Source organism: Amphiprion ocellaris, chromosome 24 (genome assembly GCF_022539595.1).
Source record: "Amphiprion ocellaris isolate individual 3 ecotype Okinawa chromosome 24, ASM2253959v1, whole genome shotgun sequence".
In the NCBI taxonomy this organism is placed as follows: domain Eukaryota; kingdom Metazoa; phylum Chordata; class Actinopteri; family Pomacentridae; genus Amphiprion; species Amphiprion ocellaris.
Genome location: NC_072789.1, coordinates 15,660,301 through 15,721,248, shown reverse-complemented (window position 1 = coordinate 15,721,248; position 60,948 = coordinate 15,660,301). Strand labels below are relative to the sequence as shown.

At 41.4% G+C, this 60,948-nt stretch overlaps 1 protein-coding gene, 1 non-coding gene and 1 pseudogene across 3 annotated transcripts in view; 2 read left to right on the top strand and 1 right to left on the bottom strand.

Moving 5' to 3' along the window:
• The first annotated feature begins 18,826 nt into the window (after positions 1-18,826).
• On the top strand, positions 18,827-18,945 carry LOC111579730 (5S ribosomal RNA; annotated as a pseudogene).
• Positions 18,946-19,568: 623 nt separating this feature from the next.
• On the bottom strand, positions 19,569-19,687 carry LOC111579726 (5S ribosomal RNA). The gene has a single exon (XR_002747110.1). It is a non-coding gene; the product is annotated as a 5S ribosomal RNA (ribosomal RNA).
• Positions 19,688-50,541: 30,854 nt separating this feature from the next.
• Positions 50,542-60,948, top strand: part of LOC111579712 (NLR family CARD domain-containing protein 3-like) — a 15,492-nt gene continuing 5,085 nt past the window's right edge. Inside the window, exons 1-9 of one of the 2 annotated variants that reach the window (XM_055008672.1) lie at positions 50,542-51,332; positions 51,766-51,804; positions 52,962-53,059; positions 53,437-53,568; positions 53,652-53,765; positions 54,421-54,493; positions 54,654-54,882; positions 55,065-56,868; positions 56,946-57,119. In XM_055008672.1, the coding sequence (XP_054864647.1) occupies positions 53,480-53,568; positions 53,652-53,765; positions 54,421-54,493; positions 54,654-54,882; positions 55,065-56,868; positions 56,946-57,119 (2,483 nt within the window). In that variant the 5' untranslated portion in view covers positions 50,542-51,332; positions 51,766-51,804; positions 52,962-53,059; positions 53,437-53,479. Of the gene's footprint in view, positions 51,333-51,765; positions 51,805-52,961; positions 53,060-53,436; positions 53,569-53,651; positions 53,766-54,420; positions 54,494-54,653; positions 54,883-55,064; positions 56,869-56,945; positions 57,120-60,948 lie in introns of those variants that run through there. The other variant, XM_055008673.1, reaches the window with a different exon arrangement.

Sequence of the window (60,948 nt, the reverse complement as noted above, 5' to 3'; positions counted from 1 at the left end):
AAATCACTTTTAGGGACCTTCAGCAGCTCATCTGGCGTCGGCAGCCTCTGCACGTACATATCAGTCCGTACGGGGCCCGCCAAGCCCTGGCTGGTTCTCGCATATCCCTCAGGAAAAGCCCCCCTGAAATGATCCAGCGGGACAATCCACAGCCAAGGCAGAGTCTCATTTAACCAGTCCTCATGGAAAGCTTTTGGCTGGTCTCCATACTGTTGTGGGGGGTTCTATGGGAGCTCAGGTGCAGGAAATGAACAGTCTGGAAATGCGTGTTACTCTGGTTTTATTTACAGGTTACTTTAAGACAACAAAAGAAGATCAGATATACATTAACTCTAAATCGAGCGTACTAAGCTCGAAGTCCAAAAGCGGCCCCTATGGGCCGGGCAACTATAAAGAGGCGAAGCTCAAACTTAACTCACTGTGGTTTCTCCTCGACGAGGAGAGTCTACCTAAAGGTAACTAAACTCAAAATCTTTCAACAACGTAAGTACTACGACGGAAGTCGTTACATCCGGAGCCATCTGTGGCTCGAGCTATAAACTAGGACGAACTATGAACGTGAACCATAGGGATGCTCTGGACCGGTTCACAGCGGTGGCAGCCTGGACTGAGTAGCAACAGGTGGGCGAGGGAGGACGCCAGCAGGAGGGAGTCGACTCAGGTGTGGGTCTCCGTTTCTTGGAGGGAGCGATCAAGGTCTCGAGCTGCTGGTCCAACGGCAGGAACAGGTGGGTCCAACACTGAAACGAAGGAGGACACTGGACGTTAGTCAATCTGCGAAACAACACTCAGAATGGCTGAGAGTCAGGCTGTGAACCTCTACGAGTGGTGTGACGATCTGGCGCCGAGAGCTGGGTGGCGTCCGGTTATGTTGCAGCCGAGCCGCCACCTGATTGGTCGATCTCCACCTGTTCCTGCGCTGGCCGATTGTGCCAGATAGAGAACACCTGTTGCTCCTTAAGCGCTGCTGGGCTGTCTTAACCGGGAAGAATGGAGAGGGGAGGGAGGAAAAGCACTAACTGGGGCTGGCGGCTGCCAGCCTGACACATACATTCCTTTACTGACATAAAATATCAGATGCGTAGCAGGGGTAATTACCAGGTAATTCTGTGTTTCACACAGGAGAAATATATTCCAATAGCATGGATTCAGCACTGGGATTTTATTCTCCACACAATTTCTGGCTAATTCCCTGCTTCTGCTGCGATGATGGGTGCGGTCTCTTGGCTGGAAAGCTGGGTCCACTAATTCTATAGTAGCTTTCTGTGTTGGCGTGCTCCTCTGAGGTGTAATGGGTGCAGGGCTTACCGGTAGAGCTCGGGTGAGGCGGCTCGCTGGATTTTTAACAGGCACGTTTGCTGGCGTTTTCGAGGGCTGATCCACTATAGCAGGACCCGCTGCTGCTGCACATGTGAGATTGTAATATCCCCAGAACAATTTATTCCGAGGCAGAACAGTGAAACAAGTCTCATTCTTGTATCGTGCTGTATAGATCACCTCATTCTGCCAGAATCCTTGGCGTTCCTCACCTGGCCAAGGTGTGCAGCCCAACGTGCAGTACCATCTGGGACTCTGCTTCCGGATAAATCCAGTTGCACTGCACCTCCCTTTTTTCTGTCCCATTTTTGACCCAAATCCTAATTCCTATCTCTTCCCCACTAATCTGCCATCCCTCTAGAAACGGGCTTCTGCCTGTCAGGTTCTCAGAGGAAATAATTGTAATCCAGGTCTGCAAGGTGGCCTCTTCATCCGCAGCTGTAGCCCGTAATGGCCCAGTCCAGGTGATAATGTCTGCTGTAATGTTCCGGCCGTCTCCCCGCTCTCGTAACTGTCCAAATTGCTTCATCAGCTGAGACAGTTCCGACTCGTTCCGGCCGTGTCCCCACGCCCGTAACTTTGGGAGGAAAACAGTCCTGGGCTGGGCCACTCCGCAGGTCTGGGAAAAATTCTTAGTGGTGGTGTAATAGACCCTGGCATAATCCTGAGCCCAGGGCTCTTCTCCATACGCATACAAAATAGCAAGGATAATCCCAACTCCAAAAATCCCCGCGAAAATCTTAAGAAAACCATATATACACATCCATTTTCTGTCTCTGTGTCGCTGCTGAGTGAGCTGTCCAAGGTCCTGAGGAGCAGACTGAATATTCAGCTCCTCATAGGACCCAGAAGCCGGGCGACCAGTTAGTTCTTCATAGGGCCCAGACCCCGTCGAGCTTCCAGTCTCCGCCCGGTCGGACTCCCACACTGGTAGCTCCATTGTGTCTTCCGCTGTTTCCTCTTCCTTCTGACAACTGCACTTCTCCTTTTTAGGTGAACTATGGAGACAGGAGGTCTGCACACTATGCCATTCCTCGCTTTTTACACCCATCCTCTCAGCAACTTTGTATAGAGTGGTGAGGGGTGTTTCCACAGCTTTGGGTCCAGCCCTCGCCACACCCACTTCCACACTGCCACACGTAGCTGGTCTGGTTCCGGCATAGGTCCCACATACTGTGCCTGCCACGCACCCACCTCCACCACCATCTGCTGCATTTCTTCTTTTGCTTTGCTAAGGTGAGGAGGGACCCAACATGTGAGAAACAGGAATACAACGGCTGCCGGTCTTCAGTTAACAGCTCCACTGCGTACGCATACCTGCCGTGGGGAAACCACGCTGTTAACCCCCGCCGAGTAAGTGCGTACCCTGTGTGTGGTAAAACGGCAAAGTCAAAATCCTTAGCTCTCCTTGCCACATGATAACACACAGTACGTAGAGGCAGCGTCTGGTTCTCTATCACATACCTCTTTCTGTCCTTTATCATTTTCCACATTCCGCGCTCCATTCTGGGGCTTGTAGTCCACACCAGCATGTCCCCGACCCATATATCCATGTAGTTTCCCTGTAGAGGTTCAGCATAGTTCGGCCCCCATCTCAGCTTAATCAGAATCCCGCTTATCTCCAGTAAAGCCATATTCAGGATCCATGGTGATGAAACTGGACAGGTAGGGACGGAGCTACGCTCCCAGATACAATTAACATCACTCCGCTTGTAATCCCGCCGGTGGGTGTCTACCTGTCCCCCCGATTGTATCTGTGGCATCGTAACACATTTTCCACCTGGAGGCACAGATAAGTCCAGGTCGCGCACATACACATAATTACTCACAAAATAGGCAGCAGATCCACAGATAGTGTAAAGAAACTCAAAATCCATTTTTGGGTGGTCCAAATAAATCCTTTTGTTAGGAACCTTCAAAATGGTTTCACAGTCCACCGCGACTTCCCAGGAACAGCTCGCTGACCCTTAGGAAATTTCCTATATGCTCCCCGTTTCATCCGCATCGCATGATAAAGCCAGCAGGATGGTGGGGACACCCACCCTGCGCGGTACTCTTCTTCCATCTCAGAAGTCCATCCCAGGGTCCCTGGAACCCCTTCCCACCTTCTGTAGCGATTTTTTAATCCACTCTTTAAAAGTAGGTTTCTGCTTCACTGCTTTCCTGCTGACCGGGAGGGCTGCTCTCAGTTCCTCTTTCACGCTGGCCACTTCAACCCCGACAGAGTACACTCCTCTGAATGACACCACCACCATTCGAATTGTGATTCTTATTTTCACACTCTCGTCCGGCCTTATGGGAGTGGCTGCCCTGGACACCCATGAGTCCAACAGTTGCACTTTCCCCTCCCGCAGCCAGTCCTTAGGCGTGACAATATATTCCACACTCTTCTTTTTGGTCTTCGCATCCAGTCTGCCGTATGCATCCATACAGGTGACACTGTAATAGAGGTTAGTCTTTCTCATTCCACGCTCCACAGGAACAGGGCTTGCGTCCCTCAGGGGGACGGAGGGGTCATGAAAAACCTCCTCCACCAGTCTCCCCCACGTGGTCAGTTCCCAAGACCCCTCCCAGCCACCTCTCACCATCTCGCGGTGCTGGTCAGGTATGCAGTCCAACCCTGATGTATAGCCGGGGCTGGCAGGGTCTCGATAGACCCTAAACACCTGTGGGACCATAATGGAGTCCAATAGAGGGGTAGTAATTCCTACTCTCGGGGGGTCATACGGCCAAGATTCCTGTATGACCTTCTTCCACAGGTCAGGAGTCTCCTCTCCCCCTGACTCGATGTCTGGGTAGAGGGAGGGCACTGAAGCCGCAGCCCGCTGTGCATCAGTAGCGTAGGCTTCTGTTCTGGAAGCCACAGCTGGCCCCAGGCCCGTCTTGGTCTGCATTCCTCCCCCTGCTGGCTGCAAAGCAAACAGAGGATCGATGAACTTCCTCACCTGCCAGCCTTCAGCTTTCTCCATCATGACCAGCTGTCCACTTCTGCTCTGGATACTGCATCTCCCACAGAACTGTAGCTGCTCACCGTCCCATTGGCAAATGCATTCCCCATAATTAGGTCTCCCTGGTTTAATGTTCCACTGCGTTATGATGCACAATCTAGGGGAGATTTCTATTCTACATTTCCCACAGATAAATGCATCCATCACTTTTACTGGCTTAGGCACCAGCTGCCTCAATTCCTTCTTATTCTGCTTAATGGTGGTCGGTTTATCCATTCCTGGTCCCTCCCACTGTACTCCCAGTGCAGTTTGTTCATTGCATACCACACAGGTATTCTCCACCTTTCTCCACTGTAACACCTCAGTTTCATTTGACAAAAGTCCTTTTTTCGCATATTCCAATTTTCTAAGAGCTCTTCCCGCCCAGAGCCCTGTTGTGGTTCTTCTCAAGTTAACCACCCCTTTAATAGTGGCCACTCTAACAAAGGGCGGCAGGTCCTGTGTGCTCGTGGCCATGTCTATGTTCCTAATTGTCCTAGTCGCGAACTGGTTTCAGCTGCTCCACGCCCTGGATTCCACCTTTCTTCAACAGTACTGTGTTACTGTCTAAAATTCTTTTAATAATGTCTGATTTTTCATACTTAGCCTTCACTGCAGCACCGGTGGGGGCATCTCTCGCTTTAATCCACACCCGCTGCCCAACTTTAAATGGAACCTTTGGGTCTGGAACCTCCCCTGCATGTCCAGTGCCCCACCCCACTTCCTCTGACGTAAAGGGGCGTCTATTTAGCTCTAATGCAGGGGACAGTCGTTTAGCGCGATGACGGTCATTCAGGGCCTCCCCCACCTCCACGGCTTTAGTACTCCACTCCCTGGAATTAGCATTTTTAGCAATCCAGTTTTTTACCAGTCCTATGGTGCGTTCCACCACCCCATTCGCTTGTGAAGTGTATGGCGGGGAATAAACTCTCGCTATTCCATGCTGCTGACACCATAAGTCCACCTTGGCATTCCTAAAGTGAGTCCCATTATCGGTCCGAAGCTCTTTAGGTAATCCCAAACCGCTGCACCAGCATAAAAATTACACTATTCCCATTAGCTTTTTTCACTGGTCTGATGACCACATATCCTGACATCCACAAGCACCAAAAGGTATCTCTCACCTTTTCTTCCTGTAACCCCCATCGGTCCTGCAACATCCATGCAAACAGACCCCCAGGGGACGATGCTCTTAATAGTGAGCCCATCTACCCGCTGCCCTCTGCGACCAGTGTTGTACTTTCCACACACCTCACAGTTCCGCAGGACACGCCAGATATTGCGCCCCGAAATCCAAAGACGCTGCTTCTCCAGCTCTCTCCACATTGGAATGATGCCAGCATGCCCGTTACTCTCATGAACGGCCTGCACCACTTCCTCCACGTATTTCTCCGGGACCTCCCTTCCTCTAGGAGTTTCGTCCCACTTCTCGATTCCCACAAAAACGATTTTCCTCATTTGAACAAAACGGTCAACTTCATCATTCCCTCGCCAGTGAATGCCCTCACGTGTGTGGGCTTTTTGATGCGCAACCTCCAGTTCCATGTTGTGCCGCAGCTCAGCTACCTTCTCCCATAGCTCTCTATGAGCTACCGGTTTACCCTTGGCACTTTCATAGTTATTATCCTCCCAAATGGATAAATCCTCATTCAGGGCCTTGTCGTAGTTTCTCTTAAACCTCAAGGATGTGTAGATGTTGAAGAAAACGTCCATTGACACTGTTACTTTTTTGATATTATTTATTACATAAATAAGACAGCATCTGAACAGGCACCATGGTCTGCCTGTGGAGAGTTTCCCAGCCAATATGAAAATCCCACAGAACAAAGGGCTGGTGGTCATTTTATACCCTCTGGTAAAGGATAGAATTACAGCATCTAGTTTACAGCCCCACTAAAGAGTGACAACTCCTCAGACAAGACTCCCCTTCTGTGCATTCCTAAGGGTCACAAATCAGCTATAGGTTAACAGTGGACCCCAATGTCAACAAAGCATAGGATTTCTGGAGCCTGAAAACACATACCTCAGTACTTACTACCACCTGTTAGTTAAAAGGTCACTTTATGGTCAACAACTATCAGAACTCATATCAGATCAGATACTACAGCCTGCACACAGTAGTAGCTGTCAGTCACTATTTTTGCTCTCTGCAACTTCCTCTTTTCTAACTCCAACAGCCCTTCCAGCACTGCTGTGACTTCTGCTGCCTGCGCGCTGCCCTGAATTTGACCTCTCCTCCGGCAGCACTCTGTGTCCCCCTGCTTTAGGATAAATCCCCAAAATCCAGTGTCTTCTGCACTCCTCTTTGATCCATCTGTGTAAAGTGTCCACTCGCATAGTTTGTTCTTAGTCCCATCTGGTTTCACTGTCTTCTTAGCAGCGGGCTGTGCAGATTCAATCTCTAGCTGAGGGTCTAGAAGAATGTCCTCCCATCTCCCCCACCTAGCCTTTGTGGCCTCCAACGTACCTTTTCTCAGGAATCTGTGCACCTGGCTTTGTGTGACGACTCTTATACTGAGGCCCTGTGACAAATCCTTCAGCGCCCCCCAGTATCTAGCCAGAACGGCCAACTCCTTCTCTTCCAGTGGATACTTCTTCTCCACTGAGGACAGAGTGTAGCTCCACAGTGCCACCAGTCCCGCTCCTTCATTACTGACTTTAACCACTGCATCTTCTCCATCACAGGTAATTTCTGCCACCAGCCCAGAACAGGTACTCCTTGGCTCCAGCCTCAGAGCCCCCTCGACAGCTGTTTTAAGCTGCTCTAGGTTACTCTGGTCTGTAGCTGTCCATGTCCATCCTCTGTGTCATCAGCGATAAACACATCATCTATGTACACCGTTGCCCCCAGTCCATCCAAAATGTCCATCACTGCTGACTGGAAAACATTAGGGGAATTCTTAAATCCTTGTGGCAGGCGAGTCCACACATAAGCTCTTCCCTTATGAGTAAAAGCTGTTTTCCCTTGTGACGCTTTAGCCAGCCTCAAAGAAAAAAACCCATTGGCCAAATCTATGCAGGATTTGTACTTTTTCACTTGCAGTGTCTTTAGAGTACCTAGTGGGTTTATTAAACTTGCCTTATTCACCACTGTCCGGCGATTGAGGGCCTTAAAGTTGATGACAGGCCTCCCAGCCACCTCCTGCTGACTCAGGCTTTTTCACTGCCTGTATCGGGCTGTTGGTTATAGGATTTGGCTCTTCTCGTATAATCCCCAAAACGCTCAGTTCTCTCACAATCATGTCCATTTCCTCAACTGCACCAGGGTTAAGGGGATATTGCCTCACTGCTGGATGAACCCCCCAAGTTATCGTGTGGGTGTATTTCTCACCTAGGTCGCCGCAGTCGTTCTTAAAACGGGCCACCTGTGCTCTCTCTATAATTCCTCTCAGTCTCTCTTTTCCCTCTTGCGAAAAATCACTTCCTTCAATCTTTTGCTCCGTGACCTCCGGGACATTCACAGCTTTATACCATACGTCCCCCTGTTGTGAATCCAGACGTATCAGGCGAGCACACAGGTTCTTCAGTCTCCCCCTAACCGACGTTTTCATATGTTGACCTTTATACAGTTCTTTTAAGTCTGTGGTTGTTATTAGATTATAAAGCCCCAATAACCATATAATCCCTTTCCAGACAACAAAAGGAAATTTTGTAATAGTTCCATCTGCTAATTGAACTTTTAGATGTCCCTTCGCATCGAGGCTGTTGCAGGTCATGGACACCTCTGCCCCAGAGGGAACCCCCTCCACATCAGTGTAGATGTCATCCCCATCCCAGTAGGCATTCTCTAGGGTGAACCGCACCTCCTCAGCTGTCATTGTTTGGGCCCCCGAGATGCCTCTTTACGGGACTCCCGGAGGGCCTGCTTCACTTCAGGTGTAAGTTTATCAAACTCCTCTCGTGGCAAAAAAGGAATTCTATTATCCCCGCTGGAGACCTGCCGCTGCGCAGGAGGGCGCTGGGCCCCACCCTCCTGCCCCCCTTCTCGTCTGATTTGTGCTGACTATGCAGGCGGCCTCGGCGCTGTTCCTCTCTGCTGCTGCGTTGTGTTGTGTGGCGTCTGCCGTGCTGTTTTAATTTTAGAAGGCTGGCTGGCCTCTTTTTCTCTCTTCTCTCTGTAGTATTTCCTGGTCAAATCCCACTTTTTCACCACCGACGTTATCTGGAAAACAGTTGAGTCCACTGGCTCAATAAACTCCACCTCTCCGTGTGCACCTCCAGTCACCAACCTGAGCGCACGTACAAAGCCCCTGGGTGGAATTCTCTGCTGAATCTCATGCCAGACCTGCGTCAGGGTCTGACCCCTGGTCAGCCTCTGCCGTGCCCTGCGGAGCCAGGCATCCTCATCCTGGTCATCATCCAGCACCAGCCTATCAAAGACGTTCTGCGCTGGTTCATGTTGGCAGACTGGGTTTCTGGTCACATAGCTCAGCCACAGCTTTTTTGCACCTTCATGGTCTGTAGCACTATTCACCAGTGGCCAGTTCTCTATCAAATAATCCACCATGTCCTGCTCAGGAGACTTGTCTGGCACTATGAGTCTTATCTTATTAAAGTCTGTCAAATCCTGTGCAGGAGTGAGCGCGGACATTTCTGCCACGCTGACAACCCGTTCTTTCCCACCGTTCAGGTGCTCTGCAGGCTGCGGGACTTCTTCTTCATCCCCACTATCAGTGAGCCCCTCGTTGTCAGCGCATTCCAGCTCTTTAGAGTATATGTATGCTGCTTTCTTCATTCTGCGGAGCATTACATCATACCCTATAGCTGTATAACCCGCCCTGAAGTTAGCTGTCAGTTCTTTGCTAGCTGCCAGCCTGCCATAAGTGGGCATCATCAGTATATTAGCCCACTCCCCCATCTTTGCATTGACCCTTAGTTCTTGCCACTCACCCGGGTCGTCTCGCCAGCGGGCAGGAATGTCATAATCACCCTGAGGTGGGACAGACTGATTATGACAGGCCGGGGGGCCTACACACCTGAGTGTGTAGGCCCCCCGGCGATCCTTAGTGGCGATAGGCCACACACTGAGATTCTTCGCTTTTTTCTTTGAAACATCCAGCACTGAAAAAACTTGTATATCCTTCTTCGCCCCCTTTCTGGAGCCCACCTTCAGTACCTTCACCCTGCTTGGCGTAGGATAATCCATAGAGGCAGCGATCTCGTCCTCGCTGACCCCACTCTGCTCAGCCACATTGTCCATCCCAGGTTCTGCTGGAGCCTCTGCCGCCCCCTGATCTCCTCCATCTGACAGGAGCTGGGGGTTCCTTATAGGGGACCCTCCCGCAATCTCACTGTGCGGCGCTGCTCCACCCTGGGACGCGGCTGACCCCCTGCTGGCGCGTTCTGGAGGCCCCTGCTGAGCTCCCTGCAACTGTGTACTTCCGCTTTCGTCGTGCGAGTCCCCCAACGCGCCAGCCTGCTGCCACTGCAGTCTCTGCACAACCGGAGCAGGTTGAGCCTGAGCTCCCCACTCAGCAAACCCCGGGCCGGAAGAAGGAGGGGTCCTTATGATGCCCGATGGTGCTGACACCCTGCGGTCACCAATCTCTAGTCCCCCCCAGGTCACGTTGCCCCCCGCTGGTGCGTTCCTCGGTGTAGATGCCTGCCTCAGCCTCCGGCTGGGTCTAGCTGGCAGCCCGACATTTTCTGCTTCCAGCTGCTGCTCCCCTCTGTTTCTCACCTCATCATCTCTCAGCTGCTCCGCACGTCGAAGAGGCCCCTCCAGGCGCCTCCTTCGTTCATCCTCCTGCACCTGTGATGACATAATCACTATCTCCTTTATCTGGTTGCAGTGTACATGAGCATTGATCTGCAAAGTCGCCGCTCTGGTTGCTGCCTGCTCAGCTATTTCCCAGTGCAGGTTATTAGATCTCAGTCCATTATTGCAGATCATCACCCTTCTAAATCCCAAATCATTCGCTCGTGACAGTCCAGACGACAGCGCCTCCACCAGGTGCTCCCGGTAGCATCCAATGTCCATATTGTCTTTATACTTATCCACCAACACGTGCACCACTGCATAGAATGAGCTGGACCCCCCGCTGGTTACTACCACCGGTGCCTCTTTCGTCAGCCATCTTCTGCTGCTACCCCTGAAGTCCTTTATTTCGCCCACATAATCCTCTCCTGCCTCACTTATCAGCACCCTCTGGAATTTAGGGTTCCGGACTCTAACAGCTGCTGACGTAGCCATCAATAATCCATCAGCATTTATTCCCCAGGGCTCTCCCGTCACATGGAACAGTCCTGCACCGACTTCATTCATAAACTTTTTCCCCCCCTGGGGAAGAGGGTTCAGTAATGGCCTATCAGGCCTAAACGTCCTGACCCTACCTTTCTGCTCCGCTTTTTTCCCATGTGCCTGCTCCACTTCTGTGGTAACATCTCCACAGGAACGGGTGAACTCTTTCAGTGCTTCAATCACAGACTTATTAGCAGCCACCATCCTCTCCAGCCTCCAGTAGCCATTTTGCACTTCATTTTGGACATTTTGTGTGTTTTTAAGTTTGTTTTTGTTTCAAATTGTTCATGTTTTAATCCTTTTGGTCATTTCACATGTCTGTTTGGTCATTCTGTGACTTACATTGATCATTTCTCTTTCAGTTTTCATTTCTTTTTTGTACTGTGTTGTTCATTTTATCTGTCATTTTAGTAATTTTGCATCACTTTAAGGTTGTTTTTGTTCAATTTTGCTTATTTTCCATCTTATTTGGATCATTTTGTGCATTTCAGTATGTTTTTAGGAAGACAAAGTTGTATAAATCAGAGTGTAAATGATATTTGAACAAACCTCTCAGTAAAACCTTTAGAATGTTGAGTAGAATAAATTTGGACAGTGGTGAATGTAAGTGAATGTTTCTACATCAGTTTGATCATTTCAAGGCTCATTTTGGCCTTTTTTTCTAATTCAGGTCATTTTTCATCTCTTTATGTTGTTTTTTGTACCATCTTGTGTGGTTTTTTGGGGGTTACTTTGTTTGTTTAAACATTGTTTTTGTTTAAAATTGTTCAGTTTGTGGCTCATTTTGATCATTTTGTCTCCAATTTTGGCCAGTTTATGTCTTTAGGGTTGTTCTTTCTTAAAATTTGATGATTTTGTGCATTTCAGCATGTTTTTAAGAAAAAAAAATGAATAAATCAGACTGTAAATGATATTTGAACAAAGCTCTCTGTAGAAACCTGAGTATTGAATAGAATAAATTTAGACAGCTTGGTGAATGTAAGTGAAGATTTCTGGATCAGTTTGGTCATTTTGAGACTCATTTTGGTCATTTTGTGTCATTATGTGTTTAATTTTGGTCAGTTTACATCTTTTGGTCTGTTTTTAAACATTTTACATCCTTTCATGTTTTTTGTACCATTTTTGTACATTTTTATTGTCTTAATTTTAGTCATTTTGCATCAGTTTAAGGTTGCTTTTTTCATTTTGTCTCATTTTGGTCATTCATCTTTCTCTGCTTCTTTCTCTGCAGATTGCCAGGATTTTCTTAAAGAGCCTCACGATGGTCCCTGAATGTCCACCCAAACTGATGGAGCTTCTGCATCATCCATGGCTGAGATAGAAACACCACTCAGACACAACACAAACATCACATGACAGAAAAAGCCTTAATTATCGTTCATATTTTTTTTTTTTTTAAAAAGTAGAAAACGTATCCGCATCTCGTCAAGGAGAGATGACAAAATCTCAATCAAACCACCGCGTACTGGCAGCTGTAGAGAATACAAAGATGATAGAACTTACTCAACACGAAACTTCGCAAACTCGCTATTACAGGAAATACACCGTTATTTCCCAAGTCTGCACGGAGTCTCACAGACTTCGGAAAATGAGTAAAACATGCAGACTTGTTCGTACTCGACGGGAATCAAAATAAATTAAATAAATTAAAATGAACAATACAATCAAAAATAACTAGAAATTACCAATACAATAAAAGTAACTAAAATACACCAAAATTAACAATACAATAAAAATGATTAAAATCAATAAAAATTACCAATACAATGAAAATAAATGAAATAATTATGAATTAAAAATGCAATATAAATCAATGAAATAAATAAAACTTAATACAATAAAAATGAATAAAATAAATAAAAATTAACAAAACAATGAATTTCAATGACATGAATAAAATTAGTAATATAATAAAAATAAATAAAATAATTAGATAGTAATAATACAATAAAAATAAACAAAACACATAAAACCTACTACAATAAAAATTAATGTTTTAAAAAATTATCAATACAATAAGAATAAATAATATAATTAGAAATTAACAATTCAATGAAAATGAATAAAAAAATATAAAACATAATCCAACAAAAATGAACAAATTAGAAAAAATTAACAATACAATATAAATGAATAAAATCAATGAAAACTAAAAACACCATAAAATTATTAAAATAAATACAATTTGACAATAAAATAAAAAATAATGAAAATTACCAATACAATAAAATTGAATGAAATGAATAAAAATCAACAATACAATAAAATTATTAATATAAAAAAATTGAGAATACAAAAAATGACTAAAATAAATCTAATTAACAAAACAATAAAAATAAATGTAATAATTTGAAATTGATAAAACATTAAAAATAATTGAAATAAAAAAATTAATGAAGCAAAAAGAATAAAATAAAAAATTATCAATACAACACAAATAAACAAAATAAGTAGAAATTAACAATAAAATAAAATTAATGAAATAATAAAAATTAACAATACAATAAAAATGATTAAAATAAATACAATTTGACAATACAATAAAAAATGATGAAAATTACCAATAAAATAAAACTGAATAAAATAAATAAAAATTATCAATACAATAAAATTATTAAATTCAAAAAAATTGACAATACAAAAAAATAAATCAAATTACAAAAACAAAAAAAATAAATGCAATAACTACAAATTAATAATACAATAAAATTAATAAAACTTAATACAAAAAATGAATGAAATCAAAAATTATCAATACAATGAAAATAAATAAAATAAGTACAAATTAACAATACAATAGAAATTTAAGAAATAATCAAAATTAACAATACAATAAAAATGACTCAAATAAATCAAATTACCAAACCAATAAAAATAAATGCAATAATTAGAAGGTAATAATACATTAAAAATAAAAAATGAATAAAATAAAAAATATATATAAATACAATGCAAATAAATACAATAATTAGAAATTAAGAATACAATAAAAATGAAAAAAAAATAAAACTAATAATAGAAATAAATAAAATAAAAAAATTAACAATACAATAAAAATTTATGAATTAATGAAAATTGACAATACCATGAAAATTCATCAAATAATGAAAATTAAAAATGCAATAAAAAATTTCAAACTAGATAAAAGACTACAATAAAAGTTAACGAAATATTGAAAGTTAACAATACAATACAAATTATTAAAATCAATAAAAAATGGACAATCCAATAAAATTATCTAAGCTTAACAAAAATTACCAATACAATAAAATTAACTTAAAAATAAAATTAAGAATATAATAAAATAAATTAAATAATTAGAAATTAATGATACAATAAAAATAAAACAATTAAATAAAAATAGTAAAACAAGAAATTATTAATAAAATAAAAATAAATAAAATGATTAGAAATTAACAATACAATAAAATGAATAAAATAAATAAAACCTAATACAATAAACATTAATGAAATAATGAAAATTAGCCATACAATAAAAGTGAATAAAATAAATAAAATTAACAATACAATAAAATTGATTAAAATAAATAAAAATTGACAATACAATGAAAAATTCATCAAATAATGAAAATTAAGTTTACAATAAAAATGAATAAAATAAATAAAATTACCAATACGATAAATATTAATGAAATAATGAAAATTAAGATTACAATACAAATGAATAAAATGAATAATAATTAATGAAGTAATGAAAATTAACAACACAATGAAAATGAATACAATAAATAAACATTAACAATACAATAAAAATTGTTAAAATCAATAATAATTGACAATACAATAAATAATGACTAAAATAAATAAAATTACCTCTGCAATAAAATTAATGAAATAATGGAAATTACCAAAACAATAAAATGAATAAAATAAATAAAACTTAACAATACAATTAAAGTTATTAATATAAATCGAAATTGAAAAAAACAATAAAAATTACTAAAGTAAATAAAATTACCAATACAATAAAAATGAATAAAATCAAGAAAAATTGACAATACAATATATTTAATGAAATTATGAAATTTAACAATGCAGTAAACAATGAATAAAATCAATAAAAATTAACAATACATTAAAATTATTAAAATCAAGAAAAATTATCAATACAAATAAAAATTGTTAAAATTAATAAAAATTGACAGTACAGTAAAAATTACTAAAATACATAAAATGACCAATACAATAAAAATGAATAAAGTCAATAAAAATTTACAGCACAATAAAAATCATTAAAATAAATAAAAATTGACAGTACAATAAAAATTAATGAAATAATGACAATTAACAGTACAATAAAAATCAATAAAAATATATGAAATAATGAAAATTAACAAAACAATAAAAATGATTAAAATGAATCAAAATTAACAATACTATAAATAACTATTAAAATCAATAAAATTTGACATTACAATAAAAATTAATGACATCAGTAAAAATTAACAACACAATAGAAATTAATAAAAGAGTGTTGGAATATACGTGCCATGAACCGTCTCGAACTTGTCGATAGACGAAATTATATCTCAAACCATGGCATTCTTGCTGATTCGGAAAGTATAAAATATTAAGTACAAATCCGAAAATTTTCGTCCGTCAAAGGCTTTCAACCCCTACAATTAAAAGGAATCAAATAAATAAAAATTAGCAACACAATAAATAGAAATAAAATAAATACAAATTAACAGTATAATAAAAGTGAATAAAATAAAAAAATAACAATACCATAAAAAGAAATAAAATAAATATAAATCAACAATACAATAAAACTAATAACAAATAAAAATTGACAATACAATAAAAATTAACTCAATAATGTTTTTCCTCAACAACATCTCCATGACTTAAACACATTGTGGCCAGACGGTCCATATTTGTTAATATATCATATTAGATGAACATTTTATAAAAATCACCAGAGGCCTCACATTTACAATTGGAAAACACTCTTTAAATGTTGTTTTGAGAACGTTCCTACTTTGTAATCATTGAACAAAATCTGTGTTCCTGACTACATCTTTTGAATGTTGACGCTAAAAGAATCATATTAACTTTACAGGAACATTACTGGAAATGAAAATATTTGTAAAACGTAGTTTAAACATTAGACTAAAACATGATTAGAACCTGCAGCTAATGTTAGCCAGAGTGGTGGGAACGTTCTCCTGTGGAGCTTCAGAACTTCACCCTCCACTGTGTTTCATGTTTCAGAATGGGAAGCACCTTTATAGAAGTGGCAGGAAGTGGATTCAGGCTGATCCTGGTTCTGGAGAGACCGGTTCCCTCCGGAGGGCAGCGGAGGTTTGCTGGAGGAGGCGGAGGCCAAGGTAGGCTGTTGGGAGAATCCTGTTTCTGAGGTTTTAGTTTACCTCACAGTAGAACATTCTGAACTGTTTATCACAAGTTTACAAAACCTCACGTCCTCACGAATGTTAGAAGTACACATGGTACCATCATCTTCCTAAGTCTGAGCCACTCATGCAGGCTTTGAAAAATGAAGGAACTTACATTAAGCAGACTCACTTGTATAAAGTAATATTTTAAAATACACGTCGACCTGTCATCGACCCAAGTCTGCACAGAGTCTGGTGACTTCAAAATGACTACATTTAGGGACTCGCGTCTCTCCAAGGCTGCATTAACTCTCACAGACTTGAGGAGATCACGAAGTTTCAGCTGGACCCTCATGTATTCACCAATGCAGAAAGAACAAGTCTTCTTCCCAAGTCTGTTCAAAGTCTTGTACACTTTGGCAGGTGATGGAATTTACGAATTCTTAAGTACTCACCGATGTTGAAGGTATCCGTTGTACTGTCATCTTCTCAAGTTTGCACAAACTCTGGTAGACTTTGGAAAATGCCGAACGTTACATTACATGGACTCATTGTACTCGTAGACACAGGAAGTGTACATCCTATCGTCCTCTCCCAAAGTCTGTACAAACTCTTAAAATCTTTGGAAGAGGACGGTACAACTTCAATTGTCTGCATCACTGAGTACAAGGAAATCCATGTAACGTAACTTTCGGCATTATTTAACGTGATAAAATTTCCCTTCATTTAAATTTACTTCACACTGACTCATACTTGCTTTCTCAAAAAAATATCCAAGATGTATTTCCATCTTCTGAAGTCTGCACAGACTCTGGTAGACTTGAGAAGTTGACGAAACATTCGAAACCTAACATACGCGTCGACGTTGAACGTATGTGTCGTACCATCATCTTCCCAAACTCTTGTGGACTTCTTGAAAGTCTGTCAGAGCAACTGTCATCATTTTCCACTTAATGCTGCTCTGATGCTGTTTTCTGTCAAACCACAAGAACTCACGTCGTTTTTTCTTCCTTCTCTCCTGCAGCCTCCATCCAGCCGTCCGTGGAAAGGGGATCTCTCTTTGAATTGCCTTTCCCGAGGTTTCTTCCCATCTTCCATGGGGAGTTTTTTCTCATCTTCATAGAGAGCTTGGGCTGGATCAAGACCTCCTCAAAAATAAAACTTCATTATAATAAATAACACATGATTATAGATTATTTCCAGATTACATTTAGAGTTACATCCTGGTTAATAAGTTGTTTACACAAAACCAAGTTGAACTGCACATTTTAGAGGACATTGTACATTTATTATATAACGTATTAAAGAGCTACTTTACAGATTCAGATTAATAATTCAAAATATGACCAAAAAATAAGTTCTGGTGTATGATTAGATGTTTTTTTTCCCCTAGTGGAAATTCACAAAATGTAAAATAAATATAAATTGAAGCCAGCCTTGGCTTTACCAGCTGCAAAATTAAAGTTATCTACATGCTAATGCATTTAAAAGGTGTAATCCCGTTATATAAAATACAGTTTTACAAGTTAATGAAATTAGTTAAATACATGGTTGCAAGATTACAAGCCCAAGGTACTGATTTAGCTAAACCTTTTAAGTTGCAAACATTTATTTATGTTTATATTGTTTTGACATAATAATGTTTCACCGACTTAATTTTGTGAAAAATTTAAAATCAGATTTTTAAATTGGCAAACTGAAGAAAGAAAGAAAGAAAGAAAGAAAGAAAGAAAGAAAGAAAGAAAGAAAGAAAGAAAGAAAGAAAGAAAGAAAAAGGCCACGTCTTGTCACAGCATCTATAAAACTGTGGTTAGTTTCCCAGTCCATCCACTCGATTTTAGTGTTTGTTTAAGAAGCTCTACAAGGGAAAAAAGAAAAAGACGTAACTAAAAAAAAAAAATATATATATATATAAGGCCACGTCTTCCAAAGTTGTTTAAATCAATCCAACTGGACTTTAAGAAGGTTCCTTGAAGATCCTCCTCAGTTTTTCAGACAGTCCAGACACATACGGAATCACTATATTTATATATGTGTATAACATAGTGATTCCGTATGTGTCTGGACTGTCCGAAAAACTGGGGAGGATCTTCAACAAACACCAGGTCCCTGTCTTTTTTAAGCCAAATAACACACTCAGACAAAGACTGGTCCACCCAAAAGACCCCACACCACACAGTCAGAAGAGCAACCTGGTGTATGAAGTTAAATACAGCGAGGAATGCTCAGATCTCTACATAGGGGAAACCAAACAGCCACTTAAGCGTATGGCTCAACACAGAAGAGCCAGTTCCTCAGGACAGGATTCGGCTGTCTTCCTTCACCTCAAGGAAGAGGGACACTCATTTCAGGACACCAATGTTCAGATTTTGGACAGGGAGGACAGATGGTTTGAGAGAGGCGTGAAAGAAGCCATCCATGTCAAAGTGGAGAAGCCATCTCTGAACGGGAGGGGTGGTCTGCGACATCATCTTTCGCCATTTTACAATCAGGTCCTTTCTAAACTCCCCAAAAGAACTACTCAGCAGAATGACTCAGGTGAGGTGGCTCATGCCAACGACCACCATTAGCATACGAGGGCTCGGTGAAACTCGCATTTTAACGACCCCCTTTGTGTCACTCCCTGGCTCCCAACGACCATCGTTGAGGAGCCAGGTGGGCCTTGGCAATGGTCGTCGGAATGTGAATAACACTGACCATACCTCACAGGGGTTATAAGCTGAGGCAACATCAACCACGACCAGAACTGAAGAAGCCTCTTGGACGAGAGGTGAAACGTCTTCAAGGAACCTTCTTAAAGTCCAGTTGGATTGATTTAAACAACTTTGGATAACCATGACCTGGATGAATGAGAAACTACACGGACATCAATGCCACGTCTTGTCACAGCATCTATAAAACTGTGGTTAGTTACCCGTTCCATTGCTTACTGCCATACAAGCCTGAATACGCCCAATCTCGTCTGATCTCAGCAGCTAAGAAGGGTAGGGCCTGGTTAGTACTTGGATGGGAGACCGCCTGGAAATACCAGGTGCTGTAAGCTTTTTACATCTCCTCACAACCTGCACAGGACGCTGTTGCTCATTCTCTGGAGACAGGTGGCAACTAAAACCTCTCTGGGTTATTAAAAGCCAACGAGTGAACTGATTCTGCCTCCACGTCTGCAGGAGACCTTCTCTGTTTCTTGGTTCCTCCTCCGACCACCAGGTGGCGCCTCCTGCTTTCAATTGAGGCTGTATGTGAGAGAGTTAAGGTGGATCAGCTGCAGCTGATGCTGATTTGTTGTTGCTTCTGTTGTGGCTGTACCTTAGACTGTACAATAAAGATGGGCATATAGCGACTGGCTCCAAAAATGAAGCCTCAACAAAGTGTCAAAAACTTGCAGTGCCACTCCGTCCGACAGGGGCTGGCTCCAAAACGCTCTGGTTCCACAGACCCCAGTTCTACATGGCAAAAAGTAAGAGACGAAAGACTGCTTTTCTGCAGCTCAGGATTTTTTGTTCTCTGACTTCTCATGGTCAAAAGCAGAGATCAGGTGGCCAATCTGAAAGTAAGCCAATATTGAATTTCATAGAAAGCGGCAAAATTTTAGTGACATCACGGGGCGCTGCTACTTGACTGACAGTCTGGTCTGGAATGATTGACAGGCCATGAGGAGACGTAAAAGGTTTACAGCACCTGGTATTCCCAGGCGGTCTCCCATCCAAGTACTAACCAGGCCCGACCCTGCTTAACTTCCGAGATCAGACGAGATCGGGCGTATTCAGGCTGATATGGCCGTAAGCAACAGAAGGACTCGCTTACGGGGCTTTTCTACGTGTCCGTCATCACCATCCCCTGAGTCCTGATGTCCATGTGAACGTGACAAAAAGCTCTCAACACGCTCACACACTTTGTCCACCATGGCAGTAAAGAGCTGCCGTTACACAACAAGGTATTGATTGTAGCATCACCTTCAGCCCAAAATGAAAACGTTTGTGACACAGAAACACATCAGCGATGATAAATCACCTCACATCACACCATGTACAACAGTGTCGCAGAGACAGGCTCCTGCAAAGGACATTTTCACTCACTTTTAGTGTTTGTTTAAGAAGCTCTACAAGGGAAAAAAAAGAAAAAGGCGTAACTAAAAAAAAAAAAAATACATATATATATATATATATATATATATATATATATATATATAATGCCACGTCTTGTCACAGCATCTATAAAACTGTGGTTAGTTACCCAGTCCATCGCTTACGGCCACACCAGCCTGTGTGTGCATGTGCAGTTCAACCAGGAAGTAAGAGAGACCAGTGAGGAAAACCAAGTAATTGTTCTGTGGGAAATTGTCATTGAGGTGATTTGGAGCGTTTTTGAGACACAAATTGAGTTTTTTACAACCCCCAGCAGTGGAAACACTGTTTGGGGGTTATGTTTTTGAGTTGATTTTTGTTTTTTGATGGACTTTGAGAGAGCGACACGTCAAAGGGTGAGCATGGTGGTGGGAAGGAATGACAGCACGGCTAAGGACAATACGAATGAAACGGCTCAGGAAAAAAGGACTCGCACGAATGGACACTGAAGCAGAGAACGGCAAGATTGAATGGGTAAAGAACACGGAACGGCAGACGACTATGAGAAGATTTGTAGAAAAATAAGGAATGAAGGAGGGAGAGAGGCTGGCGGCGGCGGTGGTGACAGACGTGAAAGCAGGAGAACAGAGACGACAGCAGGAGAAGACGATGATTTACAACAAAAAACTGACTTGTCAAATTGAACTGATTGGAGAGGAGAAGGTGACTGTAATGGAGCTGCTTAGGATTATCCGAGAGCTGTGTGGTGGACTGATGGCATGCAGGCAACTATCGGCATCCAAATATGAAGTGACGATGACCAGTGAGGCAGGATTCAAGCGGCTGCTGGACGGGTTTAAGATTGGATCAACTGTTGTCATGGCTAAAGAGCTAACAAATGACGAGCTAGTTGTTTTGTTCCTTGCACTGCCAGCACACATCACTGATGAGGAAATCACTGACAAACTGGTCGGCTGGGGGGTGACAGCTGTATCACCGATAAAGAGGAGGATGTGGCCTGGCACAAACATAGCAGATGGGACAAGGTTTGTTAAAGTTAAATTCACTGATAATGTGCAGTCTCTACCATATTCAGCTAAATTTATGACTGTAACAGGACCAGAATATGTACGTATGATACATGATAGACAGGTAAAGGTGTGTAGATTGTGTATTCAGCCGGGCCACATCCTCAGAGAGTGTTCTGATTTTAAATGTCACGTGTGTGGGGAGCAGGGTCATTACACTAAGGAGTGTGACATGAGAACGAGGGCGAGGCGATGCGAGCTGTGTCATAACCAACTTGCAAATTGTATATGCAACAAAAGTGAAAATGATGTTACAGAGAACTCCGTTTCTGAGTCGGAGGATGGAGGAATGTGTGTGAGTGACCAGGAGGAAGTGGGACTGAACAGCCAAGAACGAGAGCAACTGGGTATGACACTCACCGATGCGATGGGCTCCGGAGGCGTGGGGGTTCCCTGTCCTGCACGAGCGAGGGACGCTCAGCCGGAGAGCCTGAACCGGGAGGAGGCGGTGGAGAAACTGGCCTCTGAGGAGCCACAGTGTGCTCTGAATGGAGTGGATGAGACGGAAGAAATGCCTGATGACACTGTCCCCGAGTCACAGTCTCAAATTCCGCCGGGCCAAGGTGGAGCTGAGCGGAACCCGGTCATGAGGCTGTCATCCTCTGACTCGGAAATGGATCTCTTGGAGGTAACCCAGTTAAGAAAACGGCAAAATGAATCTAGGCAGCCGAAGACAGTTAAGAAAACAAAGAGTAAAAAACGGTTGTGACATGGCCAGTAAACTCATCCCCGTTCTCTGTCCACTCCTTATGCTGCAGCTCATATCTTTCAATGCATGTGGGTTCCGCACAGAAGTCAAGCGAGCAGATGTGCTTAAGGAGGGGAGAGGAAAAATCATGTGCCTGCAAGAAACCAAGTGGGATGAGGGGCTAGTGGAGAAAGTGCAGAAAGAATGGAAGGGTGGAATATATACATCTAATGGGACAGGCACAGCCAGAGGCGTAGCAATTCTAGTCCCAGAGCAGCTGAAAGAAACAGTTAAAGTAATATACAAGGAAAAGGAGGGGAGAATAATAATAATACATTTTCAACATAATAATGAAAACTATAGATTAATTAACATACACTGTCCTAATATAGAAGGGGAGAGGAAAGATTTTGTCAGGGGTTTAAATAAATGGGTGACTAATGTCGTAGTTTCTCTTAGACCTCAAGGATGTGTAAATGTTGAAGAAAACGTCCGTTGACACTGTTTACTTTTATAATATAGTTTTATTACTTGAAAAGGAAAGCATCTGAACAGGCACCATGGTCTACCTGTGGAGAGTTTCCCAGCCAATATGAAAATCCCCCTTGAACAAAGGGCTGGTAGTCATTTTATAGGTTTAGTGACGTAGGAGGTCACTACATCTGGTTTCTGTTAGAAGTCAAAGTACAGGATACCTCCTCCAATCAAGGCCCAAGGCTCTGTTCCATACCATATAAAGAAGCAGGGAGCATCTTCAACCAACCCCCCTTCACTCTACAGCTCCTAAAGAGCTGCACCCATCAAGCTCCTGCAGTGGGAGCCCCTATCTAAACACTGCATTGGGTTTCTGGAACAGAATAGCACATTCCATTGTGATGACCCTCACATCCCAAGTTCCATATGATAAGCAACAAATATAAGATCAGACACTTCACTAATAAAACAAACTGTTTAATAGTGGGAGATTTTAACATTTGTTTAACAAAACTAGACAGTGCAAAAAATAACACATACAAAAATGATACAAGCAGGACTGAGTTGAACAAATTTATGGAACGTAATAATCTCATAGATATCTGGAGAAACCTAAACCCATTTAAATTGCAGTATTCAAGGCAGCAGGTAGTGGAAGGGAAACTAAAAGAAACAAGAATTGATCTATGTCTGACTTCACCTGAAATAACCAAAACTGTAAGTGGGGTCTGGTACAAGAAAAACTCATGGTCGGATCATTCATACATGGAGGTGGAAATGGGTGGACAAGAGAGGGCCAGGAATGGAGGCTCCTGGTGTCTGAACAACAGTCTGTTGGAAGACCCAAAATTTACAGCAAAAATGAGGAGGATGTTAACAAATATAACAGATGAAATCAGATATACAGAAGACACATTTTCATGGTGGGAGGGAGTGAAGGAAAGAATTTTAAAAAACTATATAAATTACCCCCACGACCCTAATGAGGATTAAGCGGTGTATAGATAATGGATGGATGGATGGATGTATAAATTACAGTAAACAGAAAAGATGGGAAGAGAATAAGGAGGAATACAGAATAAGGCAACAAATCAACACTGAACTAGAAAAAATAGATGAAAATACAGATCACAATATAACAAACTATTTATGCCTAAAGAAAGAATTAGAAGGAATTGAAATGAATTCAATTTTCAATTCAATTCAATTCAATTTTATTTATATAGCGCCAATTACAGTCAAATTGTCTCGAGACGCTTTACAGAACCCATATGCCTGACCCCCAGAGCAAGCCAAAAGGCGACAGTGGCAAGGAAAACACCCTTTTAACAGGGAAAAAAACCTCGAGCAGAACCCGGCTCTAATGTGGGGGGACCCATCTGCCTGCTGGCCGGGCGGGTTGAGAGGGACAGAAGAGGTAGAAAGGTAGAGATAGAGGGGTAGAGGTAGAGAGGTGGGGGGGTGGGACACAAGGACCATAAAACACAGCCACACATCTGAAGCATCCAGCATCCAGCTCTGGGACCAGGGACACTCGGAGAAAGGACACAGAAAGAAACAGAGTGAATGTAATGCAATAATGGTATATATAGTAAATACATAGGTAGTTAGAGAAGGGCTCAGTGCATCAAGAGAGGTTCCCCAGCAGTCTAGGCCTATAGCAGCATAACTAGGGGCAAACTAAAGGGACGTCAAGAGGGGAAGTCAGTTGTGCAAATGAAAACACCAGCATACCCCCGTCAGGGTCCCCTAGTCAGCCCTAACTATAAGCTTTGTCGAAAAGGAAGGTTTTAAGCCTGGTCTTAAAAATAGAGAGGGTGTCCGCCTCCCGAACCCAAACTGGGAGCTGGTTCCACAGGAGAGGTGTCTGATAACTGAAGGCTCTGCCTCCCATTCTACTTTTAGAGATTCTAGGAACAACAAGTAAGCCTGCAGTTTGAGAGCGAAGAGTTCTGCTAGGATAATATGGTACTATCAGGTCTTTAAGATATGATGGAGATTGGTTGTTAAGAGCTTTATATGTCAGAAGAAGGATTTTGAATTCTATTCTAGATTTAACAGGAAGCCAATGAAGAGAAACCAATGTAGGAGAAATATGATCTCTCTTGCTAACTCCCATCAGTACTCTGGCTGCAGCGTTTTGGATCAGCTGTAGATATTTCAGAGAGCTATTGGGACAACCTGATAATAAGGAATTACAGTAGTCAAGCCTAGAAGTAACAAATGCATGGACTAGTTTTTCTGCATCACTCTGAGACAGGATGTTCCTGATTTTCACAATATTTCTCAGGTGGAAAAAGGAAGTCCTACAGATTTGTTTTATGTGCGAGTTAAAGGACATGTCCTGGTCAAAGATAACACCGAGGTTCCTCACAGTAGTACTGGAGGCCAATGTAATGCCATCCAGAGTAACTATATGCTTTGAAAGCAATTCTCTAAGATGTTTGGGGCCAAATACAATGACTTCAGTCTTGTCTGAATTTAGTAGTAAGAAATTATAGGTCATCCAGGTCTTTATGTCCTTAAGACAATCTTGCAGTCTAGCTAGCTGATTAGTTTCATTTGGCTTCATAGATAAATACAATTGAGTGTCGTCAGCATAACAATGGAAATTAATACAGTGCTTCCTAATAATGTTGCCTAAGGGAAGCATGTAAAATGTGAACAGTATTGGTCCTAAGACAGAACCCTGAGGAACTCCATGATTAACCCTAGTATGCTCAGAAGAGTCATTGTTGACATGCACAAACTGGAACCTGTCTGATAAGTAGGATTTAAACCAGTCCAGTGCTGTCCCTTTAATGCCAATAGAATGTTCTAGTCGCTGTAATAAAAGTTTGTGGTCGATTGTATCGAATGCTGCACTAAGGTCCAATAAAATAAGTATAGAGACCAGTTCATTATCTGACGCTATGAGAAGGTCATTAGTAACTTTCAGAAGAGCTGTTTCTGTGCTATGATGCACTCTGAAGCCTGACTGAAACTCTTCAAACAAGCTATTCCTTTGTAAATGTTCACATAATTGATTTGCAACTGTTCTTTCCAGATGGAAATTGGTCTATAGTTGGCTAAAACATCTGGATCTAGAGTGGGCTTTTTAAGTAAAGGTTTGATTACAGCAACCTTAAAAGCCTGTGGTACATAACCTGTTACTAGAGAGAGATTAATCAGATCTAACATTGAGGAATTAATTAAAGGTAAAGCCTCCTTGAACAATCTAGTTGGGATAGGATCTAAAAGACATGTTGATGGTTTGGATGTAGAAACTATTGAAATGAGTTCAGAGAGATGTATGGGGGTGAAAAATTCTAAATATACATCTGGTCTTACAGCCAATTCTAAAGTATCTGTACTCGATGATACATCTGTGATATTTGCAGGAAGGGCCAGAGTAATTTTTTTTCTAATCGTAATAATTTTATTTGTAAAGAAGCTCATGAAGTTGTTACTGCTCAAAGCTAAAGGAATACAAGGTTCAACAGAGCTCTGACTCTTTGTCAGCCTGGCTACAGTGCTGAAAAGAAACCTGGGGTTGTTCTTGTTTTCCTCTATTAAAGATGAATAATATGTTGTCCTGGCATTACGAAGAGCTTTTTTATAAATTACTAGACTATTTTTCCAAGCTACATAAACTTCCTCTAAATTAGTGGAATACCACTTCCTTTCCAGCTTTCGGGACGCCTGCTTTAAAGTCCGCAGCTGGGAATTATACCAAGGAGCAGGTCCTCTCTGAGATAGAACTTTCTTTTTTACAGGTGCAACACTATCAAGTGTTGTACGCAGTGAGGCTGCAGCATTATTAACAATATAATCCACTTCTGTGGGGGTAAAATTATAATATTTCCCTTCCATTATATCAGTAGGTGGTGCTGGACTAAATAGAGAGGGTATTATTTCCTTAAATTTAGTCACGAATTGTGAGACAGACATCTACTGTAATGATATTTATTCTTAACTCCTATACAATCTATTGTTGTAAATTGAAATGTTATCATAAAATGGTCAGAAAGAAGAGGGTTCCGGGGAAATACTGTTAACTGTTTGATTTCTATGCCATAAGTCAGAACGAGGTCAAGGGTATGATTAAAACTGTGAGTTGGTTTATTTACATGTTGAGAAAACCCAATTGAGTCTAATATTGAATTAAAAGCAGTCGTAAGGCTGTCACTGTCCACGTCAACATGAATGTTGAAGTCACCCACAATAATGACTTTATCTGAGCTGAGCACTAAATCAGATAAAAAGTCTGAGAATTGAGATAAAAACTCAGAGTAAGGAGCAGGAGGACGATATACAACAACAAATAAAACTGGTTTCTGAGCTTTTAAATCTGGATGAGAGAGACTGAGAGTAAGATTTTCAAATGAACTGTAACTAGGTTTAGGTCTCTGGTTCATTTTTAAGCTAGAGAGGTAAATTGCTGCCACTCCTCCTCCTCGGCCTGTGATTGGAGGAACATGACAGTTAGTATGACTAGTAGGAGTTGATTCATTTAGACTAACATATTCTTCCTGCTGCAACCAGGTTTCAGTCAAACAGAACAAATCAATCTGGTTATCAGTTATCAAATCATTTACTAACAGAGATTTAGACGAGAGAGATCTAATATTTAACAGACCACATTTAATTGTCCTGTTTCTTTGCTCAGTTGAAATAGTGGTATTAATTTTAATTAGATTTTTATGGTTACTATGTGTCAGGCTGGCTGCTGCCAGGCCTAGTTAAGTGCCCTCCCCTCTCCTTCCTCCTGCCTTTTAAGGCAGCCCAGCAACACGAAGGAGCAACAGGTGTTTCCCATCACCCACAATCAGCCAGCTCAGTGGGTGAAACTGATCAAGCCTCATCTGGTTCACTATTAAACCAGACACGAGCCAGCTCTCAGTGTGGGAGCGTAAAATGGAAAAAGGAAAACAAAACGAGAGACGGAGAAAGAGGGAACGACGTTTTTATGCTGGACCCACCCGTTCCTGCCGTGTGTGCTGTAAGCACTGGACCCCGGACCCTCCGAGAAAAGGAGACACCCGCCGGAACCAACTCCCCCGTTCTGGTATCTTTCTCCACTCACCTGTTGCTGCTCCAAACGCTGGCTGCCACCGTTGTGAGCCAGTTTGGAGCATTCCCAGCATACGTCGTGAGTTTGTTGTCCCGTCGTAGTTATGGCTCATTAAAGAACCTCTGTGTTGTGAGGAGACTTGAGTTGTAGTATCTCTCGCTATCATTGGAAGGATAGCCTCGTGTTTTAGTTAGCATTCTTGAGATGGACGTTTTCTCGCCTGGGTGTTACCTACCGCGAGTTGGTTATAGTTTTGTTCTCATTACAGTTCCGCCCGGCCCTTAGGTGCCGTTTCAGGATTCAGAGCTTGTGCGCTCTACTTTTGTTCACTGTATATCTAAACTTCTGTTGTTGTCCCTGAGGACAGTGTTAATAAACCAGAGTTGCATTCTATTCCGACTGTTCATTTCCTGCGCCTGAGCTCTCACATTGAACCCCCGTGACACTATGTCTTTTGTTTATTTTTGATTTGCTTAATTTATTGAATTTTGGTGGTCGGGGGACAGACACAGTCTCAATAAAGCTAACTGGATTACTGGAGGGTGACAGCTGAGAGGAAACTGCAGAGAGGTGTGGAAAACTACAACTCTGCATCCTGGTCTGAACTCTGGGTTGTCATGCTTTAGGAGTTCTAATAAAATCAGCCATATTTCTAGAAATGAGAGCTGCACCAGCCAAAGTGGGATGGATGCCGTCTCTCCTAATCAGACCAGGTTTTCCCCAGAAAGAGCTCCAATTGTCTATAAAGCCAACGTCGTTTGCAGTACACCACGTAGACGACCAGCGGCGAAACGATGCCATACGGCTAAACATGTCATCGCTTGTTAGATCAGGCAGGGGTCCAGAGAAAACTACGGAGTCCGACATGGTTTTGGCAAAGTTACACACCGATGCCACACTAACTTTGGTGACCTCCGATTGGCGTAACCGGGTGTCATTACCGCCGACATGAATAACAATCTTACTGTATTTACGATTATCTTTAGCCAGCAGTTTCAAATTTGCTTCTATGTCGCCCGCTCTGGCTCCTGGGAGGCATTTTACTACGGTCGCTGGTGTCGCTAGCTTCACGTTTCTGACTACGGAGCTGCCAATGATCAGAGTTGGTTTCTCAGCGGGTGTGTCATTGAGTGGGGAAAAACGATTAGAAACGTGAAGCGGTTTGTGGTGTGCCGGGACAGCGGGCTTGAGTTTAGGACTACGTTTCCTACGAACTGTCACCCAGCTACCCTGACTTCCCGGCTGCTCGGGAGCTGCTAGGGGACGGCTAGCAGAAGCTACACTAGCAGCTATATTATTGCGGTCCGCACCGGCTAAGGGAGCCTGGCTAACAGCTAGCGGGGTGTTTTCCATGGTGCGGAGCCGCGCTTCCAATTCAGAGAGCCTCGCCTCCAAAGCTACAAACAGACTGCATTTATTACAGGTATCGTTATCACTAAAGGAGGCAGAGGAGTAACTAAACATGTGACACACTGAGCAGGAAAGAGAAGGAGAAGAAGAGGGAGAAGCCATGCTAACTGCTAAGTGCTAGGCTAGCGGACAGAGATAACAGATTAACTTAGAATTAAGTACTGAGAGGGTGCGTGAAGAAAACGAGTGTATGTTACGATTCAAATATTACCGCTACACACAGATTTAATGAATATCAAATTAGATGGAGTGGATAAGCTACAACAGTCACAGAACACAACACAGCGCTACAACAGGAAGTGACGCAATACGCTCACCGTAACGTCAGACGTCAGCAGATCAGCCGCATAATTGCCACACCAAATGAAAAAATGTGAAGGGGCAATAAGCAAAGCAAAATATGCCATTGAGGGGGAAAGGTGCACAGGGTTTTTTCTAGGCTTGGAAAAAAGAAAACAAGAAACATGCTACATCCATGAACTAATAAACAGCAAAGGGGAAAAGGTTAGTGAAACTGAAGGGATTCTGAGTGAGGTGCAGGATTTTTATCAGGAACTCTTTGCCAATGAGGGTGTGAATGAGGAAGCTCTTGAGGAAGCTCTTGGGACCCTGAGCAGCCGACTTCCTCTTGAGGTGGCTGAATGGTGTGACTCACGCCTGGTTTTAGGAGAGGTGGAGGCAGCCATCGGTGGACTTGGGAGGAACAAAAGCCCTGGCTCGGACGGTATTACTGCTGACTTCTACATCTCTTTCAGAGACCTGCTGGCCCCAGTCCTCCTCTCCCTCTACCAAAGTATGGAGGAGCAGAGGTCAACCCCCAGAACCTTGACGCTAGGATTGGTAAGTCTGGTGTACAAACAGAGAGGGGAATGATCCTGCCTGAAGAACTACAGACCGGATCAGTCTACTCAACACAGACTACAAAATACTAGCAAAAATATTAGCAAACAGGTTGAAAAACGTCATACATCACATAGTAGGAGACACACTCATACAGCATACCAGGAAGAGAAATTTCAGACACAATACTAACAGTTAAACACGGGGTGCAGCAGTTACAACAGGAGGGGGGGATTTACATCACTGTAGATTTCAACAAAGCATTCGACAGAGTAGAACACAGTTTTTTATGGAGGTTAATGAGCACACTGGGGTTTAGGAGCAGGTACATGGGCTGGTTACAATTATTATACAACAATGCACACAGTCAAATAAAATGCAATGGGTTCTTAATGAAACCAATCCAACTACAACGCTCAATCAGGCAGGGCTGTCCTCTCTCTGCGCTTTTGTACAGTTTGGCGGCCGAGCCACTGGCCCAGCTGATTACCACAGACAGGCACATAAGACACATTAAAATAGTACAATTTGCAGATGACACAAACTTATTTCTCAAGAACTCAGAACAGGTGGACAGTGTAATCACGCACCTGGACACTTTTTGTAGAGCATCCGGAGCACGGGTGAACACAGAAAAGTCACAAATTATGTTTTGTGGCTCGGCCGCCAAACATTTGGGGATTTGAAGAGGCCCAGGAGAGCATCAAGGTTCTGGGGGTTTACATTGGCAGGGATGCTGCAGCAGCGAGGGACAAATCCTGAGAGGATCTGCTGGGCAAACTCCCAGGTCAGTTCGGGTTGTGGAAGATGCGGGGACTGACCCTGAGGGGCAAGGTGGTCGTGACCAACTCCCTCATTTTGTCAAAGTTAACACACACATTGGTTGTCCATGACCTCCCCAACGCAGTACTTGCGAAAATCAATAATCTAATAACTACATTTCTTTGGAAAGGCAAAAGTAACCTGGTAGCACAAAGAACAATAATAGACAATTACAAGAAAGGAGGCTTAAACTTAATAGACATTCACCCAAAAAAATTAGCACTCAGAAACAAAATCATTATTAAGCACTTAGACAAAAACAATAGAGCAGATTGGAAAGATTTTTTCACACAACAGCTTAAAGAAATCAGCAGTTTAGGGAATTTTCAACTGTGTCATATCTGACACAGTTGAAAGAGCCTTTAAACCCTCTGAAAGGGTTTAAAGGCTCTTTTTTGCATTCTAACACCCATACACTCCCATACAACAATACTCGCTATGCCCAGCTAGATAGTTTTTACAGGGAGGTCATGGAGGTGTGGGGGTTGGCACAACCACTGGTGAAGGCCCAAGTCAACACCAAGGCTCAGGTGCTGGCACAGCCGATTTTCCGTAACCCGGACATTATGCACTAGGGAAGGCCCCTCCTAGGTGGTTCCCTCGAGGCTGCAGGCCTGATTACCATCGGCCACCTTAGTAAAGAAGTGAAGCTCAGACTTCTAAATGTTCTTTTCATTCACTGCTGGAGTAGCTGATTAAAAGCAGCCCAGCAAGTGATCCTGCAGGTCAAAAGGTGTCACCGTGTCTTTTTATTCACTTACAACCAAAGTTGCAAAATCTGCTCTTCTATTTCTGCATGGAATGAAGCTTTAAAATGGTCCAAAAGCCAAATCCCAGACATTGAGACTCTGCACATGTTGACAGTAAAATGCTGCTACAGTCATGGCAGCTGCTTTGATTGTAAAGCAGTTTACTGCAAGGATCTGAAATCGTTTAAAGACCCCCACTAGTAAAAATCACTTTTAAACCTTGTTCAAACGTCCATATTTAGTTTTCTATATGCAAGAAGAGACATCAGAAGTGAAATAAGCAGTCAAAGGTCAGATGTAGCGTGTAGAGTTCCATCTAAGACATTTAAAGGCATGAATTCTAGAAAATACTTGTAAATCTGTAAATCTGACACAGAGAGATGAGATGAAAATAATCTAGATAAAAACAGTTGTGATGGTAGAAAGTGCTGCAGAATGAAATAAGTGAAGACAGAATGGTCAGTGGTGCATTAATACTGAGACAGAGGACAGCTGGATCCTGTCCTGTGTGTTGGACAGCAATGATGGGCTGGAAACCAGCACTAATATCTTACCTGAGCTGAGAAACTCTGTCCAGCATAGAGAGGATGGACCGTGTTCCCTCCGCTGGGATGGAGGTCCACCGGAGGTCCACTTTAACTCCATCACTGTGTCTGAGGGTGAAGAGCAGAGCAGCAGAGTCCACTGATTCCAGCTCTCTGCAGCTCAGCTTGATCACATGATCCAATGACCTCAGCAAACTGGGGACCATGTGACTGGCATGAGCTCTATACAGCTCTCTGATGGAAGTCATCACCAAGCTGGGACTGGGCCTGAAAGCATCCAGAGCATTTACAAGGACACTTTGTTTAAAGAGCTCACAAAGTGCTGATGAAAGATGAGTCACATCAGTTGACAGAGAAATCATTAAAGAAACCAACTGTGATCCTGGTAAGAGGTCAGAAATCCAAAGTCACCACCTTTTAAACACAATCCTGCCCAGAAAGGGAAGCAGACGAGTGGCGCTCTCCTGGAAGAAGAGGTTCTTCCTCAGGTTCACAGTGATAGTCTGAGCTGGAGACTGCTGCAGCAGATAGTGAAGAAGCTCCCAGTTCAGGCAGCAGGAGGTCAGGTCTCCAGAAACCACACTCAACAAGGACAACGTCAAGTCCTGGTCCTGGACTTCATGGATCAGGACTCAGTCTGCAGATTTCAGCACAATAAAGAGTCTATCTGTTAAAGTGTTCTATGCTTTGTTTGGTTCAGAAGGTTGAGGAAGGATATCTACTTGATGGTTGGAGGACCATGGTGGAGCAGCAGTGGAATGAGACACTGAGCAGGGATGCAGGACTCAGTGAGGACCAACTGTCTGACTGAACAGGATCTCAGAAGGGAAGATAAACTACTGACAACCTTCAACAACTTTCTCTCTGATGCTTGATCTTTCTGAGCCACAAGACAAAGATCTTCAACAGACAATGGACACATCAGTTTACTTCTTCTGACCCACTGAAACAGGACCAAGGCCATGACATTGGAAAGCCTGAAAACCAAAGAGAAAAACCAAAGAGCCGCCATCAGTGACTGAAGATTTAAAATGGACCAAAGTAAAAGTCAGTGAAAGACAACAAGAGACAGGAAGTGTTGAAATGCTCACCTCAGACTGTGTAGTTGTGTTGGGTTTGTGAAGAGCAGGGAGGTTCTTCTGACAGACATCTTCTCTGCTGTGAGGCTGAGATCCACTATAGAGCCACACAGTTGAAGAACTCTCCCCACAGAGCAGCAGGTCGTTCTGGAGAACTCACAAAATACAAGACAAAACTGCCACAAATAGGTATAAAATGACAGAAGACAGAAACCATTAATACTTTAAATCCAGGTTTTCAGAGGTGCTACTATGCAGTCAACCAGTCAATCTAATAATGCTCTACTTTCATCCATCCATCCATTATCTATACACCGCTTATTCCTCACTAGGGTCGCGGGGGGTGCTGGAGCCTATCCCAGCTGACTCAGGCGAAGGCAGGGGACACCCTGGACAGGTCGCCAGTCTGTCGCAGGGCCACACACAAAGACAAACAATCACTCTCACATTCACACCTACGGGCAATTTAGAGTAATCAATTAACCTCAGCATATTTTTGGACTGTGGGAGGAAGCCGGAGTACCCGGAGAAAACCCACGCATGCACAGGGAGAACATGCAAACTCCATGCAGAAAGATCCCGGGAAAGCCGGGACGCGAACCAGGGACCTTCTCGCTGCAAGGCGAAAGTGCTAACCACTACGCCAGCTCTACTTTCATCTCTCTGTAAATTAATTTCTTTTAAGACAACATTTTGAAGAGAAATACATTTTGGTAAATTAACAAGCAGCAAACTTACCAATAGAGCTGCCTGTTGCACATAAAATCAGATAAATAGTTGTTGTTTTTGTCATCTAGACCTTTACTCAGAGACTAAATTCCACGGTACTCCACCAAACCTCTCCCTGAAGAGAAGAATGAAAACATGAACCTGAGCTCAACTATTAGTTACGTAGCAAACACTATGAGATCAGAAAAAGAACAAGAAGAACAACTGATAAGCACCTTTAAAATCCAGAGTTAGTGAGAGCTCTGGCCTGTGCTGAGCTCTGTCTACTGCAGGTAGTATAGATACTGGCCATAAGAACCCACTTCAAATAAAAACTAGCCATCACTTTAACTAGAGCTACTGGAATGTTACTATGTTGGACACCTACCTTTAAATGTCTGGATAAATGTTCCCTCTAGGAAGGGTTTGTCTCACCTTTCTATGATTTAATCCATCCTGATCAGGACTCTTCCTCCTCCTCCTCCTCTCTGTCATCTTTGCTGTAATAATGTTCAGACAACAACATTACATTTCAGTCAGGATATTTACAAATGTCAGAAATGTCACATGTCTGTCCTCTGGACAACTATTAGCCAACCTATAAATCAAGCCAAACCATATCAGGTATTCTGGCTTCACGTTTAACAGGTTCATAGGAATAAAATGCTAAATAATTGATGTCATAAATGAATAAACTCTTCTGTAAAAACCTCTAAAATACAGATATGACTAAAACTGAAGTGTGGTGTCTTCAGGTGGTACTACAGTAGAGATTTCATATTCAGAGTATGAGAGAAAACTAACAAGAAAACATGAAGAAAACATGATCATTATGGAGGACTAAAAGTGCCAAAATTAAATAAATAAATACATCATTAAATAATTAATTAAATATGTCATTAATTAATTAAAATTGGAATTAAATATTTCATTAATTAATTAAAATTGGAATTAAATATCTCATTAATTTATTAAAATTGGAATTAAATATTTCATTAATTAAAATTGGAATTAAATACTTAAATGTGTTATTAAATAAATATATCATTAAATAATTAAATATGTCATTAATTAGTTAAAATTGGAATTAAATATGTCATTAATTAATTAAAATTGGAATTAAATACATAAATGTGTTATTAAATATGTCATTAATTCATTAAAATACCAATTCATTTTAACTAAAAAACATATTTTATTATTTCACTATTTAATTAATTATTTCATGGTCCTTGTGTTGCAGTGGATCATGAATTTATTTTGTCTGTCAACCTCGCCCGTCAAAGTCGGTGGGCGGATCCTAACACCTGATTAACCAATCAGGTGTTGCCTTGACTGCACATCAAGTCAAGGCAAATCGATTCCAGATAATGGATTGATGCAGAGCTTGTGAACACATTCCGATACACTGGGTGGCGCTATTCACCTCTACGTTGGTTTGGATACTCAATAAAACAAAACTTTATTAGCAACCGCTAAAGACTCGGTCCTCTTTCCCAAATGTTGATACATGCGGTGCAAGACAAATTTTCCTTTAGCATTTCCTTTAGCATCTACTCGGCGCGCCACGGCTGGTCTCGGTTTAGTTTTTTTTCCATTACATTGAGTACCACCTCATCGTGGGTGGAGTCGTCATAGCACGGCGGTCCGAAAGTCCCTTACCGTCATTTCTGTGCCACACAAACGCAATGCCACAATGTACATGGAGGCGATAGTACACCTGCTGCTCGGTCTGTGGCTTTCTGTCAGATTCAGAGTAATAGAAGAGTCGGAGAAAGCTGAGAGCGGCGAGTCGAAACACTCAGGAGACACACAGGAGAGTTTGGGAGGCGATGCAGCAGTATCAAGCTGAAGACAAGAGGATATGAACTAGATGACATATGAGGGTAAGCTAATGCTAGTTCGCTAGCTATCGTGTATCAGTTCTGGAACGACCCTGTAATGGCTGCAGTTTATCGCTATTAGGTATTAAAATATGTATGCTCTGTATGTGTTTCAGATGCTCTCTTATGAGACTTCATGGGATTTACCTGAAGCAGCAGCACATGAGCCTGAAGTGGCACAAGGTGTAGAGGAGGAGGGCAGAGATGTACAGGATGCACTGATGCAGTACGTGTCATGCAAAGTTATTCTTCTTGTTATACTTCTGTTTTTCGGTCCCTGGACCGCTATTGTTTTCTTTAATGCAATTCTGACAATAAACTTTTGTAGATGTGTCTATGCTATTGTTTGTTTGTGAAGGTTAGCAAGATTAAATAAAAAATTAAACGCCAAAACATTAAAACAGCTGTTTTAAGAAAATTCCAGTTTGATAAATCAGTATTGCTTTGGTGTAATTCAGTCACCGGAATTATGAACCATAAAGGAGTTTGTGTTAAAACATGTTAAATCCCATTAAACACAAATACATTATTAGGGAATATAGAATTGTTTGGTTCAGACTGTTGACTCTTTTCCTACCAGTGTCTTAACAGACAAAATGAGAGGGCTCATGAAAAAAGCTGTTCATTATTTCAGTAATTCCATTCAAAAAGTGAAACTTGTATATTATACTCATTCATTACACAGAGACTGATATATTTCAAATGTTTATTTCTCTTAACTTTGATGATTATACCTGAATACTAACAAAAATCCCAAATTTGGTATCTCTGAAAATTAGAATATTGTGGAAAGGTTCAATATTGAAGACACCTCTAATCAGCTAATTAACTCAAAACACCTGCAAAGGCCTTTAAATGGTCTCTCAGCCTAGTTCTGTAGGCTACACAATCATGGGGAAGACTGCTGACCTGACAGTTGTCCAAAAGACGAGCTTTTTCATGATATTCTAATTATATGACCAGCACTTGTAAATCTCAAGTCTATGGGAGGTGGACTCGCTCACACTCGCCGGCTGCCCACTGCCTACCCAGCTACCCCAGCACACCCAGAAATGACTGGTTGAAGGCAGCATTCTGGGCCATCTCCTCCCGCTGCAAGGCCGCTTCATTCTCTCTTGCCTCGCTGAGGAGCAACCAGATGTTCTCATCATGCTGGGCATGACTCCACTCCTCCTCAGCCTGCATCTCCACAAGTACACTAGGAAGGTCCAATTTTCTGTGGCCCCCTTTCCTCTTGCCCAGACCAAAGACAGAAAAGTGATCAGAGTCAGCTTTAATGGCCAAGTAAGTACACAATATACACGGAATTTGGTTTCGGCTGTTGGTGTCATCCTAGGAATATGGAAGAGAATAATAAAAAATAAAGAAACAATAGAAAGAGGAACAGGGAGGAAAAAGAAATAGTAGTAAAATAGAACACAATATAAACAGAAATGTACAGCTAGACTGGAATGTATGAACACATTAGCAAAATGGTAATTGCTATAAACACAGTAGTGGTGATTTTTGTGTACAGGGCTCTGTAGTCCAAATGTCCAGGGTGAGTGGGGTCTCTGATGATGTTTTCTGCAGTCCGTACTATGGGCTGTATTCTGTTTCTGTCCTGCTGTGTGGCTGATCCAGAGGTGCACAGGACAGATCGGATGACTGCAGTGTAGAACTGGATCAACAGCTCCTGTGGCAGGCCATGTCTCCTCAGCTGTCGTAGGAAATACATCCTCTGCTGAGCCTTTTTCAGGAGGTCCTGAGAGATTGTAGTCCCCAGGAGCTGGAAGGACTCCACAGCTATGATGTGATGTGTTTAGCCACCCGTCCATCCATTTTCAATCATGATCATGTCTTCGATACTTTAATAAACTTCTGGCACTCTTCGCTTTAACCAAAGCACAAGCAGTAACTCTTCCACCACAAATAAAAACGACGTGGTGTGAACTTCATTTCATCCTGTGCACATTTTGGAGTTGGTAAGAACAGCTGTGTTTTCTCATTTTTATGTATATTTTCATTCAGTTTCACAGCTACCTAGTGACTATAAGAAGAATGGTTGCAATACTACACTGCACCAGAACGTAAATTAATTACAGTGACTTGCTTGTTAAGTCAATGGAAAATAAATGCAGCTGCATGTGTTCTGTTTATGTGTCACTGCAGCTACATGTAGCTTTCATCAGGCGTTCCTGAGCTGGCTGCTGCACAGTTTGCATTTACACCTGCCTGAATTCTTGGTCGTTGGTCTCACTGTTCTGATCATGCTTGCAGGCATTTACACCTGTAGTAATAATAATAATAATGCGAAAATCAACCATGCTCTCTGTTTACCGTGTCTTACCGGTGATAAGACGTTGCTGTGACGTGCTGGTGTCGGTGTCCGAGCTGGTGCTGGAGAGGAGGCAGGGGAGCCGGGGGCTCCGCGACGGAGGTGGAGTAGGCTTCGCATGTGGAAAGGGATTCTTGAACAGAAATAAACACTCACCCTAAGTACAAGAAAAACACGGCATGCTGACTGAAGTATTAGCTTCTGAGAGCTAAACGTTAGAAACAGCAGCACGAAATACAAGCAGAGCATGGAGTTAGCCCCGATGGCTAACTAGCTAGCCCCGATGGCTAACTAGCTAGCGCCGATGGCTAACTAGCTATCTTATTGTCTGCTACAGGAGACAACGACGTTACTTTCTAAAAATACTTGTTTGCTTAAAAGAAGCTTGCCACCAATGGAATAAATGATGCATAAGTTTCTTGAAGTCACAAAACACTCACCGCCCTCGAACGTCTCCAACAATGCAGCGGCTGAGTCTCCCTCCTGTTGCTGGCGGTGCGGTGCCAGTAAATAGCGTTCATTAAACCTCTTCCAACACCTCCTGGTTGACCCACGCCGGCCGTTGTGGTCCTGGGTGGACCGATAGTCACTTTTGAGCTTTTTCAGCTTCTCCCTACACTGCTTCTGTCCTCTTTATATACAGTCTACTGTATATGTGAGCGGCCATCCGCTCAGAGACCTCCTGATAAACTTTCTCCGTCCAGCTCTCTCTGTATTCTTTGGTCCGCCACCAAAGACAAAGTCTCGACCTCTTCATTCACCCACGGTACAAGTCTGGCTGTCATATTAAAATTATGAAGAACAGAGAGTTCCGTGAAGAGCAATGCACACCGTCGCTGTTTACAGTCATTTTTTAATGCAGGATTTTGTTTTCGTGCTGGAGTTGCTCTGTGTGTCGTCACTCCCTGCCCAATCAGTGAGCTGTACTATGTAAAAGCCACATTATCGGCTCATCTCAGCTCGCTGGGAACCTCAGCCGAGAAGGTGCTGAAAATTAGTCCGTATAGAAACGCTCGCAAACAAAGATGAGACGAGCCGTACCGTGCCGAGTAGATGCTTGTGGAATCGCGGCTAAACAAAGACGAGCGGAGCCGTGCCGCGCCGAGTAGGTCCTAAAGGAAAAGCGCTCGACACCCCGAGCATCGCTGCAATTTGACAGGCTGGTAATCCACAAAGAACGTGATGTTCCAGAACTTCCCTCGGTATGCCAAACGCCCTGGTCCCTGTGTGTGCTCCTGTTGCACCCTGGTACCAGAAAACCGGCGGAGTACTTCCTCTAAATTTGCAGTCACTCTACGGTCAACATCTTGGTCGGAAAGAAATAACTTAAACAACTTCAATAAATTCCTCTGCTTTACACGCTACATGCTTGGGGTCAGCAGGTCCTGCTTCCACATACTCTGCAAGGTCTAAAATATCTCTCACCAACTCTCTAGAAAGTTCACAGCAATCCTCCCTCAACACAGCCTCCCTGTTTAGAAAGACTTCTTCTACTTCCGGTTTCAAGGCAGACAAAAGCGTGGATTAGACTAGATTCACGTTAGTCCGGCCCACGGACTTTGACGGGCGAGGTTGACAGATAAAATAAATTCATGATCCACTGCAACACAAGGACCATGAAATAATTCATTAAATAGTGAAATAATGAAATATGTTTTTTTACTTAAAATAATTGTTATTTTAATAAATTAATGACATATTTAATAACACATTTATGTATTTAATTCCAGTTTTAATTAATTAATGACATATTTAATTCCAATTTTAACTAATTAATGACATATTTAATTATTTAATGATATATTTATTTAATAACACATTTAAGTATTTAATTCCAATTTTAATTAATTAATGAAATATTTAATTCCAATTTTAATTAATTAATGACATATTAATTAATTATTTAATGATGTATTTATTTATTTAATTTTGGCACTTTTAGTCCTCCATAGCTCATACAGCTCTGTAACCCTTTAGTAGAAATGTTAACATGTTCTGAACTGTCCAGATGACCTTGTAATAAACACACAGAATATTATCATTGAAAGTTAGATGCTGCTGCAGCTCTACTACTGTGCATCATTGTTTTACAAACCAAACCATTAAATCCTCCCAGATACATTTCACTGTATAAAGTATCTAATAGTGTCAATTACCTGTAGATTAATTTCACGTTGTGCATGTAAATCATTCAAATGTCCGTCATTTCTGTCAGATGGCTGCCGAGTTTTAGGTTGTTATTCTGTGATTTTACTGGTTCGGTCCACTTGAGATCAAATTGGGCTGAATGTGGAACCTGAACTAAAATGAGTTTGACACCACTGCTGTATACTAACCTTTAATGTTAATGCTACTAACCTGATTGTCTTGTCTTTTTGTTATTCCTGTTGTTATATTTAAGCTGCTGAACACTTGAATGTCCTTTGTGATTAATGAAGTATCTATCTATCTATCTATCTATCTGTCTGTCTGTCCGTCCGTCCGTCCGTCCGTCCGTCCGTCCGTCCGTCCGTCCGTCCATCCATCTATCTATCTCTATCTATCCATCATCCATCCATCTATCTTTCTATCTATCGAAATTACAACAAAGACAATACGTATTACAAATACATTTCATCAAAGTCTTAAAAAGATGAAATATGAGTTTTTATTCCCTCTAAGTAGCGTCTTTCCAGGAACAACATGTTATTGAATCAGGTTACAGCCAATATTTAACTGTCAGAAGCTACTTTTTTATTCTTATTATCTTTTTTTACTCTTTCAAACAGTCTAATGTTTTCCATTTGTGCTTTTTCCCTCTGTTTTCACGATTCACTCTGGCCAACTTTCTTCCATCTTCCTGAATGCTTTGCAGAGTCTGTGTTCAGGGACATTTACCTGGGAGCCACATATGCAACAGGTACTTGTTATCTGAAAGACTCAAACTTGTGTAAGTCCAGGGAGATGCTGGCTGTGATCAGTGTCTGTACTGTAGGCAAAGTACCAATCAAGTTTTCATAACACATTAGCACATTTCTTTACTTCCCAGTATTCATTTTATAAACTTACATATAGTTGTACAGTACTGGGTTTAATATCTTCTTGAGACTTTGTTGATTTACACTCTAAATAAACTAACTACTACAACTTTATCAGGTTACAGACACCTGTAACTCATCACATTCATTTTTGTATTTTTTTTTAATCTTTTTTTCTTGCTTCTTTGCTCTCATAACATCTCCTAAAATCAACCCCATGACACAGAAAATCTACAATGCTAAAAACACACATGCAGTGTGTGGACAATGCCAAGAAGATAACACACAATGAATAATAATAATACGCAACAAGCAAGCAAATAATATAATAATAAAAATAAGGGGAAAGTATGAAAGATGGCTGGTGATGGAGTTTCTTCAGCCATTCAATCAGCAGCCGTCAGTCAGTTGCGCTTGCTGGAAGAGAAACAAGGTCAGTCAGTGGTGAAAGCGTTCAAAACATCTAAATAGGAGCTAAAAAATACAATTTATAGAAAGCATTGTCATTACGATATAATGGATTAACAAACAAATAATTCACATTATTTCAGCTCATATGTAAGCGAACTAAAAACCTAAATTCAAGGTACTTCAGTAAGAAGAAACTGGATTTTTGAGAATTTTTAGCCTCTTGAATGAGAGGACGACTATGAATCTACACAGACATAAAAATCACAAAGATACACTGGAAAAAATGCTCCTCTCAAAACAAGAAAAAAAAGCTTATTTCAAGGAACTTTTACCTTGAAATCAGTGAAGAAATCTGCCAATAGAACAAGTGAAAAATGACTTGATAAGATTTCTTGAAATAAGATGTGATATTTAGAATATTGAGATCTTAAAATTAGCTGGGAAAACTTATTTTTAGCTATATTTTACCAGGATTGTCAAGCTTAGGTGTCTTAAAATAAGCCAGATATGCTTAAAAAATAGCAGTTTTTCACTCAAAAATAGATTTTTGCTGTCATGCAGCCTCCTAATTTGAGTTATATTAAAGTGATTTTGAGTTTTCTTGTAAAATACAACTCAAAACAAGATAATTTCAAGATTGCTTGACTTTATATTGATATTTAAGATGCATTGTCTTAAAACAAGTCCCTCCATCTTGCTGAAATGTCTCTTGTTAAGTGAATTTATCTTAAATCAAGTGGGATGAGACATTCTGACTAAAAATAAGACAAATAGACTTGGTAAGATTTAGAGTTTTTGCAGTGTACCAAATATTCTGTGTTATTTTCCCTAGAAATTTCAAGATATCCTAAATTTCAAATCAATTTGTGGCACCAATAACTAATTTTCAGCAAAGTCGTGTGCAGACGTAAAGAAATATGTGTTGCCAGATGTACAATGCTGAATTTCTGCCAGGAAAAAGCGACACATCCCCGTGAATGACACCTCTCTTCCACAACACTGGTCAGATCAACACAACGGTACACATCTAGCAGACCTCTGATCTCACCCAGGAAGGAAACAACACTTTCAGATCAGTACCCCATCATCTCACAATGTGGCGTCTCCCCCTTTGAAGGTACAGTAGCATCGTTGCAGTTGCTCACATGTGAAACTCCAGCTTTTATCATCCTGTTTTGGGCGAGGAGGAGAGGATTGGGAGATGAAGGAAGCGATTTCTTTTTAACTTGGACCCACCAAGGTTGAAAGAAACAGCAGCGTTGACAGGTGTGTGAAAGGAGTACTGCTGGGTCAGCTGGAGAACTAATGTTGTCCATGATTAATTAGACACAAATGTAAGGACACAGACATGCTTTCAGTTTTAGTCTGTTAGTAACTATTTAACCCTCCTGTTGTCCTCATTTCCTTGTCTGAAAAAAATCCCAAAATTCAGCAAAAAAATTCCCCAAATTTCTGAAAATCTGCAAAACCTTCAAGAAGAAAATTCAAGTAATTCCTTAAAAGTTTAATTTTTAAAAAATACCCCAAATTTGGCAAGAAAATTCTTGTAAATATTTTCAGAAAATGAGTAAAAATCTTCCAAAAAAAATCCTAAAAATATCTAAAGTGATTCCACATATATCAGTAAAACATCTGATATTCTCTTTAAGAACATTCACAAAAAAATCAACCAAAATGCAACAAAATTCTTTGGATTTTGGTTGATTTTTTTGGTGAATGTTCTTAAGAAACATTTTTAACTTTTCTTTTTTCCACCAAAAAATGTTCAAAGATTTCCCAAAAATGTTGAAAATGTGGACATCAGAAGTTTCACCGTGAATATATATATATATTTTTTTCCACATTTTCAAACTTTAAAACGGGTCAATTTTGACCCGCAGGACAACACGAGGGTTAAAAGTTATCTCCCTATAGGTGCATCTTCTCTGTATTACTTTCAATCACAACTCCATCTATCAGCACACATAAAAGTCTACACAGTGAGCACAAACACCTGCCCCATATTTACGAGTAAAAATAGTGATAAACATAGTCTGCAAAGGATAAAGATGTCTGTCCTCCCCTGAATGGGGATATGTAATGATACTGACAAAAAGACCTCCTACTGGGGGCACAGGAAATACTGTTCCTTAGCAACAACATACACACTCTTACAAGCCATATCTTGGGGAATTTTGAGCAGAGGCTGCACAGTGGCGTAGTGGTTAGCACTTTCGCCTTGCAGCAAGAAGGTCCCTGGTTCACGTCCCGGCTTTCCCGGGATCTTTCTGCATGGAGTTTGCATGTTCTCCCTGTGCATGCGTGGGTTCTCTCCGGGTACTCCGGCTTCCTCCCACAGTCCAAAAATATGTTGAGGTTAATTGATTATTCTAAATTGCCCGTAGGTGTGAATGTGAGAGTGATTGTTTGTCTTTGTATGTGGCCCTGCGACAGACTGGCGACCTGTCTAGGGTGTCCCCTGCCTTCGCCCGAGTCAGCTGGGATAGGCTCCAGCCTCCCCCGCGACCCTAGTGAGGATTAAGCGGTGTATAGATAATGGATGGATGGATTTTGAGCGGATTGGGATGCAAACAACAGAAAAGCTTTAACTAGACCATGTTATGAGGCTGCTCCCTATGGCTGATTATCTACAGTAGGTGTCTCATCTGACACAAATCTACCCTTAATGATACACACCACATACCAACACAACACAATGCAGAGGAGAACACAAGCCAGCTGGAGGTATTCTGCACAACCACATCTCAGCCCTTTTAGTTCAGTTGAGAATCGTGTAATTAACGTTCTGATATCCATCACGGCTAAATGTCAGCTCTTACTTTTTACACCTTTTAAGCTCTTTTTCAAAGAAATCGTACATGACACTTTTACAAGTCGCTGTACAATGGATGTTTTGTACATTTAAAAGGTCATAAAGTGGTCAACCTTGCTATCTAATTCCTGTTCTCCCTCCAGCACTCAGACTCCATTTCACATTATCAGTTGATGAGAAAATTCTGATGGCTCAGGTGCATTAAAGAAGTCTTACGCCTATTTAACGTAATTAATTATTGAGTCCTGCTCATGACTGTGCATCGCGGGTGTAATGTCAGAAATGATACATTTGCTGAGGAAATATTCAAACCAATTGAAAATATGAAGCCAACTTCTAAGATTTCACTCTAAAGATGTTATTTATACTCGCTGTTGAGGAATGTGTGGCGCTAAGTAGTCACATTAATACACAAAGTCCATAGTTAATGGTGTTGAATTAAGTGCATTTTTTTTTTGCAGTAAATCTTAAGCACACTTGCTTTTATCCTCTTCATCGAAAAAAGGCCTTAAAAACAATTACCATCCCATAATGAGTGATATTTGTTTCTCCCTGTCATTAATTACAGTTAATCAAAGACAACAGACGACTTAAAAGCATCACTCAGCAAAGATCTCACAGAGGTCAACTGACAAAACATTATCTTCTGTGTGCAGCGCTTCCAGGAAAAATTATCAAACAACACCACCAAAAAAAAAAAAAAACAAGAAGAAGATAATATATATTCAGTTTTAAGAGCACAACATGACAGATCATCTTCACAAATAGGAAATTATTAATCAGCACTTCACTGCTGTTATCTGCAAATTAACAAAGCAGTCAGAATCCTTACTTTCCTTCCTGGAAGTCCAGAATATTCATAAACAAAGAGATCAGTGAGTGTAAAGATGCTCCCATAACTCTAATGTGCAGCAGTTTCTTGCTGTCACCAAGTGTCTAGTCTTTGAACTGTCTGTTCACGCGCTGCCTCGCTGTGGCTGAGCAGAAAGGCTTCGTTGCCCTCTGGTGGTGAAAACATGTCATTAACCCTCGTGTTGTCCTGCGGGTCAAAATTCACCCGTTTAAAAGTTTGAAAATGTGGAAAAAAATATATTTTCACAGTGAAACGTTTGGTGTCCACATTTTCAGCATTTTTGGGAAGTTTTTTTTTACTTTTTTTGGTGGAAAAAAAGAAATGTTGAAACGAATGTTTCTTTAAGAACATTCACAAAAAAACTAAATCCAGTGAAATTCACTGGTTTTTGGTTGATTTTTTTGTGAATATTCTTAAAGAAAATATTAGAAGTTTTACTGATATATATGTAATCAATTTAGATATTTTTAGGATTTTTTGGGGAAGATTTTTACTCATTTTTTGACAATATTTACATGACTTTTCTTGCCAAATTTGGGGGATTTTTTTTTTAAATAAAACTTTTCATTTGAAAATTTGGAAAAAAATATTTTTACAGTGAAACATCTGATGTCCACATTTTCAGCATTTTTGGGAAACTTTTGAACATTTTTGGTGGAAAAAACAAATGTTAAAAAAATGTTTCTTTAAAAAATTCACAAAAAATCAACCAAAATCCAGTGAATTTTGCTGGATTTTGGTTGATTTTTTGTGAATGTTTTTAAAGAGAATATTATTAGCTTTACTGATATATATGGAATCACTTTAGATATTTTTAGGATTTTTGGGGGAAGATTTTTACTCATTTTTTGACAATATTTACTCGACTTTTCTTGCCAAATTTGGGGTATTTTTTTTTTTTTTAAATAAAACTTTTAAGGGAAACTTTTAAGGAATTATTGGATTTTTTTCCTGAAGGTTTTGCAAATTTTCAGAAATTTGGGGAACTTTTTTGCTGAATTTTTAGATTTTTTTCAGACAAGGAAACAATTTTTTTGGTGCCTGTAAATGAAGACAACAGGAGGGTTAACAACAGCTCTGGAGGCTCTTGGCAGCAGGCCTGGCATGAAGCTGTATGTGAGGAAGGTGGAAGAAGAAGTTTGTGGAGCTGCAAGAGTCAGTTTCTTACCTGAGGAGTTGCAGTTTGATGACACGTTTCACATCTGGAACAGATGTGTTGTGGCACTGAGGCAAGTCAAGCAATTCTTTGGCCGGTACTTTCTGAAAAACAAAGGACAGACAGTGAAGTAAGTCAAGAACTATTCATGTTGTTCTGTAGTCTAGACACTAAGAAGGTATATGAGGAGAGGTGAACATATAGTTGAACATACCGAGTCGTATTTGGGTTTCTTCGTCTGTGTCTCAAGCGCAGGAGTGCCGGGTCTCTGCGGGACTTTTTGGTCGATGCTGGGAGACGGACTCGTACTGGATGAGACACTTGTGGTGGGTTTGTCAGAGCTGGGAGCGAACGGGTGGAAAAGTGAGGGCCTAGACACTGGTGGCTGCAGGAAAGAGGGAAAATACTCTGTATGTTAGCTAGAAATTTGGGTGAAATAGTCATTCTTTATCCTGCTGAGAGTTAGATGAGATGCCTGTATGTTAACCCTCCTGTTGTCCTCATTTACAGGCACCAAAAAATATTGCTTCCTTGTCTGAAAAAAATCCAAAAATTTAGCAAAAAAAAATTCCCCAAATTTCTAAAAATCTGCAAAACCTTCAGGAAGAAAATTCCAATAATTCCTTAAAAGTTTCCCTTAAAAGTTTTATTTAAAAAACAAACAAACAAACAAAAAAAAAACAAATTCGGCAAGAAAATTCTTGTAAATTTTTTCAAAAAATGAGTAAAATTCTTCCAAAAAAATCCTAAAAATATCTAAAGTGATTCCATATATTTCACGAAAACTTCTAATATTTTCTTTAAGAACATTCACATGAAAATCAACCAAAGAATATATTTGATGTTGCTTTTTACTTGTTTAACCCTCCTGTTGTCTTCATTTATGGGCCCCAAAAAATATTGTTTCATTGTCTGAAAAAATTCCAAAAATTCAGCAAAAAAATTCCCCAAATTTCCAAAAGTTTGCAAAACCTTCAGGAAGAAAATTCCAATAGTTTAAGTTTTTTTTTTTTTTTTTTAAATCCCCCAAATTCGGCAAGAAAATTCTTGTAAACAATTTTTAAAAATTAGCAAAAATCTTCCAAAAAAAATCCTAAAAATATCTAAAGCGATTACAAATATATCAGTAAAACTTCTGATATTTTCTGTAAGACCATTCCCAAAAAACTCAACCAAAATCCAGCGAATTTCGCTGGATTTGGGTTGATTTTTTGTGAATGTTCTCAAGAAACATTTTTAACTTTTCTTTTTTTCCACCAAAAATGTTCAAAGATTTCACAAAAATGTAGAAAATGTGGACATCAGAAGTTTCACTGTGAAAATCAATTTTTTTCCACATTTTCAAACTTTAAAATGGGTCAATTTTGACCCGCAGGACGACACGAGGGTTAAGTATGAGGCTTGGCTTAGCATAAAAACACAAAAGACGAGGAATATTTTACATGTGAAAAGTGCTATTTCTGGGTATTGCAGACTTGATGTGCCAAACTATTTCTTGGCTGGGCACAGTTCTGTTTTGGAGTCCTGCATAAAACTACAGCTTGTAATTTCTACACTTTGTTTTTATAGGAATTACATACACAAGGTGATTCTATACTGTAGAATAAGTTATGCTAAGTGGCTGCTGTCAGATTTGCCACACAGCTCTGAGAACTGTATCAGTCTTCTCTTCTGAATCTAAACAAAATAAGCAAATAAAGCAAAGGCATTTTCACACGCTGTCATCACCAAAGCAAAGATTGGTTTACAAACCTTGTCAGCTTTGAGCTTTTTGGCTGACGTCTGACGCTGAGGCTCGGCTTTTCTTTTCATGCCCTGTTTGCCTGTGGTCACAGTCGGCGTGTAACTAGGTGGCGCTGTTGCCGGGTTTGAACCACGCTTCGGTTTGGGAGTGTAAAACAGATCGTTACTGGTGATGTATGCGGCTGCTACAGACACTCCCTCCTCCTGGACCTTAGCCTTCTCTGCTACGTTGTGGACTGGAACAGGACAAAACAAAAAACACCATTTAAGCCCCTTTTCGACCAAAGAGCACCAGGTGCTAGGTTGGTTCAAAGTTGAGAGCCAGTGCTTTTTTGGTTCAAATCTCGTGCCGCCCCAGAACGGGTTTGTGTTTCCACTCAAGGAGCAAAGTTGGAGCTGCGTCATTGCGCCACCACAAAACGTGTGTACATACTGCATACGTAGCCGTTCAACAGCGTTCACGCCGTAGAGAAACCCACACAACAACAATGGAGGACTTCATTGGAGTGGTGTTCACGGCTTTGCTAGTGTGTCTCGCCATCGCTGAACAGCAAAACCTTCTGTTAGGGGTTACTCATCGGCGTCGCCATTCCAATGCCCGGCGATCACGTTTGAGAAGAAAGGTAATTATCAAAGACGTTTGGATACTTAACAGTAAACGTGCTAGCGTTAGCTTAGCTACTTAGCTTCGACTACGCTTGCATTGATTACTTAGCGGTTAAACACGCGCAATAAGTTGATGATCATATCTATGTTTATCTTTTTAGATGTTTTTAGATGTCACCCCGCCCTCTGCCCGTGACGTGCTCGGCTCTCAACTCTGGCCACCTCTGGCCCAGCAACGAGTTGGTACCCGAAACGGCCCCAGTTTTTGGAGCCCGGAGCCGCAGCTCCGGTGGTCGAAACACAAAAAACCGGCGCCAAGTCGGGCGCCGGCTCCAACTCCGAACGGGCTCCAGCCCGGTCGAAAAGGGGGTTTAGAGGGTCAATAGATAACTGTGGGACTTTTTGGAACATAGTTGATAATATCAGAAATTTGTTCTCAGATTCTCCATTCTATCCATAAACATTTACGAGGATCCATGTCCCTCAATATTCAAACTGCAGTAATCCAGTGTCCTTCCAGATCTCCTTTAGATTCCATGACGTTTCCTGGACAGTTCTTCATGCTTATGGCTCCTCCCACACATCTGCTAGTTCCTTGGTGAAACTAAACTGTGTCTCCTCATTGTTTGCTCCAAAATATTAAATCCTCATCAGTGACATGAGTCTCTTGTAACAAAAACACATTGTGCCTGTAGTCCTTTGTAAAATAAAATACAGCCTTTCTCTTAGTGCTGTCTTTAAGTCTCGTGGTATTTAAGGAAATAAAAGACAACTTTGAACATGTGAACATAATATTCAGTAACAATAAGTCACTTCACTAAGGCTGTGAGTTTGGATGAAGAAAGTAACTGTTATATTGATCCCTGGAAATAAACTCTGAGTCTCATTTGGCTCTATTCAGTAACCAGAACACATATTTCCATGTCTTTTTATTTTCTATGGGAATATGTGGACTCCTTCTATGAAAGTTTGCTCTCTTCCCCTGATCTCTGGCTTCTTTTATCTTCATCCACATCAGCTCCAGCATTGCTCTGTCTTCTTTTCTTAAATCTTCTTCATCTTTTTTCCACATCTCACAGCCTTTTGACAGCATCCACATTTCATTTCTGCATCACGCTTCCCAAACTGAACCATGACCTGCCTGGTGTGATTTTGCTCTTTCTTCCCGATGTGATGAACGCTGTCCACCATGTTTTGCTGTTCATGTTGATGGCCGGTTCATTGACGTTGTTGCAGAGTAGTCATGATCCATACATCCACAAAGGAAGAGAAAATTACTCTCCTTTCTTTTAAAAGTCCTAGACTTCATTTTTTGGAGACTAAACTTCAGATTAAACAAACTATGAGGGACCGTTTGAAGATTTTAGGAAAGTGTTGCTGCTCAGAGATCCATCTAGCTGGAAGTCTCTCTCATCCAACTAACAAGTCGGGACTCTGTGGATTAAATCTGGGAAAAGTCATGTTGTTGATCCACCATTAGATGGCAGCAGAGACTCAGACACAAATCTCTGTCCCTGCATCTGATCAATAATCACTAATAATAATGATACATTATGAATCAATCAACCAATCATATTTTGATCATTTTATACATATTTGTGGTTGTTTTAATACTAGTATTCAAATGAATCTGATTAATCTCCATCATTTCTAACACTGTTGGGTCTAAACCTTCATATTTCAACATGTTAGTTTCTCTCTATGATTAGTAAAACTGGAGGGTCTGAACCTCAATATTTAAACTGCTTCATTTCATTTTTCAAACCAATCTGAATTGTCTGCAGGAAAACACTTTGGCGCAACGTCTGTTTTTATTTTTGATGTGTTTTATGAATGAGGGTGACTTTACTAATAATCAATAGAGCTCTCATGTGTCTGACATGAAAATAAATTTAAAATATATTAAAGAATGACAGTAAAAATAAAGCAGACAGCAGATCCAATAAAACATGAAGAGGTAGAAGAGTATAAAAATGCATAATAATAATAATAATAATAATAATAATAATAATAATAATAATAATAATAATAATAATAATAATAATAATAATAATAAGGCTCATATAAATATGGATGAATTCTTTAATCTGTGGTTCATCATGTTTTGGATTCCCAGTGTCAGATTACAGCCACAAATAAAAACAACTACATTATGTTTTCAGTGTAATTATTACTGAAGCTCAGCAAACATTCAGAGATCTTTCACGGTGTTTTATTTCCCTAAACGTGGTTCATCTCCAGCTGAACTCTCTGATGTCTGATTTTTCCACTGGAACCCAAACGCCTCTCTGTCTAACTTTCAGTTTCGTTCTTCCAAAGTTATGGCGCAGTTTACGTCCTCCGGTCCAGCCTCCGTGTGAAGGTAATGTCAGCAGCTTTTAAACACTTTAATGTTGGACATTTGTTCAGAAAAGCAGCAGAAACTTGAGCCTCGCTGGACACTTTCTGTGGAGCTGGAAGGTTCGGTTGAAGGAGTTAAACCGATCAACGTGTCGCCATTTAGTGTCTGTGACCGGAAACCGTCGAATAAGTCCGAAATAAATAACAGTAAAGTGTCGAAATAACAATACAGTAAAGGGAACTGATGGTCAGGAGCTGAATACGGTGTTTGTTCCGTGTTTCTCCACTTTGTGGTGCCTGAATCAGCCTGTGGAGGAGGCGGAGTGAGGAGCTGCTCCAAGCCGTTCAGGGAAGCCTGAGCTCGGCCTGATAACCGGAAGAGACTCGGTCTGACTGGATCCAGACAGCAGGAGGTTGTTCTCTAGCCGTCCCCTTGACGTGCTATCCTGCAGTCAGACTAACTGGATTTTACTCTGATCACTGCCTGTTTCCCTGTCAATACTATCAGCGGCCTCGTTTCCAGTGATGAAAGCGTTAAAAAGCCTAAATCTCCTCCAGGATGTTGACTTTAATAATCAGGTTGATCATAGAACAGACAGCTGCCTCACTGGAACGTTAGTAGCTGTGACTTGTAGAGGACTGGGATGTTTATTCCACTTTATAGAGTCTGCTGCCTGAACTGACCTTAGAAACACACTATGTTGATGTGAGCCAGTAGTTTTATTAGTGTCTGCATGGAACCAACAACTGATCATCAAGTCAAATAAATTCAGTACGGTTCAAAAACATTTGCACAACATTTATTAAATGATAACTTTTGATGTAATTTCAAGTCTTTATGAGGTTATTTTACATCATTTGTTGCTATTTTAAATGTTTCTGTTGTGACTAGGGATTTATGTTTTTTATGCATTTTTCAAAACTGATTTTGCACATTTTTGTGGTGATTTCAGTCTTTATGAGGTTATTTTACATCATTTGTTGCTATTTTAAATGTTTCTGTTATGATTTAGTGATTTATGATTTTTATGCATTTTTTTAAAACTGATTTTGCACATTTTTGTGGTGATTTCAGTCTTTATGAGGTTATTTCACGGCATTTGTTATGATTTTGAGTATTTTTGTGGTAATTTTTTTGTGTCAATTTTGTGGTGATTTTGTACATTTTTTTATCATGTGAAGACGTGCTTTCATCTTTTTTGCAGTGATTTTGCAAATTTTTGGAGTGATTTCATCTTTATGAGGTAATTTCACATCATTTGTTGCTATATTTAGTGTTTTTATATTTAGTGTTTTATTTTTGTGTTTTTCATGCATTTTTAAAAACTGATTTTGCACCTTTTGGTGGTAATTTCAAGTCTTTGTGAGATTATTTTACATCATTAGCTGCTATTTTGAGGGTTTTTATGATAATTTAGTGACTTTTTAATGTCTATTTTGCATTTTTTAAAAGTGATTTTGCACATTGTTGTGGTGATTTCAGTCACTGTAAGGTTATTTCACATTATTGGTTGCTATTTTGAATGTTTTGTGGTAATTTAGTGAGTTTTTAATGTCGAATTTTCATTTTTTAAAAGTTATTTTGCACATTTTTGTGGTGATTTAGCACATTTTTGTGGTGATTTAGCACATTTTTGTGGTGATTTTTGCATTTTGGGGGGTTATTTCACATCATTTGTTGCTATTTTGAGTGTTTTTATGGTTATTTAGTGACTTTATAATGTCAATTTTGCATTTTTTTAAAAGTGATTTTGCACCCTTTTGTGGTAGTTTTTGCATTTTGGGGGGTTTGTGTCATGTCGTTTGTTGTGACTTTGAGTCTGTACATAAATTTAAACCAAATCTTCAGACATGTTGGGGTGTTCCCAACCAGCAGGAGTTATCAAACTGATACTGAAATCAATGTGTTTTATCAGTAAATAACATTTGTGTTTGTCAGGCAGTTCTAAACATGAGTTGTTCTTATTAGCTGTCAATCACAACCTGTGATCTGATCTGTCTAGCAGAGGGGAAAAGATTTAAACTGAAATAAAGTTCACCTGATACACTTTGAAGAAACCAAATGCTAGAAATGTTCAGATGTTTCTTCAATGTAGCATTAAATGAGATTGAGAGCAGGCATGTCTCTTTCTGCACTGTTGAGGGAAATGTGCATTAGTGTGATCTCTGCTGATGTTGGTTCTGTCCCAGTGATTCCATTCTAGGGAAAGTTAACTGTCAGGGATTTACAGCCTGATGGGAGTTTCTGCTTTCATGAACCACAGGGTTTGTAGAAGTTGTGTTGGATGTTGAGAGACATGAAAAAGGTTGAATGTTGAAATAATCCGTCACATGAACTGAGTAGGAATCAGCCTGTAAAATGTGCTCTTATTGTGAAACTCTGCCTGCTGCTTCCTCATAGGTGGAGTCCTGACTGGTTCCAGGAAACAGATCAACTGTCTGAGCATCCAGGAGTGGACTGGAAACTTTCTTCTTCTTCTTCAGCGCTTTGAATAAAGTGTAAGTTTGCTTTGTTTGCTGCTTTAACCAGTAATGTTGCTGTTTGTTTCTTCTCTGTGATGTTTCTACATGTTCACTTCTTATTTCAGCACAAACTTTGGATGATTGCTGTTTAAACATGGATCAATATGATTATTAGGTTGTTGATTGACTGCGATCAGTCAATATTTCTATGAGATTATTGATTGACTTGAGTCAGTTTGATGAGCTGCTGATGTTTCTTTGTTTGTTCACAATCCAAACTGCATGGTGTCTTTTTGACTTTGGGTTTGTGGGTGAGTCTTTGCAGCTCCATGACTGGACTGATAGTAGAAGTGCAGCAGCTGATCTTTTCCAGGAGGATTTGAGTGGATCAATGATGTTTGTTTCCTGTGCAGGTGAAGGTAGAAAGTGTGTGTGAGCTGCTGTGAGTTGAGCAGCATGGATGAGTGTGAGGACAGAGAGGAGGGAGTCCCTCCCTCTAAAGGCTCTCTGTGTGGGGAACAGGAGAACCAGAGCAAAGCTCAGAGGTGAGACCAGCATCTCTAACTGTCCAGGACTCTGGTGCATGTCAGAGCTCAGCATCACATCACTGCTGCATGATTATTCACAGGAATCCACCTGGACCTGGACCTGGACCTGCGTCCAGCTGTGTGTCCTTCAAGAGCGACTGGTCTAAGGATTTTTTTATTGAATTTAAAGGAGAACCAGGTCCTGCTGCAGAGGGGTAAGATGTTCAGAACAAGGTTTCAGAGCTGCTAGTTTGATAGCAGATTGGCTCCTCATCAAACAGAACAAATGTTTTGAAGAAGTGATGCTAATAACGTGAACATCATCCACAGAGACATTAAAAACAGAACCAGGTGGATCACAGCAAGAACTCTGAGTTCACTAAAATATCAAGAAATAGTTTTACTGGACAAAACTTCGGTTCTGTGGTTATATAAGCCTCGTTAGCCTGTATGTTAGCTTGTATGCTAGTCTGTATGTTAGCCTGTATGTTAGCCTATAGGGTGAATTTTACATTGTTGATGGAGACGACTGATGCTGGACGAGGATGGAGAGGACAGAAAAATGGTTCTTGTTGTCCTCTCTGAGTTTAATCAGTCAGCATCAAGACCTACAGAGCAGTTTTCTAGGTTCTCTCAGAAGTTCCAACACTGGAGTAGGAACTTTGAACTCCTAGAAACAGTCCTGAAAGAGGTTCTACAGGGACAGTTCCTGTGGTCAGAACAAAGATTGATGATGAGCCAAAATGAAGAGAAAGTTCCTGCAGTGGAAAACAGACTAACGTTGGAATCTCTAATGAACATCATGGACCTTCAGCTTGTGTTTGTCTCTCTGTGATAAAGTGAGAATTAACTGTTGATGTTGATCCACAGAGTGGAGCAGCAGAACTCAGAGGTTCCTAGAGCTCAGTCTGTCCAGCAACATCACCTGGACTCCATATTCATGGTGAGTTCATGGACAACAAGTTGTTCTCCATCTGTTGTGTTCAGGTGTCTCCATGCTGCTCTTTGTAGACCAGTGGACTGTCAGTGTGTCCAACATGGATCTGATGTTTGGCTCCATGATTTGACTCTGATGGACTCATTGACACATTTCTCTGTTCCAGCTGCTGGAGGACAACATGGTGACTTTTGTGAAGAAGGAGCTGAAGAAGATGCAGAAGGTTGTGAGTCCAGATTACCCAGAATGCTCCTCAGAGAGTCAGAGGGAGGATGAGGAGGAGTTGGAGGGTGATGATGAAGAGCAGAGGAGCAGCAGAGAGATGTTTCAGCAGATCACAGTGTTGTTCCTGAGGAGGATGAAGCAGGAGAAGCTGGCTGACTGTCTGCAGAGCAGTAAGAGGATTTGTGGAAAGACTGAAGCTGATGATCAAGAGAACATTTACTAAAGTCTCAGAATATCTTCACACAATCAGTCTTTAGGGGGACAAACTGTCACCTTCACTTTATTGCTACTTTGGTGCTTTAATATCCAGGTTACTTCTACTTCACTCTTTCGTTCATGTGTTTTCATTCAGAACTTGCTGCTGGAGGTTGTGGACGTGAACTTAAATGTGGTCTGAAGAAGAAGTTCCAGAGAGTGTTTGAGGGCATCGCTAAAGCAGGACAGCAGACCCTCCTGAATGAGATCTACACAGAGCTGTACATCACAGAGGGAGGGACTGCAGAGGTCAATGATGAACATGAGGTCAGACGGATTGAAGCAGCATCCAGGAAAGCAGACAGAGCAGAAAGAAGCATCAGAGCAGAAGACATCCTTAAAGGCTCACCTGGAAGAGATGGACCAATCAGAACAGTGATGACAAAGGGAGTGGCTGGCATCGGGAAAACAGTGTTAACACAGAAGTTGACTCTGGACTGGGCTGAAGACAAAAGCAACCAGGACATCCACTTCATGTTTCCATTGACTTTCAGAGAGCTGAATGTGCTGAAAGAGAGAAAGTTCAGCTTGATGGAACTTGTTCATCATTTCTTCAGTGAAACTAAAGCAGCAGGAATCTGCAGCTTTGAAGACTTCCAGGTTGTGTTGATCTTTGACGGTCTGGATGAGTGTCGTCTTCCTCTGGACTTCCACAACAATGAGGTCCTGACTGATGTCAGAGAGTCCACCTCAGTGGATGTGCTGCTGACAAACCTGATCAGGGGGAAACTGCTTCCCTCTGCTCGCCTCTGGATAACCACACGACCTGCAGCAGCCAATCAGATCCCTCCTGACTGTGTGGACATGGTGACGGAGGTCAGAGGGTTCACCGACCCACAGAAGGAGGAGTACTTCAGGAAGAGATTCAGAGATGAGGAGCAGGTCAGCAGCATCATCTCCCACATGAAGAAGTCACGAAGCCTCCACATCATGTGCCACATCCCAGTGTTCTGCTGGATCACTGCTACAGTTCTGGAGGAGCTGCTGAGAACCAGAGAGGGAGGAGATCTGCCCAGAACCCTGACTGAGATGTTCATCCACCACCTGGTGGTTCAGGCCAAAGTCAAGAAGGTCAAGTATGATGGAGGAGCTGAGACAAATCCACGCTGGAGTCCAGACAGCAGGAGGATGATTGAGTCTCTGGGAAAACTGGCTTTTAATCAGCTGCAGAGAGGAAACCTGATCTTCTATGAGTCCGACCTGACAGAGTGTGGCATCGATATGGAAGCAGCCTCAGTGTACTCAGGAGTGTTGACACAGATCTTTAAAGAGGAGAGAGGACTGTACCAGGACAAGGTGTTCTGCTTCGTCCATCTGAGCGTTCAGGAGTTTCTGGCTGCTCTTCATGTCCATCAGACCTTCATCAACTCTGGAATTAACCTGCTGGAGAAAGAACAAACTGCTACCAAGAAGCTGAAAGTATTTCTAAAGAAACCTGAACTAAAACATCTCTATCAGAGAGCTGTGGACGAGGCCTTACAGAGTCCAAACGGACACCTGGACTTGTTCCTGCGCTTCCTCCTGGGTCTGTCACTGCCGACCAATCAGAATCTCCTACGAGACCTGCTGACACAGACAGGAAGTAGCTCACAGACCAATCAGAAAACAGTGGAGTACATCAAGAAGAAGATTAGTGAGAATGTGTCTGCAGAGAGAAGCATCAATCTGTTCCACTGTCTGAATGAACTGAAGGATGTTTCTCTAGTGGAGGAGATCCAACAGTCCCTGAGATCAGGACGTCTGTCCACAGATAGACTGTCTCCTGCTCAGTGGTCAGCTCTGGGCTTCAACTTACTGTCATCAGGAGAACATCTGGACATGTTTGACCTGAAGAAATACTCTGCTTCAGAGGAGGTTCTTCTGAGGCTGCTGCCAGTCGTCAAAGCCTCCAAGAAAGTTGTGTAAGTAGTTGGAGACTGAAGATCCTTTTTCATTTTGCTGCCATTTCATCAGTATAATCTACTTTTTGTCTCTTCAGACTGAGTGGCTGTAATTTGTCAGAGAGAAGCTGTGGAGCTCTGTCCTCAGTCCTCAGCTCCCAGTCCTCCAGTGTGACAGAGCTGGACCTGACTAACAACAACCTGCAGGATTCAGGAGTGGAGAGTCTTTCTGCTGGACTGGAGAGTCCACACTGTAAACTGGAAGCTCTCAGGTCAGGACTCATCAACTTGTTCAACTGATGACCATTTAAAATGTGTTTTTATTCATGATGAGCAGAACAGCTGAGGTGGGAGGTTTTCTGTATTTCAGGGATGAGAATTTTCCGCGGATCCGCGGAATTCCGAGTTTTTTTCCGCCGAAAGTATAGTTTTTGTGAATCGTGTAAATCCGTTGAGAAAATTGTAGGGGGGTAGGGGTAGGCAAGCGGCCGGCCGACGCGTCGCGAGCCGAGGCTTGTGATGGCCGCCCGCCGTGATGGCCATCCCGCCGCCGACATCTTTCGGCAACGCGCATTGCAACGCGCTTTGCGGGGGGGGGGAGTTTTTTTCCATTTGTCATTCTCATCCCTGGTATTTGTATGACTCAGATCAGTCCTATTACTGACCTTTAGCACTAGTTTCTCTTAATGAGGCCTCTTCCACGACAGGAGCTTAAGAACCTGGAACCTGCATCACAGAACCAGAACCTGTAAGAACCCGTGAAGTCTTAGTGCCAGCTTCTGTTTTAGTTTCCACTTATTTGCAAAATAAAATGTTTCAGATAGACGTTGATGAAAAGGAAACACCAAAACAAACATTTCATGTTCACACTTGAACTTGTTTCATGGATCTTCTCCAGGTTGTTTTCTTCTGTGTCACAGATGTATCATTGAGTACAGATACTTTAGAATTGGCTGTAAGACCAGATGGATATTTAGAATTTTTCACCCCCATACATCTCTCTGAACTCATTTCAATAGTTTCTACATCCAAACCATCAACATGTCTTTTAGATCCTATCCCAACTAGACTGTTCAAGGAGGCTTTACCTTTAATTAATTCCTCAACGTTAGATCTGATTAATCTCTCTCTAGTAACAGGTTATGTACCACAGGCTTTTAAGGTTGCTGTAATCAAACCTTTACTTAAAAAGCCCACTCTAGATCCAGATGTTTTAGCCAACTATAGACCAATTTCCAACCTCCCATTTCTCTCCAAAATTCTGGAAAGAACAGTTGCAAATCAATTATGTGAACATTTACAAAGGAATAGCTTGTTTGAAGAGTTTCAGTCAGGCTTCAGAGTGCATCATAGCACAGAAACAGCTCTGGTGAAAGTTACTAATGACCTTCTCATAGCGTCAGATAATGGACTGGTCTCTATACTTATTTTATTGGACCTTAGTGCAGCATTCGATACAATCGACCACAAACTTTTATTACAGCGACTAGAACTATTGGCATTAAAGGGACAGCACTGGACTGGTTTAAATCCTACTTATCAGACAGGTTCCAGTTTGTGCATGTCAACAATGACTCTTCTGAGCATACTAGGGTTAATCATGGAGTTCCTCAGGGTTCTGTCTTAGGACCAATACTGTTCACATTATACATGCTTCCCTTAGGCAACATTATTAGGAAGCACTGTATTAATTTCCATTGTTATGCTGACGACACTCAATTGTATTTATCTATGAAGCCAAATGAAACTAATCAGCTAGCTAGACTGCAAGATTGTCTTAAGGACATAAAGACCTGGATGACCTATAATTTCTTACTACTAAATTCAGACAAGACTGAAGTCATTGTATTTGGCCCCAAACATCTTAGAGAATTGCTTTCAAAGCATATAGTTACTCTGGATGGCATTACATTGGCCTCCAGTACTACTGTGAGGAACCTCGGTGTTATCTTTGACCAGGACATGTCCTTTAACTCGCACATAAAACAAATCTGTAGGACTTCCTTTTTTCACCTGAGAAATATTGTGAAAATCAGGAACATCCTGTCTCAGAGTGATGCAGAAAAACTAGTCCATGCATTTGTTACTTCTAGGCTTGACTACTGTAATTCCTTATTATCAGGTTGTCCCAATAGCTCTCTGAAATATCTACAGCTGATCCAAAACGCTGCAGCCAGAGTACTGACGGGAGTTAGCAAGAGAGATCATATTTCTCCTATATTGGTTTCTCTTCATTGGCTTCCTGTTAAATCTAGAATAGAATTCAAAATCCTTCTTCTGACATATAAAGCTCTTAACAACCAATCTCCATCATATCTTAAAGACCTGATAGTACCATATTATCCTAGCAGAACTCTTCGCTCTCAAACTGCAGGCTTACTTGTTGTTCCTAGAATCTCTAAAAGTAGAATGGGAGGCAGAGCCTTCAGTTATCAGGCACCTCTCCTGTGGAACCAGCTCCCAGTTTGGGTTCGGGAGGCGGACACCCTCTCTATTTTTAAGACCAGGCTTAAAACCTTCCTTTTCGACAAAGCTTATAGTTAGGGCTGACTGGGGGACCCTGACGGGGTATGCTGGTGTTTTCATTTGCACAACTGACTTCCCCTCTTGACGTCCCTTTAGTTTGCCCCTAGTTATGCTGCTATAGGCCTAGGCTGCTGGGGAACCTCTCTTGATGCACTGAGCCCTTCTCTAACTACCTATGTATTTACTATATATACCATTATTGCATTACATTCACTCTGTTTCTTTCTGTGTCCTTTCTCCGAGTGTCCCTGGTCCCAGAGCTGGATGCTGGATGCTTCAGATGTGTGGCTGTGTTTTATGGTCCTTGTGTCCCACCCCCCCACCTCTCTATCTCTACCCCTCTATCTGTATCCCTCTATCTCTACCTCTCTACCTCTACCCCTCTACCTCTATCCCTCTATCTCTACCTTTCTACCTCTTCTGTCCCTCTCAACCCGCCCGGCCAGCAGGCAGATGGGTCCCCCCATATTAGAGCCGGGTTCTGCTCGAGGTTTTTTTCCCTGTTAAAAGGGTGTTTTCCTTGCCACTGTCGCCTTTTGGCTTGCTCTGGGGGTCAGGCATATGGGTTCTGTAAAGCGTCTCGAGACAATTTGACTGTAATTGGCGCTATATAAATAAAATTGAATTGAATTGAATTCTGACTAGATCCTTGCTTGTGTTGTTTCTACTCTCAGATGTTCATTGCTTTGGATCAATGTGTCTGCCGAATGAAACTGTAGAATGTTCAGTTTGTTCGATGACTGAACTCAGTGCAGTTCAGCTGGTGGACAGTTGGACTGTTGTTTACATTCTTATTTGAGGTTCAGGTCCAATTCCTTCTCACCATTGGAGCCCAAACAGCCACTGAAGCAGTGTTGCCTTCTGTCTCCACTGAGATCAAAGGGATCCTCAGTTCAAATCCTCTTGGGTTCACCTCCTCAGATGTTATGGATCCTGATCCCATCACTCCCAACTCTGTCTTCATTGGGCGGCAGGACACGTCCCTACCTCAGGTGGTTCATGAGGAACTGAGATTTTGGGTTGAAGAACATGACAACATACTCAGATACTGGCTGAAGATTTTTGGAAAGACTTCCTGGAACAGCAGCTTCCAGGACTCCAGGTCTGTCAGAAATGATGGAGTGAAGCAGCAGCAGCCCTGCAGGTGAGGACAGTCATCATGACTGTTGATAAGCAGTGTCCTCATGTCCTCTGGTCTGTGGGTAAGGTCAGTCCAGTCTTCCTGCTGCTGATGGCTGAGTCCCATCAACTGAAGTGTTGGTGAAGGATAGAACATCCATCCCACCTGTGGTGAGGTTCATGGTCTCTCTGCTGTCCCTGAAGAGGAGCAAACCCCTCATAGGGACCCTATGACCCTTTTCAGATGTGAGGCTGTTAAAAGGTTGTTGGTTCCTTTCAGACTGTAGGGACTGAGAGCCAATCACTGGGCAGCAGAGTGTCTTCTGAGACTGAGAGAGAATGAAGAGTCCAGCTCACTGATGCTATGAGGAGTCCAGACTTCATCAAGAGTGTAGATAAACAGTTTAAACACATTAGTTTGGAGATCCTTAGTTTGGTTCCAATGGGATTCATGTA